Raw genomic sequence first — 72,089 nt, 5'->3', positions numbered from 1 at the left:
AAACGTTAGGGAAATGAATGTTAGTAATATTTTTCCTTTTAAATTCATAAGAATTCCTTAATGCTACAGCAACACCCTCCGGATTGTTGTCTCTAATAAATGTAAAATTTTCCAATCTAACCCTGTGAGTATCTCTTAAATGTGTTTCTTGTATGAAACCGAAATCAATTTTGTTCAAATTTAAAATACCCGATAATTCTATCCTTCGGCTCACTTCTATAAGTGACCTCACATTAAATGATAGGAAATTTATAATATTACGGACCATAATGATTTTTTATTTCTTCTAAAAGTTCCAAACATTGTTCCTTAGCCTGATCTTTTGTTAGAGTTCTATACCGCCTAACAAAATTTTCAATCCTATCCTCCAGAGTCGGAACTTCAGGTTGACAAATATTTCTTGAAATTTTTAAAAATTCTTCAATTATTAAGGGCTTTGGCCTTGTATGTGTAGCAAAGCAACTGGCAAATGTTTGCCTGGGATCTATAAAATTAAAATTTCCACTAGATTGACTTAAATTATTATTAGCTAATATCTTTTTTTCTCTAGGTATATTCTTATTTTCCTCTCTCTTACGTAAAAAATCTTTATAAGCTGGGCAACCTCTATAATTCGAAGAATGTCCAAATTGTTTGCAGTTAGCACAGTAAGGTTTATTTTCCTCGCTTCTATATCTAAATCTGAACCGATTTCAAAAACACTTCGGATACATTAATCTGTACCTAATTCAGTACTCTGTGCAAAATTTTGTCTCAATTAGACCAATATTGGCATTATAATGCTCCACTTACATAAAATCGGACGAAACTATATATGGGAGCTATATCTAAATCTGAACCGATTTCAAAAAATTCGTATATATAAATTTGGGACTAATTCAGTACTCTGTGCAAAATTTTGTCCAATCGGACCAAAATTGGCAGCATTTACATAAAATCGGACGAAACTATATATGGGAGCTATATCTAAATCTGAACCGATTTTAACAAAAATTTGCTTATATCAATGTGGGCCTAAGTCAGTACTCCGTGCAAAATTTTATCCCAATCGGTCTAATATTGTGTGTTTGGTGCACCATTTAGAAAATATGGGACGAAACTATATATGGGAGCTATATTTAAATCTGAACCGATTTTCTCCAATTTCAATAGGGTTCGTCTTGGGCCAAATAAGTGAAATGTGCCAAATTTTATCAAAATCGAATCATAAATGCGACATGTACTTTGTTAACAAAAATATATGGACGGACGGACAGACGGACATGGATAAATCGACTTAGAAAGTGATTTTATGCATATTCTCAAAAGGAACCATGGGTCTATCTCGATTCCTTTTGCCTGTTACAAACATATGTACAAAGACATAATACCCTTTATCACAAGATATAAAAAACCAATAACTTCATTCAAGTCTCAATTTGATACGTTGTGCACCACATATGTAAAATCGGACGAAAATATATATGGGAGCTATATCTAAATCTGAACGGATCTTCACGAAACTTAACACACATCATTCTAGACACAATTAAGTACGCTATTTTGCATAGCGTACTTAATTCGTGCAAATCGAAAGATATTATTTACAGTAAATCGGACGAAATAATTATTGGGCTATATATAATTCCGAACCGATATTCACGAAACTTAGCACGCATCATTTCGATTTTCATGAAAAATAGCACATATCATTCTAGACTTGATTCAGTACGCTATGCCAAATTTCGTGCAAATCGAAGAATACATAGGGTCTTTGGTGCACCATTTACGTTAAAACGGCCGAAAATATACATGGGAGCTATATCTAAATCTGAACCGATTTTCACCAAACTTAACACACATCATTCTAGAGTTAATTCAGTTCGTTGTTCCAAATTTCGTGCAAATCGAAAGATATTTAGGGACTTTGGTGCACCATTTACATAAAATTGGACGAAAATATCTATGGAAGCTATATTTAAATCTGAACCGATTTTCACGAAACTTAGCACATATCATTCAAGGCTTAATTCAGTATGTTGTGCCAAATTTCGTGCAAATCTAAAGATATTTAGGGACTTTGGTGCACCATTTACCTTAAATCGAACGAAAACATATTTGAGAGACATATCTAAATCGAATCCGATTTTTCCCAATTTCAATAGGGTTCGTTCTTGGGCCAATTAAATGAGCTCGCCTATTCGAATCATAAATGCGACGTGTACTTTGTTGACAATTTAACATGGACAAACAGACGGATATGCATAAATCGACTTAGAAAGTGATTCTATGCATATTCTCAAAAGGAACAATGTGTCTATCTCGTTTCCTTTTGCCTGTTACAAACATATGCACAAAGACATAATACCCTGTACAGTATAGTGAAGGATATAAAAATTAACCGGTTTAAACAAAATTAAACACACCGCATTGTAGCCTCATAAAATATGCCATTATTATCGCACATTTTCTGTTTATTGGTAATATTGATGAAATCGGAAGAAAAAAACAAATAGGAAAAATATATATTTAGGACCTATAAACAAAACCTAAACCGATTTAAACAAAACTTGACACAGATCAATATAGACTCAATATGGTACGTTATTTCAAATTGGGTTCGAATCGGAAAAATCTTAGAAGTTTTGTGTCCCTTTTATAAAAAGTTGGACGAACATTTACATAGGAGCTATATCTAAATCTGAACCGATTTCAATGAAACACATCATCAATTTCAATTTCGTGTAAATTAAAAGAAATGTAGAGGTTTTGGTGTACTATTTGCATCGGACAAATCAGAGCTATATCTAAATTTGAATCGACTTAAACGATAGTTCACTTGTGAGATTCTATACTCAATTCTGTAAGCTATGCCAAATTTCGTACACAGTATGCTAAGAGTTTTGGTGCAACTTTTACCTCAAATCGGACGGAATTATGTATGGGAGCTATATCTAAGTCTTAACCGATTTTTTTTAACTAAACAACCGGATTGTAACAAGCCGACGCATCAATACTGATCCACAGATCTGAATGATTTTAACTTCAGCAGTAAAGCTTAGGTTTGAAGATCAGTCAGTCATTTAGATGTATATGAATATTGTTACTGAACATTCAATAGATTTTGGCGAAGGGGAGAATATATCCTTGACAAATTGGCCGTTAACACTATTGCCAGTTTGAAGTTTCAACTGATTATGTTGGCAGAGGAAGTCGCTATCGACATTTATTTGGCTATTTTGGGACTTCAAATCCAGTTGAACTAGTTTTTCGACCATGCTATTGCGTATATCTTCATATCTGTTATATCAGACGGGCTAGACACATACATATTTCTTAATCATTACGAATTTGACCACCATTACCGGATGCATTCATCTAGTATTCACCAGCCTTTATAATAAGCCATATAAATACCTAAGCAAGTCGTAATGCATTCTAACAGCTATGCTAATTTATACATGAACAACTTCCATTAAAAAAGAAACTAAAACGAACAAAACCATGCCAACAATAATAAACCAACAAAAAAAAAAACATGTTAACTCCAAAATAATCAAATACAGTCATTAAACAACAATTTTCAGATTTGATTGATTTCTGAACATAACCCACATCGTTGTGAACAGATCGTCATTTCCATTACTCAGCGGCGATATCATTCGAACAGAAAACGAAAAAATAAAATCGACCAACGGCGAAAATAAGAAATCGTTAAAAAACGATAAATATCGTAAACTTGTATTTATTCATATGTTCGGAGCTACTGGATTTAATTGACACAAATATTGGCAAGAAAGAAAGCCAGCCAATCAGCGACCAATTGTGGCAATACCCAAGCCAAGTACTAATCACAACTTGGCCACGTTGTTATTTTACTTATTTCATTTTTTGTAATGTCGCCCAGTCTTAGTTTCAAACGAAATGCAAAGAATAACGACAAAAAATTGTTTCCCTCAAAGTTATAGTCGAACGAACTCCAGAAACTAATCGTGACAACTAGTTTAGAAGTGATTTAAAAAATTTGCAATTTTTTTCAAAAATTATTATGGGGCATATTTGGGGTGATCCCAAATGAAAACCACAACAACAAAAATCTAACATTGCGTTTAGGTAGTTATTTTTTAGGCAAATTTTACTTTATTCGTGAATTACAAAACTAGTCCTGTTATCCAGCAAAACATCTCGAAACAAATTAATTGCGTTACAACTTTACAACATTTAAAAAAACGCATGGAGTTTGACTCTTGTTGTGTGGCCACAAATGGACAAACTGTTGATGTTGCAGGGTGTACAGTGGAGCAAAACAAAAAATATATATTATTAACATAACTTCTTATTAGCGGACCCATTTATATTCTTATATAACATATTTAATAAATAGATCAAACGATTCTCTTAAACATATAAAAAGACGGTAAACTTCGGTCGGGCCGAACTTTTTATACCCTCCGCCACGAGATGGACATTTCAAATACCCATTGTAAGTTGTTGCCAGGATACATCAAACATTACTTCAGCGGAATTTTCAAGCTTTTCTGAATCAAACGCTATTAAGTATTTGACTTCAGCTCCTTTTCACTCAGCTTCTAATGTACTAACTGAGCGTTTTGTTCGAACTTTCTCAACAGCGTTTAACAAGATCATTAGGGCATACAGATCAACACCAAATCCGCAGACAAGAAAATCTCCATTCCCAATCTCTGTCTGTCCATGTATTTTTGTGAGCAAAGTACAGGTCACATTTATGATCCGAATTTGATGAAATTTGGCACAGTCTATTTATTTATTGGAGAAAATCGGTTCAGATTTAAATATAGCTCCCTTATATATTTTCGTCCGATTTTATGTAAATGGTGCGCCAAACCCCAATAATTTGTGCGATTGAGACAAATTTTTGCATGGCATGCTGAATTAAGTCCAGTTTGATAAAGTGTGTTATGTTTCATTAAAATAGGATAAGATATAGATATAGCTCCCATATATATCTCTCAAGTTTTGTCCGATTGTGAGGAAATTCGCGCATAACTTATGGAATTGAGACTAGAATAGAGTTTATTAGGATTCATTGAAATCGGTTCAGATTTATATATAGCTTCGTCCGATATTATGTAAATGGTGCACTAAACTCCCAATTTTTGTCCGATTGAGACAAAAGATGGCATAACGTATGTTACTGAGACTAGGATAGAGTGTGTTAAGTTTCATTAAAATCGGATCATATATACATATAGCTCCCATATACAGGATTTCACTACAAAATTTCAAGTGAAAATCTCAAGAACTCTTGAAGATAAAGCCGAATTATTGTGTCAGTATCAAGCAGTGTTGCCAAAACTTTGTCGATAAAAAATGCTAGATTTTGTTTAAAAAATGCTAGAAAGTGCTAAAAAATTAAAAAAAAAAAATTGTCAAATAAAAGTGCTACAATATAGAAAGAACTTTGATTACAGTTAATAATGATATCTGCTTTTCTTAAAAATCCATAATACACACACGATGGAGCGAGTGTATGAATACACTTGCCTTAGAGCCCATTTATTATTATTCTGATTAAGGATACAGCTGGCAATAGCCCCATATGACAATACCCTCAATACATGATATCTAATTTGCTGAAATTTTGTATTTTGAGTTTCTCTCCGGGTTGAATATTGTTCATCTTTTAAAGGTGGTCCAGTTTAATTTTACAACTGAATTCAATCATATTTTATATTTTGGATTCTCATTGGGTCAAAAATCTCTCTACCAAAAATTACCAATATGGAACCATGTTTCGGAGTAGCCCTCATAGAGCGAAACATCCATTTTTCCTCTAGGCACGTTTTACTACTGAAGTGGCTTGAATTTTAGAAAAATTCGCTGTTGCAAACATACATTTAGGTCTAGATTGATATATGCCAAATTTCGTTGAAATCGGTTCAGATTTAGATATAGCTCCCACATACAGTTTCGTCCGATTTTATGTAAATTGAACACCATACTGCCAATATTGGTCCGATTGAGACAAAATTTTGCATAGAGTACTGAATTAGTTCCAGACTGATGTGTGTGAAGTTTTGTTGAAATCGGTTTAAATTTAGATCTAGCTCACATAAATAGATTCGTCCGAGTTTATCCCTTTGAGACAACCTTTTGCCCAACGTACACAGATTATTGTATGCGAATATTTGTTGAAATTCGTTCATATTTATATATAGTTCCCATATATGGGCAACATTGCCATTTTTTTAATATTCCATTTTCAAAAAATCAGTTTTTTTGTTTTTGTGGCACAGCAATGATTTTTGGTACACATATAGAGAAAAATGTTCTGACTCCGCAACCGTTGCGATCAAATTTTTGGTTGATGCGCGCAAAAGTTATCGAGGTTTTAATTTTGGGCATAAGAAAAAATCTTAAAATTACGCCGTTTATTATATTGACCAAAAACGTTGATATAGAACTTCCTCCGTAAAATAAGAATATTAATATATTATAATAATCACGATAAAGTTGCACATCTTCGCGAAATATGAGAAAAATAAAAAATATATAGCGGATTACATTAATATTTTCATTATATTAATGACAACACACACCTAAAAAATTAATTTAAAAATATCTACATAATCTAAACACCATGGTGAATCAAATGATATCAAAATCACACAAGTCCGTGTAGCGGTTTGTAAATCACAGCGACAACAAAACAAGATATTGGGGAAAAATATTTGTTTTTGGTTCGAAAAAATAATGTCATCATATTTATTTTTTTAATTTTATACAAGAAATTTCAGAAAAAAAAAAATGTTGGGGTTATTCTGCTTATTTACCCGAATTTCGCCGAAAATTTGACATATATAATAATAATCACGTTTTGTGTATAAGTATACGCCTTGCGGATTATATCAAGACCCTTCCGATAAATCTTGGGGTTCTATAAATAGGAATAAATCTTAAAATAAAATAATATTATGAAATATACATTTTAAATTGCGTCTAAATCACGTAATTCCCAAAATCATTTGATGCGCATGCGGTTTCCAGGAAGTACTGAAGTTTATCTTCCAATCCATATATATTTTGTGAAATTTCATTTGACGGCTAAGATGTACTACATATTGCATTGAAGTACCCAAAAACTCGTAAAACGCGAATAATTTCCGAAAACTCCATATGTCATTAACGCGCATCCGATTTCGGTGTGCACCCTAAAAAAATACATCGATCTATACCGATTTCAATGTGGTCCATTAAGAACCATGGATGTGCCAGCTCACGCTATTTATGAGATAAATTGGGTACATCTCTCATTCGGCTGAAGTTCTCTTTTCGAAAAGATCAAAATCCGTATGAGGTCATTTATTGAAGCGGCAATGATCCACAGAAAATATATCCGCGATATTTTCAAAAAAAAAACTTCCAAATTTCGTGTTTTTGGAAGGCCAGTTCCCGCCGTTCTAATTGATGGATTTTCACGAAGAAGATTTTATATCATCCCAAACGTAAAAAACCTTATTGATCGCGGGTACCCATATCATTCAGTTGACAAATCTAAAAAATTGGCCCGAAAAATAGGTTTTTTAGAAATTTGATCGCACAAAATTTTCACCATCGGATGAGTATTACTTTGAAGCTGTGCATACTACATACACAAAATACATATCAAATTACGCAGATTCGGGACTACAATAATCTTATAATCGATTTTTAGAAATTCCTGTTTGCGTATTAAAACTGGAAGTAAAATTTAAAAAATTCTCAAAAGCGAGCTTCAAAATGTCAGCATCATTTAAAGGCAGATGCAGTTAAAATTTTTAAAAGTGATACATAATGGGCGTAGTCCCCATTATGTCGGCTTCTAGTTTTACTTTGACACGAAGGCCGTGAAATGAGTGGCTTAATCACAAACCGATAGAGAACATACAAAAACTGGTTCGCCTCAACCTGTTTTTACACATTTTTTTACATTAAAGTAGACACAGCTTCCATCAAAATAAAGTTTGGAGGTCAATATCATGAACAGTTTGCAACGACAGACCAATTAACCCAAAACTATTCACTTTTTTCATATTCTTAAGTAATTTCCGAGTTATAGAGAGGTGTATAGAAGAGGTCGATTGAAACAAAATATTGCTTAGAGTACTGAGTTAGGTGCGCATAGACGTATGAGTTCAGATTTAAATATATCTCCCATATCATGGACGAAATAATTTTTGTCCTTTAAGGGGACCCCCCATTCTCGGTGTCAACATTTTTTTTTTTTAATTCGAATCTACCCTAATTCTAAAATGTCCCTACAAAATTTCAAGTGAAAATCTCAAGAACTCTTCAAGATATAGCCGAATTATTGTGTCAGTATCAAGCAGTGTTGCAAAAATTTGTCGATAAAAAATGCTAGATTTTGTTTAAAAAAAGGCTAGAAAGTGCTAAAAAATTTAAAAATTTGATTATAGTTAATAATGAGATCTGCTTTTCTTAAAAATGCATAATACACACACGGTGGAGCGAGTGTACATGATATTTATCTAATTTGCTGAAATTTTGTATTATGAGTTTCTCTCCGGGTTGAAAATTGTTCATCTTTTAAAGGGCATATGTTTGCAATAGGCAAAAGGAATCGAGATCGAAACATGGTTCCTTTTGAGAATACGCATAGAATTACTTTCTGAGTTGATTTATGCATGTCCGTCCGTCCGTCCATGTATGTTTGTGAACAAAGTACAGGTCGCATTTATGATCCGATTTTGATTAAATTTGACACATATTTGGCCCAAGGACGAACCCTATTGAAATTGGAGAAAATCGGTTCAGATTTAGATATAGCTCCCATATATAGTTTCGTCCGATTTTCAGTAAGTGGTGCACCAAACATCTAATATTGGTCCGATTGAGACAAATTTTTGCACAGAGTTCTGAATTAGGTCTAGATTGATATATGCCAAATTTCGTTGAAATCGGTTCAGATTTAGATATAGCTCCCATATATAGTTTTGTCCGATTTTCTGTAAAAGGAACACCATACTGCCAATATTGGTCCGATTGAGACAAAATTCTGCATAGAGTACTGAATTAGGTCCAGACTGATGTGTGTGAAGTTTTGTTGAAATCGGTTTAGATTTAGATATAGCTCCCATATATAGATTCGTCCGAGTTTATCCCTTTGAGACAACATTTTGCCCAACTTACACAGATTATTGTATGCGAATATTTGTTGAAATTCGTTCATATTTATATATAGTTCCCATATATATGTTCGTCCGATTTTATTAAAATGGTGCAACAAACTCCAAATATTTGTCCGATTGAGACGAAATTGTGCTTAACGTATTGAATTGAATCTAGAATAATGTATTTTTAATTTTATAGAGATAGATTTAGATATATTTTCGTCCGATTTTATACATGGTTTTGCTCGATTGCATACATATTTCTGTTCTACCGACAGGACATTGTACGTATGGGGATCTCTTGTATGAACGAAGTGGTGAAGGGTATCATATAGTCGGCCCGTCCGACTTTTGATGTTTCCTTACTGGTGTAATACTTTAAACGCATTTTTCTCGAATCAGTATTTTCGTGCTCGCCGATAACTCAAAAACTAATGATCCAATCGGTTCCAAATTTTGACACGTTTCTCTCGGATGAACTAGGACAAAGCCAATCGGTGAAGATTTTAACTTAGTTTGAGGTCAACAATTGGCGATTTTCCAAAAAAAAAAAAAATCAAAGTTCCGCCATTTTGTTAATTGTTGTGCGAAGTCAATAATCCTAGTTCATACGAGAGCTAGACATGTACTCTTTCTAACACAATTGGAATTTTCGGATTCCGATGTTCCAGTGAGGAGTTATTATGTCCGCCATCAAAAATAAGGACTTCTTTTTGATCACAAAAAACAACACCAATTTTTTTTGTACATTATTTTTTTCCTTTTTAAATCTTCAAATATATATGTGCAAAGTTACAAACCTCTTAAAAATAAAAAATCGAGAATATATATCCCAAGATAATGTTAAATTGGCTATTAAGACAAGCTTTACATCACTTGAGGGGATGTAAAGCCTCCTGAATACTGTACAGAATACACCCAAATATGCAACATAATGAGTCCCAGAATACATAACAAGTTAATAGAACTAATTGGAGAATACATCCCGAAGTCTATTGTTGAAGAAGTGAACATTTTGTACCGCGTCTACCATGTCAGGCAATTATAATGGAGTGCATACGATTATTCAATCAAAATTTATTTCACATTTTAAAATTAAATTTAAATGCAACTGAAGTATATTCGTTGCAATTTTGGAAATTTGCTCATTCTTAAGAAAATCCAAAAAGATCTCCTACTTTATGAAGAATATTTCGAGAAGCAAATAAATCTTTCAAATGATTACATTCATATTGCGAAACACGATTGGTTGAGCAGCATGATTGCGTACAAATATAGAAGAGATTGTGGAATCGTTTATTTTTGAGTTTTTCAAAAGAATGCTATTCAGTAACAAATGCTCGCGAAAGAACGATTCGACGACGTTTGCAACAAAATTTTATCGTTCAATGCGAACATTCGCGAGAGATTGCAAATGCTTGTTCATTCATTGTAACATTATCATTCGCGATAAAGTGAAAACATCGAATGCTCGCCGTGAGTATTCGTGAGAAAGAGCCTATTTTAATCACCTGATTTTAACGGCAATGTTTCCTGTGATAAACGAAAACTCTAACGGTTAGTTAATTTCAATTAGCATTAATGTTTCCCGACAAAACACAAGAGAAGGAACAGCACAATTATCGAACCATCTAATATCACAAAAAAAACTCGGTAAAAATAGAACCAACTTATGAAATATTGGACATCTAAATCTACGTACTTTTCAAAATAAATTTGTATCAAGTTAACATTAAATATTGTGTCAACATATTGGTTTTTGTGTATTACAATTTTGTATGTATGTACATCCATTCTAATCGTTCAATAAAGAATAATTTGTCTTTTTGTAATTACTGAGATTCAACAGTAACATAGATTTTATTGCACATATTTTGGAATAAGTTGTTTACCCACTAAAATCCTGAAATGCCAAAATGCACTCACTTCGGTTAAAACTGCACATAGAGCCAACAAAATACCTATAAAGGGCCCTTTTTTGGGACTATACTGTAACATGGACTTATATTGTCATTTTTATACCCTCCACCATAATATGTTTGTAACTCACCGAAATATTCATTTCCGACCCTATAAACTATATATATTCTTGATCAGGGTAAAATTCTAAAATTCATGTACGTCCGTCTGTCCGTCTATTGTAATCACACTATCTTCCGCAGGAATTGAGATAGGGTGCTGAAATTTTGCATAGGGTTGTCTTTTGTCTGCAGGCAGGTCAAGTTCGAAGATGGGCTTCATAGGTCCACGTTTAGGCATAGCTCCCATATAAGGGTACCCCCAAATTTTCGGTATTTTGGGGTGCTTGAGCGCTTTTTTCAAACGAATTCGCTGAAATTTGGTACATTGGGTTCTTATTGGGTACTAAATGTCGCCACAAAAAATTATAAATATAGGTCTACTTTTTCTGGTAGCCCCATATAACGGTATCTTCTAATTTTCAGTATTTTGGGGGGTTTGGTCGAATTTTTCCACCGAATTGGCTGTAATTTAGTATTTTGAGTTCTAAATAGGTTCTAAATCACTCCACAAAAAATTATGAATATAGGTCCATTTTTTCTGGTAGCCCCCCATATAAGGGTACCCCCAATTTTCGGTATTTTGGGGTTCTTGAGCGCGTTTTTCAATCGAATTCGCTGAAATTTCTTATACTGGGTTCTTATTGGGTACCAAATATCTCCACTAAAAATTATAAATATAACTCCATTTTTTTCTGGTAGCCCCCATATAAAGGTACCCCCAAATTTCGGTATTTGGAGGTTCTTGAGCGCGTTTTTCAACTGAAATCACTGAAATTTTGTATTTTGTAGTCGTATATGGAAACAATTCTCCCTACCAAATATTATTAATAGTCAACCGCTTTTAGGCGTAGTTCCCATATAACCCCATTTTTATACCCTTCACCACACTGTGGTACAGGGTATTATGTCTTTGTGCATATGTTTGTAACCCCAAAGTCCCTATATATCTTTCGATTTGCACGAAATTTGGCATAACGTACTGAATTCAGCCTAGAATGATATCTGCCAACTTTCGAGAGAATCGGTCCAGATTTAGATATAGCTCCCATATATAATTTCGTCCGATTTCAGGTAAATGGTGCCCCAAAGTCCCTATATATCTTTTGATTTGCACGAAATTTGGCATAACGTACTGAATTAAGCCTAGAGTGATGTCTGCCACGTTTCGAGAAAATTGGTCTAGATTTAGATATAGCTCCCATATATAATTTCGTCCGATTTCATGTAAATGGTGCCCCAAAGTCCCCATATATATTTCGATTTGCACGAAATTTGGCATAACGTACTGAATTGAGCCTAGAATGATGTCTGCCAACTTTCGAGAAAATCGGTCCAGATTTAGATATAGCTCCCATATATAGTTTCGTCTGATTTCATGTAAATGGTGCACCAAAGTCCCTATATATCCTTCGATTTGCACGAAATTTGGGATAACGTACTTAATTGAGCCTAGAATGATGTCTGCCAGGTTTTGCGTTTGCGTTGCGTTTTCTAGAAGTACAGACATAGCCCAACGGATGACCTATTTATATTTGTTTGAAGTCGATTTACTTTATGGATAGATCTAGGTAGATTCACATTTAGATAAATATCACATATTTTATTTCATCCAATTTCATGCTTTAATATACCCATAGTGGTGAAGGGTATCATATAGTCGGCCCCGTCCGACTTTACTACTTTCCTTACTGGTATATTAATATAATTATCTGATTTTTCCGAGTTTTGGGTTTGGTTCTAACACTCTGTTGTAATCATTTCACCTGCGAAGGATATCGAGATAAAAAAACTAGAACGTACGGTGCGATAATAAACTATATGTGAACTATAGCCCGTATTTAGGCTTAACCGTCGCCCCTGTATGGGAGGTACCAGAAGGCATGGACCGATATTCCCCAAATTCGGACTTGAACTAAGTTTGGAAGACATAATAAGATGGGATAAAATCAAATTTTTCTGAAACGGATTTGGTCCCAAGAAACATGGGGTCTAGAACCAATATTTCGATGAGGCAAATTTTCACCGTGTGAACGTGTATACACACTAATTAGCCATAAGTCTGAGGGTATAATTTTCTATTAAAAATTATTGTTTACATAATCGGATTGTAGAAATGTCGGTATAGGTCCATTTTTTGGTATGTTCCCTATATTTTCATTTCAAGTACCTGTCAGTATATCTATGATGGAGGGTATCCAAAGTTCGGCCCGGCCGAACTTAACGCTTTTTCACTTGTTTAACTTCAATTAACAAGAAATTGCTACATATTTCCACATACATAAGCAATTTCAGTTGCCTATGTTTTGACCAGCACTGTTTATTAGACAATTTTTTTTGAATTCTTATTTTAATTTTTTTTTTATTCTGTTTTGAGGCAGTCGGTTAAACATTTGGCCTTTGGTGCTATTATAAATCTGTGTACCTTATATATTTCCTTCTTATAAAGTTCGTTTTTGCAGTTAAATTTGTATTATGCGTTTTAAGCCCACTGTATTCACAAACAAATTATTATTATAGAAAAATATGTATGTCTGTTTGTATGTTCATTATTACCTGGTATTTCTACATAAGCAATTTGTTCACAGAGTTGCGTTACATTACGCATATTTAGTATATTTACGAATTGTGGGCAATCCATATTAATTTATTGGCTTATTTCTAACGAGGCAACAACCGGCACTACCAACACCACACAGCCTGACAACTGTCAAAAATATACAAGCATCAGTATTAGGATTTGGCAAAACTCAGCAGCTGTTCGATAAATGAAACTATATTTTATTTCAGCAATTTAACTGAATATATATTACTGGAAAATTGTTTAAGAGAATGAAACAAAAAACGTAAATGGAAAGGAACTGTTAGGCAAATAAAGAAAATGCCGGATAGATCAGTTCCTTATAACCTTTAACGAATTTATTGAAACCGTCTATTTTGATGCGAATCTCTGTATAATTACCAATGGGTATAGGCATACAAGTTTTTGTTCGATCTAAAATAATATCCCATCATTGCATCAATATTTATTTAGTAATGGGTATAATGCCTTAAAATATTTCAACTCTTGAACACTAATTTCACAAAATTTTAAAATTTATATTTCGCCAAAAAATTAAATGCCTCAGGTGTTAATTTGATTTTGAAAATATGTTACCGTTGTGTCGTCGTGTTTGCCGCTTTTGGAATCGGCCATTCGTGATTATGTTGCTCGTATCGAATTATTTACAAATTGCCTTTAATTTCTCTTTATTTTATTGTTCACATTTGCAGATACCACGTAAGTGGTTCAATTGCCTGCTGTTAATCGCTGTGGTCGTTACAAGCCAGTCTATAACGGTGCAATTGCAGCCGATACATGTCCCAGACGAAGATGATGGTGGCGAAATACAAAAGGAGATGATGGAATATGCGCCACAATTTGTAAGTAAACATTTGATTTACTTTTCTGCTTTTAATCAGTTTAATTCTATTATTACTTAATTTATCTTTGATTCTGGAAAATATTTTGGTATAATTTAAGACAATGTCCTTCAGGTTTAAATATATACGCCATAGAATACAAATTTTGTAATTTTTCTCACAAAAGTCAGGGTCCATTTGACCCGCTTAATATTGACCTATCTTTATCAAAACAGGCATGCTTATTCTCAGCTCGACTCAGCTAGTCGAGATATGATCGGTATACTTAAAGGTGGGTCTAGGACCAATATTTCGCGGCGTTACAAACTTTTGGGGCTGCACAAAGCTATAATACCCTGACAACATAGTTGTGTAGGGTATAAATACCAGCCGAGTACGCTCATAACGAACACCTATTATAAGGAACTTTGTTTAAAGCGAACACATTTCCTGGTCCCGAAGTTTTAATACATTTTTTCATACACAATTTTCTCTTTTAGCGAACTATTTATTCGGTTCCCAATTTTAGTTTTCATTTTTAATTTTTTTTTAATTTGGTTATAACGCACTAGTTACAAATATTATTTATACTTAACGATAACATTCCTCATAAAAGTTAATTTTTAAGCTAAAGCTGTTAAAAAATATTAGATGTAATATCAGATTCATCAATAAGTAGATATCATTATATGGGAGCTAGACCTAAACCTGGAACAAATCAGTTAACAATTTAAATATCAACCAGTAAGGAAAGTTGAAAAGTCGAACGGGCCTACTATATGATAACTTTCCATATTTTACAAAATCCAATACTCGCTTTTCAGAAATTCGTCCCAATCAGAAAAATTTTAGTTATTTGATACACCATTTAGATTATATCGGATGAAAAGTTATATCTGAACCTGAACCGATTTCTATAATTTGCAATCTAATACTCTCTGCAATATTTTATATAACGCGAACAAGCATCAACTCCTCGGCCACCATTTGCATGAAATTTGACGAAAATATATATATCTAAATCTGAACTGATTTCAACAAAACTTAAAATTCGTAATTCTACACTTGATTCAATATGCTAAACATAATATCGTGCAAATGGAACAGGATATATGGTACACCATTAACATTAAATCGGAGTTATATCCAAATCTGAGCCGGTGTCAATAAAACTTCACAGACATCAAACTGTACGCTGTGCCAATCGGACAAATTTTACATAAAATCGGACGAAACTATATATGGGAGCTATATCTATATCTAAACCGATTTCAACAAAACTTCACGGACTTCAAACAGGATTTAATTCAGTATGCTGTGTAAAAGTTTGTCTCAGTTGGACAAATATTGGGAATTTTGCACATCATTTACATAAAATCGAACGAAACTATATATGGGAGATATATCTGAATCCGAACCGATTTCAACAAAACTTCGCATACGTTATGCCAATTCTCTATTCTCCACACGTTATACCAAATATTGGCTCAATCGGACAAATTTGGGAGTTTGGTGGACCATGTACCTAAAATCGGACAAAACTATATACATATGGGAGCTATATCCAAATATGAACCGATTTCAACAAAACTTCACAGACATTAAACTGAACCTAATTTAATACGCAGGATCTATATTTATAATTTTTAGTGTAGATATTTGGTACTCAATAAGAACGCTAATTGCCTAATTGAAAAAGGCACCAAAAATACTAAAATACCAAAAAATGTGGGTACCTTTCTATGGGGCTACCATATATATTTAGAATTTTTAGTTTAGGAAAAGTGATTACAACAGACAGACGGAAATGCTTTAATCGTCATAGAATTTCACGGTAATCAGAAATGATTATTTCCATGAGCTACAAAGTAAAAAGCAACTTAATATACCCTCCATACAGTGGTGGAGGGGTATAAAAACGCATTTGCATTCAAAATTTATTAAAAAGTTCGGAAACTTCATATGGCTAATATGTCATTGTAAATAGTCTGATTGTATGTTGTACGAAACTTTTACATGTGAGGCTATGTCCAAACTTAATCGTGTGTAGAAAATCTTCTACAAAAATGAACTTTACTCTACAACCACCAATCTTGAAAAATGTGCCCAAGGTCCTCAAAATTCCGAATAATAAGGGTTAAAGTCATTTCGGTTGAAAAACGTTCCTAAAGTTACCAAAATACCATTTTATGGAGGTTACCCAAAAAAGCGTTCCAATACTGAAATTTGTTTTTATATCCTAATACACAAACCACTTTAATACACTTCTTCCTGTGGTTGAATTTAATATTCCCTACTATGGTGGAGGGTATAACAATACATATTGTAGTAGGGCTTGAAAAAATAGTCTTTTTTTAAATCACATAAAGGTAGATCTTAAATATGTTTTTTTTAAATACACGCCTACAAAATTTATAATTATAAGTGCCTTTGGTTTATCTTTCCAAAAATGAAGCCAATAAAAACCAACTCTTCAAATATTTTGTTCCATGCAATTCACATAACGCCTGACAACAATAACTGTTACTTGTCTAGCGAAACTTGTCAGGAATTTCGAATGGTCTTTTATTGTTCTAATTGCCAGCCAAGAACCTCAATTTACAACTACAAATAACGAAGATTAAATATAAAAGGCTCAATTTTTCACCGTTACAATCCCACATTATGTCAATGTCTTGATCCGATTATGTCCGTTAACATGTTTTTGACATACAAATGACATATTTATTTATAGTCGTCGTCATATTTGAATTATATTCGCCATTTATGCAGAATAGATAGCTAAACGCACCAAACCACCGATAGATAAGCGAATGGATAGATGAATGGCTGGTTGGTTGGCTGGCTGACTGACTGGATGGATTGCCAGATAGACAGGCGTATGGTTCTAAAGACTGCAGGCAAGATTTGAATATTTTATTGTTGTTGCTGTTGTGGCTGTTCTTTTTGTTTATTATGTAAATTGGTCTGTTAACAAATCTCACAGTTCATTTACACCTTTCAAATTTAAAATCTACGCCAACCAAAAACTTAAAAAAACAGTAAGGAAAGTAGTAAAGTCGGACGGGGCCGACTATATGATACCCTTCACCACTATGGGTATATTAAACAGGACTATTAACATGAAATTGGATAAAATAAAATATGTGATATTTATCTAAATGTGAATCTACCTAGATCTATCCATTAACATGTCATTCGTTTGTTACAATGGGACAAAACTATGTAAATCGACTTCAAACAAATATAAATAGGTCATCCGTTGGGCTATATCTGTACTTCTAGAAAACGCAACTACGTAATTCTATGCTCAATTTTGTAAGTTGTGCAAAATTTGATGTCAATCTGACTAACATGTGCAGTTTGATGCCCAATTTACTTGAAATCAAGCGAAAATATATATGGAAGCTTTATCAAAATATTAAGCGATTTCAAACAAACTTGTCACAAGTTATTTCATACTAATTTCAGAACGTTTTGTTCCTATTGGTTCCTTGGTGCTTCATTTACTTAAAATCAATCTGTAATAAAAGGAGCTATATCTAAATCTAGGCCGATTTTCACGAAACTTGGTAGACATCACTGTAGGCTCAATTCAGTACGTCATGCCAAATTTCCTGCAAATGGAAGGATATATAGGGACTTTGGTGCACCATTTACATGAAATCGGACGAAACTATATATGGGAGTTATATCTAAATCAGAACCGATTTTCACCAAACAAGACAGATATCACTCTAGGCCCAATTCAGTACGTTATGCCAAATTTCCTGCAAATCGATGGATATATAGGGACTTTGGTGCACCATTTACATGAAATCGGACGAAACTATATATGGGTGTTATATCTAAATCAGAACCGATTTTCACCAAACAAGACAGACATCACTCTAGGCCCAATTCAGTACGTTGTGCCAAATTTAGTGCGAATCGAAGGATATATTCGGACTTTGGTGCACCATTTACATAAAATCGGACGAAACTATATATGGGAGCTACATCTAAATCTGGACCGATTTTCTCGAAACTTGGCAGACATCACTCTAGGCTCAATTCAGTACGTTACGCCAAATTTCGTGCAAATCGAAGGATATATAGGAACTTTGGTGCACCATTTACATGAAATCGGGCGAAACTATATATGGGAGCTATATCTAAATCTGGACCGATATTCTCGAAACTTGGCAGACATCACTCTAGGCTTAATTCAATACGTTATGCCAAATTTCGTGCAAATCGAAAGATATATAGGGACTTTGGGGCACCATTTACATGAAATCGGACGAAAGTATATATGGGAGCTATATCTAAATCTGGACCGATTTTCACGAAACTTGGCAGACATCATTCTAGGCTCAAGTCAGTACGTTATGCCAAATTTCGTGCAAATCGAAAGATATATAGGGATTTTGGTGCACCATTTACATAAAATCGAACGAAACTATATATGGGAGCTATATCTAAATTAGGACCGATTTTCTCGAAACTTGGCAGACATCACTCTAGGCTTAATTCAATACGTTATGCCAAATTTCGTGCAAATCGAAAGATATATATGGACTTTGGGGCACCATTTACATGAAATCGGACGAAACTATATATGGGAGCTATATCTAAATCTTGACCGATTTTCGCGAAACTTGGCAGACATCATTCTAGACCTTAATGATTAGGCTGTACCAAATTTCGTGCAAATCGAAAGATATATAGGGACCGTTTACATTAAATCGGTTAAATATATATATGGGAGCTATATCTAAATCTGAACCGGTTTTTCCCAATTTCAATAGGGTTCGTCCTTGGGCCAAACAAATGAGCTGTGCCAAATTTCATCCAATTCGGATCATAAATGCGACCTGTACTTTGCTCACAAAAATACATGGACAGACGGACGGACGGACATGCATAAATCGACTTAGAAAGTGATTCTATGCATATTCTCAAAAGGAACCATGTGTCTATCTCGTTTCCTTGTGCCTGTTACAAACATATGCACAAAGACATAATACCCTGTACCACAGTGTGGTGAAGGGTATAACAACACTTTGAGAAAATTGATTGGTCTCAGGGGGTTTGGGGTTTCTTGTTGAGTTTTAAATTTTGTTGTTTTAAATTTTGTTGTTATATTTTATTTTGTGAATTGTTTTCTGTTACATTTTTCAGAATAATGCCAACAAATATCGGAGATTTTTTGTTGGAATACAGAAATGGTATTTCTTGTTTTTTTTTCTCTTCTGAATGCAGATTGACAGACATTTTTGACAATTTCATGTTTGTTCTTATGTCCGTTACATGTAGAGAATTTTATGTCAATATTTTTATGCGTGTGCTGAATTGGATTTTATATATTTTTTTATTTAATTACCATTTATTCTCAAATAGGATAGTTTTGAACAGTATATATTTGTGTTTTTATAAAAGTAGTAATAAATATTTGAAAATTAATTTGAAGAAACCTTTCGAACTGTATTTGTCTATGAGTTTAAGTACATTGTTATGCGACGTTGCATTGAATTTGACAGTCTGTTTCGATGCATCCTGAATCGAATTCAGGAATCAAAACTACGTCAAAATAAATAAGAGGAACGTTCAACGGTTCCCAGTTCTCGGTTCCCAGTCCTGTAGGCCTATTCTGTAACTTTTAACAACATTCGATATTGTTTAATTTTCTTTTGTTATTGTAAAAACAACAAAACAAACAAATGAAATTGTTGTAAAATAAACAATGTCGAATGTTGTTAAAAAGTTACAGAATATGCCTACTGCTAGAAGTAATATATTTTTCATTCTCTACATGATTGACGCACCTATAAAGGAAGAAAATTGAGAGCAAGCTCTCCCATTCGACAGGACACTGTACATATTTCCGATCTTGAATCATACATTAGATGATTGAGCTTAGATTTCATTCCATTAACTGACCTGAGTCGCTACGACCTAAGCAATGGCTACAAATCGAAAAATAACCAAATCATGTAACGCCTGTTCGAAATTAGCAAATTACAGACCTTGTCATAATTACAATTTGAAATACTTTTTAAAATCTTCGTCTTACGTTATGGCGTGGTCTATAACTCCATCCGATTTCATATAAAAAAGTTATGCGAAGTTTTTTATTTAAAAGATCACAACCGCGTTTTAACAACCGCGTTCCTTTCAATTCCGATTTTTTGGACTATTATTATTGTATGGTTACATACCCAAAGGTATCAGCGAATGCTAAACTACTCAGCAACTCTTTTAAGTAATTCATCTTCTAATCTACTTGTGATAGATAAATAAAAGGTACCATTATATGGGGATTATGCTTAAGTGGACCCCACCCATTCTCGATTTCAAATTTCGACAATTTTCAATAAAGACTTGTAACTTTGCATACATGTATTTGATTATTAAAGAAGAAACTAAATGTAAATAATGAAAATTGTACTTAAAGAAAAATCATGCTTGCCTATTACTGGATCATCCGAATTACAAAATTCCATTAGAATGATAACATATAAGGCTCCGATATGAACCAGGATTATTAACTTCGTTCGAAAATTAATATTTATATCATTTACCACACTGTGGTACAGGGTATTATGTCTTTGTGCATATGTTTGTAACAGGCAAAAGGAAAGAGATAGACTCATGGTTCCCTTTGAGAATATGCATAGAATAACTTTCTGAATCGATTTATGCATGTCCGTCTGTCCATGTCCATTAAATTGTAAAAAAAGTGGGGGTCGCATTTATTATCCGAATTGGATGAAATTTGGCACAGTTCATTTATTTGGGGCACGGACGAACCCTATTGAAAATGGAAAAAATCGGTTCAGATTTAGATATATATCTCCCATAAGATTCAGTTCGATTGGCACAAAATTTTGCACAACGTACTGAAGTTGGTGTACCCTAACGTGTGCCAAGTTTCATTGAAATCGGTTCAGATTTAGATATAGCTCCCATATACATTTTCGTCCGATTTTTAGCAAATTGTGCACCAAAGAATTAAAGGATGCACTAAACAGTGAACTGATGATGGTGATGAACTGTAGACTATATCTTCAACAGCACTCTGTATTGTAGCCTCATGAATATTTTGATTAAAATCGATTTACACAATCTTCTAAACGAATCGAAATCGTCCCCAATTACATGTACTTTGGCATAGCTTACCGAGAACATGTGTGTGTGTTGATGTACCAAAGAAGAATCCATTGTATCAAATTTCACCGAATTCGGTTGAAAAGCATGCTCAAGAACCCCCTTTGGAAGTGATTATTTCGATGAATTATAAACGAAAAAAAACTTAATAAAAATTTACAAATGTACCCGGTTATTAATCGTTCGGTTAAGTCGGTTCACATATAGACAAAGATGATATATTTAAAGTAGTCCACTTTCATGTCAATGGTCTTTCAAAAATGCGAGGTCTGTTAGGATGCATCTCTTGAATATAGCCAAAGTGGTAAAGGGTATCATATAGTCGGCCCCGTCCGACATTAATACTTTCCTTACTGTTTTTTATACCCTACACAACTATGTTGTTAGGGTATTATAGCTTTGTGCAGACCAAATAGTTTGTAACGCCGCGAAATATTGGTCCTAGACCCACCTTTAAGTACACGGATCGTCATATCTCGACTAGCTGAGTCGATCTAGACATGTGTGTCCGTCCGCCCGTCTGTCCATTATAATTTGTAAACACGATACAGGCCACAGATATGGACCAATCTTCACCAAATTTTGCATGTAGGATGGGTTCTGGCCAATGAAGACCCTTATTGTTTTGAAAAGATTAGGGGATGAAATGGACCTACACTTTTTTGTCATTTTTTCTGCTCGCTCCAGAGGACACAATTATGGCTTGAACACCACGAATAATAAGCATGCCTGTTTTGATAAATATCGGCCAGTATTTAGGTCAAATGGACCCTGACTTTTGTGTGAAAAGTTACAAAATTTTTATTATGCTCGGTTGATAGTATATCCAAGAGGAGTTGTTGACCTTCACATTGATACCAATTATATGGCTGTATGTACTCTGATGTGGGAGTTATATGTATTTAGGTAAATGTGACTATGTGCATAGTAGTACTATTACTCCATTAGAGGACGGAAACGTCGAGCTGAATGCTTTGAAATTGCACATGATGTTCTGATTATGGTCAAGGGCGACGCCTATAGTTTTCGGTGAAGTTGAGATTTCATTCAGGGGGTGCAATGAATCGAAAACTTTAATTTTGTCAGATTTTCTAGTCGCTCTAGAGGCAATTATTATATGCAGAACATCACATATTTCACAAGGTGAAGGGATCTGACCAAATACTTAGAGCGGAAGGTTTAGATGATGATCGGTCAATATTCCGAGGGTCAAATCAACTAAAACCTAAAGTGATAATTTTTTTATTTTATGGCGTAAAAATTAAAAAAAAAAAGTTTGGCAAATATGTCAGGGTTAGAAAGCATGCAAATATCACGAAATATTTTTTTTTTTTTTTGCAGAATCGCATATTTCCGACCAAAAACCAAGGTGGAAAATAAAAAGAAAATTGACCAATTACATTTATCCTAGTTCATACGATAGCTATGTAGGTCCATAATAACGTACTAAAATTTGGAACCTATTCGTAAAAACACTGTTTTGAAAAAATAGGTTTAAAGTTAGAGAATCACTCTTGTCGTCGTCGCTTGATGCTGACATAATAAATCGGCAATATCTGAAGTTAAGATTTTCACTTGAAATTTTAAAGAGACGTTCTTGAGAAGTTATAGTTTCATAATAAATAAAACTAAAAAATCGATTTCTTCAAATCGAAAAACTTTCCCTATTACTTTAATTTTAAAAAATGTTACAGGTCATTTATTCACATTGCAGTTTCAGTTGCTTTAGTTTTGGCCACCAGTGTATGTTTGCAACATGGAAAAGGAAACGAGATAGACCCATGGTTAGTTTTGAGGATATGCATAGAATCAAATTCTGAGTCATTTTATGCATGTCAGTCTGCTCGTCCGTTTGTGCATGTATTCCTGTGAACAAAGTACGGATAGTATTTATGATATGAATTGGATGAAATTTGACACAGGCCACTTATTTGGTCCAAGGAGGAAGCCTATTCAACCAGAGATGATACAGATTTATATGTAGCTATCATATATTGATTAGTCCGATTCCTCAATACAAGTCACAATTGAGACAAACATTTGCACAGCGTTCTGAGTTAAGTACAAATTGATGTATGTGAAGTTTTGTACAAATCGGATCTGATTTAGTTATAGTTTCTATATATATATATATATATATATATATATTTGGTCTTTTATACAAAATTATTTTTAATTTCATATAAACAACACATCGAAGTGTCAAGCCAAATAGACCTGAAATTTTGCAGACTTAATGGGTACAGGTTTAGGCATATAACAGTACCACCATATTTTCGGTGTAATTTGGTACATTGGGTTCTTATTGGGTACCAAATCTCCACACTAAAGATTATCATTATTGGTCCATTTTTTCGGATAGCCCCCATATAAAGGTACACAAAATTCCGGAATATTAGGGGTTTTCTGCATGTTTTTCAACAGAAGTCGCTGTAAATTGGCACTTCATGTTCTTATTGGGTACCAAAACTCCACACTAAATATTTCTTGCAGCCCCCATATAAAGGTACCCTCGACATTTCGGTATTTTGGGCACGTATTTTTTTAACCGAAATGGTTTGTAGGATTCTTATTTGAAAGTTTTCTACTAAAATTTATCAATAATATCTACTATTTGGGGTAGCGCCCATATAACGGTACTTCCAAAATATTCGGATTTTCAGGATTTGGGAAAAGTTTTTCGATCGCTTTGGATTTAATTTGGTATGTTGAGTTTTAATTGGGTGCCAAATCTTCCTGCCTAAAATTATCAATATTTAGGTAGCCACCATAAAAAGGTATCCTCCAACATTTTCGATAATATAGTGTTTTAAGTGCGTTTCCCTACCAACAATCAGGGACGTAGCCAGGATTTCACTTCGGGGGGCCCACTGAGAACCACAAAATATTTTTTTCTCGCGTTATCCTACACCATCGTTAGCTATTGAATAGGATTTATAACGGAAATTCGTTCACAAATTGAGAGCTTTTCCGTTTTCATACTATTTTCTACAAAATGCTAAGAGCCATTGGAAATAAAATGCTAAGAACCATTGGAAATAAAATTTTGAAGCCGAAATTTCCCTGTTTTCGGACGAGCTAGTTGAAGCCCTAGAAATTAAAATATAGGGAACATACCAAAAAGTGGATTATGTAAACCATAATACAAATTTCAGAAAATTTTAATGGATAAATATACCCTCAGCCTTTGGCTAATGAGGGTGTAAACATATTAACACGGTGAAAATGTGCCCTTTCGAAATATTGGTTCTAGACCCCATCCGTTTCAGAAAATTTAGATTTCATCCAAACCTTGCCCATCTTATTATATTGCCCATTCCAAACCTCGTTCAAATTCTAAGATGGGGAATATCGATTGACTCCTTCTGGAACCTCCACACAGGGACTAGATCTAAATGCGGCTATAGTTCATTATCGAACCTTACGTTCTAATTTTTAATCTAGCTATCCTCCGCAGGTGAAATGATTACTACAGAGTCTTAGAACCAAATTCAAATCGCGGAACAAATCAGATAACTTTTTTAATATAAAAAAGGGGGTTATATGGGGACTACCCCAAAATGGGGGCGAATATTAATAATTTTTGGTAGGGAGATTTGTTACCATATACGACTACAAAATATCAAATTGCAGCGAATTCGGTTCATAAACGCGCTCAAGAACCCAAAAATACCGAAAATTGGGGGTACCCTTATATGGGGGCTATCCGAAAATATGGACCTATATTCATAATTTTTTGTGGAGATATTTTGTACCTATTAAGAACTCAAAATACTAAATTACAGCTAATTCGGCGGAAAAATACGAGCAAAACCCCCAAAATACTGCGAATTAGGAGGTGCCGTTATATGGGGGCTACCCAAAATACCGAAAATTTGGGGGTGCCCTTATATGGGAGCTATGCCTAAACGTGGACCGATAAAGCCCATCTTCGAACTTGACCTGCCTGTAGACAAAAGAATTTTGGCGATCTATCTCCATTCGTTTAGACGCTAGAGTGATTACAACAGACAGACAGACAGACGGACATGGCTATATCGCCATAGAATTTTACGCTGATCAAGAATATATATACTTTATAGGGTCGGGAATGATTATTTCGATGAGTTACAAACGGAAAAACAAAATTAATATACCCTCCATACTATGGTGGAGGGTATAAAAATAGATTGGGGAGGCATATATACGGTTCTTGATGGATATGAGCATATGAGATTTAAAAGCTTTCAAAATATTCACCCTTTGTAGGGGAGGAGCTAGAAGGAGTGGACCGATAAGTCCCATCTTGCATTATACAGGTTAAGTTAAAATATTAGGATGTCAAGGTTTGGTTCAAATCCGATGGTCTGTTCCCAATTAATTTTCAGCAAAATTAAGACCATTTTGTGGAGGAGGTACCAGAAGGAGTTTGAAAGAAATATTACTATGTGCACAGCTTGGACCAAATCGGACATTCCATTCGCTTTATATTAGATTAAGGAATATTCAATATGTTGACACTTTATATGAGAGGTACCAGAAGAAGAGGACCGATAGGATTGGTAAAAATATTGCGTTGTGCAAAGTTTGGATGAAATTGGCTATTGCGTTCGCTTCATATGAGATTTACAAGTTTTGAAAATATTGACCCTTTGTTGATCATTTTGTGGGGTAGCTTGATTTAAGTTTGGAAGAAGTAACTGTGGTAATGCGTTTTTTCACTTTTTTTTTTAAATTTAAATTCTAGAAGTTATCTTATTTAGAGAAAATTTAAATGGTCTGTCTTAAATATTTCGAACTCAATCGGGATTTCGGGAAAGTTGGACATTGCTATGACGACATAAACGCAAATTAAGAATATATACTTATCTTCTGGTAGTCGTCGGTTTAGGGCTGTTAAGACTATTAAAATACACCAAATCCGAGATAAAATTAGATTATTTTACAATAACAAAATCTGACTTTTACAGTTGAACAAACGAAAATCGAATTAAATCTATTAAATATTATTTCTAATCTATTAATATACAATTTATGCCCCAAATAGTTATGGCTTAAAATTAAGCTTCAAATATAAAAATACGAAAACGTATGAATTTTATGCATTAGTAACAAAAGAGTATTAAACATAAAACCATACTGAAAACGCAACAATTGCAGCTACACAAAAATTATTAACCTTACTTTGACCAATTTTAGATCGATCGTTCGTTCGTGCAACAACTTTAACTTCTTTAATTCTCTCTGCTTTCCGCGCACAGGCCTCGCATGTTTCATTTATTCTATAAAAAGAGCTGAGGATAAAGGAAAAAATTCCAACAATTACTTATGAACAAACTAATTGAAAATCTTGTCCACAGATTTGGACACTTGCAGCATAGTGGACACGCAGCTATGAAAAACAAGAAATACCAATAACAAAAATACAACAAAATATTCGTTTGCGAATACATATCTGATGTGTAGTAGTTATTTATGGAAAAGCACAAGATTGTTCAATTAACAACAAGTGCTCGGAGACATTTCAAATCAAAAATTGAATTTCAGCTAGTGTAGCATATAACAAAAGTTCGGATATCACAGGCCCAACAAGTGGGCAACAATCTGTAATCAAGCAAGCAGCCAGCCAAACAACCAAACTGCCACCAACAAAAAGTGGTTATGCGTAACAGAAACAAACGGACGAAAACAATACAACTGACAATTTCAATTGTTGTTGTTTTTTTTCTTTTGAAATAAAAAACATTAAAAACTCGCCCAAAACTGCTCTAGATGGCAATCCTAATGAACAGCAACTTTTGTAGACAACATTATCTTTTTTTGTTTTGCTGAGTTTCTTTTCATTTATAATTCTGATCTGAACATAAAATCTCCAGCCAAGTGGTGGTCGGCAGTAGTGGTGACTAGTAGTAGTAAGTCATTGACAACTTCATAGCAGATTGTCCAAAAAATGAAGTTGTTTTTTCTTTTCTTGTTCAGTTTTTGGTTCTCTCAGCTAAGATCAAGGATTTGATTTTGCTAGTCGCGTACAAGGCGTCCCAGCTATAAAAGGCTTAAAATGTTCATTTGTTGGTAATCGAGTGACTAATCACGTAAGAAACAAAATATAAAACTTTTTTCAGAATTCCATATGTTATTAAAAGTGGATCAAGATCAAGTAGACAATTTGTTCATTGAATCATTGAATGAAGTAACTAGTTACTCTTCAGTTCTCAGTTTCTCGACAAGGACAATAGATACGAAATGCATACTACATATTGCAGCTGGCAAATTTTATGTCATTTACTTCCAGTAATGTCGAGAAGATTATCTGAAAGTATATATTTTTAATTTCCACCACGCTGCTACAATTTCTGAAACAATTTAGGTGATTTGTTGTATCTAGCCTTGATATTGCTCCCCATTCTCCAAGTAATATGTTTATAAGTAAGCATTTTGGGATTCCATAGCATAAACATAGGGCGACGGGGATTAATTCCGCATTTTTTAGAGCTTTATATTTCAGTACTTACTTAACATCAGATAAAAACATACGAGACATTTTTCAGTTTTGTAAAAAATCAGATTCGCATATGATTTGACACATTCGTCACCCATAAGCGTAGTCCAATATTTATTACTGGTATCAGTCTGTTTAGAATTTATATCCTCCAAAGATAATATTTTATTGTAATATGTGGCTCAATTTTTGGCGTTTAAGGATATATTTTCTAGCGCGGACGTTGACGTCTCAAGTCCACACACAACATCAGACACAGATTTGTATACCCTTCACCACACTGTGGTACAGGATATTATGTCTTTGTGCATATGTTTGTAACAGGCAAAAGGGAACGAGATAGACACATGGCTCCTTTTGAGAATATGCATAGAATCACTTTCTGAGTCGATTTACGCATGTCCGTCCGTTCGTCTGTCCGTCCATGTATTTTTGTGAACAAAGTACAGGTCGCATTTATGATCCGATGTGGATGAAATTTGGCATAGGTCACTTATTTGGCCCAAGGACGAACCCTATTGAAATTGGGAAAAATCGGTTCAGATTTAGATATAGCTCCCATATATATTTTCGTCCGATTTAATGTATTTGGTGCACCAAAGTCCCTATATATCTTTCGATTTGCACGAAATTTGGTATAACGTTCTGAATTGGGCCTAGAGTGATGTCTGCCAAATTTCGTGAAAATCTGCCATATATAGTTTCGTCCGATATACTGTAAATGGTGTACCAAAGTCCCTATATATCTTTCGATTTGCACGAAATTTGGTATAACGTACTGAATTGGGCCTAGAGTGATGTCTGCCAAATTTCGTGAAAATCGGTCAAGATTTAGATATAGCTCCCATATATAGTTTCGCCCGATTTCATGTAAATTTTGCACCAAAATCCCTATATATCTTTCGATTTGCACGAAATTTGGCATAACGTACTGAATTGAGCCTAGAGTGATGTCTGCCAAGTTTCGTGAAAATCGGTCCAGATTTAGATATAGCTCCCATATATAGCTTCGTCCGATTTCATGTAACTTGTGCACCAATGTCCCTATATATCTTTCGATTTGCACGAAATTTGACATAACGTACTGAATTGAGCCTAGAGTGATGTCTGCCAAGTTTCGTGAAAATCGGTCCAGATTTAGATATAGCTCCCATATATAGTTCCGTCCGATTTCATGTAAATGTGCACCAAAGTCCCATATATCTTTCGATTTGCACGAAATTTGGCATAACATACTGAATTGATGCTGGAATGATGTGTGCTGAGTTTCGTGAAAATCGATTCAGATTATGATATATATATTTTCGTCCGATTTAATCCAAATAATGTACCAAGTTCTTACGTTGCATAGCGTTTTGAATTTAATCCAGAATAATGTGTGCCAAGTTTAGTGAAAATCGGTTGAGATTTAGATGTAGCTCCCTTATATTATACATTGATTTTAAGTAATTGACGCACCAAAGAACCAATAGGAACAAAACGTTCTGAAATGTATAACAACCTGTGACAAGTTTGTTTGAAATCGCTTAATATTTGGTTAGAGCTTCCATATATATGTTCGCCCGATTTCAAGTAAATTGGACATCAAACTCCTCATGTTAGTCAGATTGACATCAAATTTTGCACATCGTACAAAATTGAGCATAGAATAACGTAGTTGCGTTTTCTAGAAGTACAGAGATAGCCCAACGGATGACCTATTTATATTTGTTTGAAGTCGATTTACATACGTAATGGATAGATCTAGGTAGATTCACATTTAGATAAATACCACATATTTTATTTCATCCAATTTCATGCTAATAGTCCTGTTTAATATACCCATAGTGGTGAAGGGTATCATATAGTCGGCCCCGTCCGACTTTACTACTTTCCTTACTGGTTTCTTCTTGTTCTTAGCATAAATACTAATTTAAAGACTATAAATGTCGCGTGAGTGACCGAGAAAAATCCTTCGCAAATAAAGGATATGCCAAATTTTGAAAAGTGCAATAATGATGCTTGGTATCTCTTATTCATGTAAAGAATATTAAAAGTTGAAAATATTTCCACAATTCGGAGAGTTTTCCCATTATTAGCAATTACGTTTAAAGTCATGTATATTTGAAGTCGCGTAAGTGACCGATCTTTTGTGGCTTTTATCTCAATAGTTAAAACCCGGAGGCTCCCAAATTTTTTTTTTACCACTGATAGTACTCCTAGAAAAAATATAAAAAAGTTCAATTTTGATGTTGCCTGTGAAAGTCGTGTAAGTGACTGCGGAAGTGCCCATATTCACACATGGCTAAAATAATAAGTACATCTTTGTACTCGCCTTTTTTTTCGGAAAACGTATAAACTGCGTTACATTTCGAAACTCCTATTTGTAATCGTTGACGTAACAAGCAAAAACCCGAAAACAAGTAACAATATTTTGTTTTTGTGCCCCTTTCGTGAAAAAGTCCTAAATTAAACCAGTAAGGCAAACCGAAGGATATATATTGACTTTGATGCACCATTTTCATTAAATCGGAGGAAAATATATATGGGTGATATATATAAATCTAAATCAGTACGCTGTGCCAAATTCCGTGCAAATCGAAATATATATAGAGACTTTGATAAACCATTTACATTAAATCGGACGAAAATATATATATGAGCTATATCTAAATCTGGACCGATTTTCAGGAAACTTAACACACATCATTCTAGAACAAATTCATTACGCTGTACCAAATTTCGTTCAAATCGAAAGATATATAAGGACATTGGGTCACCATTTACATGAAATCGAACGAGAATATATATGGGAGCTATATCTAAATTTGGACCAATATTCAGGAAACTCAACACGCATCCTTCTAGACCTAATTCATTACGTTATGCCAAATGGGAGCTAATCTAAATCTGAACCGATTTTCAGGAAACTTGGCACACATCAGCCTAATTCATTACTCTCTGCCAAATTTTGTGGAAATTGAACGATATATAGGGACTTTGGTACACACTTTACATTAAATTGGACGAAAATATATATGAGAGCTATATCTAAATCTGGACTGATTTTCAGGAAACTCGACACACATTAGTCTAGACCTAATTCATTACGCTATACTAAATTTCGTGCAAATCGAAAGATATATAGGGACTTTGGTACACCATTTACATTAAATCGGACGAAAATATATATGGGAGCTATATCTAAACCAGAACCGATTTTTCTCAATTTCAACAGAGTTCGTCCTTGGGCCAAATAAGTGACTTATGCCAAATTTCATCCAATTCGGATCATAAATGCGACCTGTATTTTGTTTACAATTTAACATGGACAGACGGTCGGACGGACGGACGGACGGAAAGACGGACATGCGTAAATCGACTCAGAAAGTGATTCTATGCATATTCTCGAAAGGAACCATGTGTCTATCTCGTTTCCTTTTGCCTGTTACAAACATATGCACAAAGACAAAAATCTGGAAGTTTGTTTCAGTTATCCGATGTTCTCACTTAAGCGGAGTTCGATTAACTGAAAAAATTTTCAGTTATCCGAACTTCTCATAAGCGAACAATTTTACAGTTTAAGGAATATCAATAATTCATATTTTATATCGAATACGTAGGTTTCGAAATTTATGAAAATAGACGATTGAAATTGAAACTGGTTGACATGTTCACAGCTAAAGGGATTTTTATTATGAACTGTCTTTTGTATGCGTGTTATTAAAATGCCCGGCTTGTAACGAATCTCACATATTATGTGGTCTATAATATTTATGATTGATTGTTGATTGAAAACGGAAAATATCGGTCCATGTTTTTGAAAAGGTTTCATACTAGCCGTTTTAAGTCTTTTTAATAGCTGACTTGTCTATAATATGGGGTTGTGAATAAGTAACATATTTCTTTGCAATATTTGTTTCAAGTTTGAGTCTCATCTTGAAGGCTTTAAATAATAACTGAGAGTAGTAAAAAGTGGACGATCTCCTCAAAATTTTGTTAATTATATGGGACCTCGTTTTAACATTTCCCCTATGAATGGTACATTTTGTAGCATATCTTGGTACATCTTTGTTACTTGTATATCAAATATAGGAATGCGGAACAGATTTTTTGCGAAATTTCCAAATGGGTTAAAAAGTTTGGCCGCACGAATTAAACGTTCTTCGACGTTACATTTTTAATTGCAGAAAATATCTGTTATGGTGTTGAAAGCCCACAGATATTATTCAGACAGATGTGATTCCTCAATGCAAAATATTCTGTCATTATCTTTCATTCTCATGATTGTCAGTAATACGGAGTGATTTGAAAGGACATTGCAATATTTGACTCCAAAAGCTATTTCAGTTATCCGATATTTTCAGTTATGCGAAGTTTCACTTATGAGGAGTAAATTGTGGGCGATTAACCTGAAATATAATGGTACAGGAAATCATTTTCACTTATCCGATATATTTCAGTTAAGCGACTTACAGTAAAGCGGAGTCAACTGTATATCTAAATCTGAACCGATTTCAACAAAACTTCGCATATGTCTATCTGGTCCCAACTCAGTACGAAGCGCATAATGTAGTTTCAATCGGACAAACCGTTGAAGTTTCGTGCACCATTTATATAAAATCGCACGAAACTATATATCGGAGCTATATCTAAGCCTATTTCCTCATCAATCTGGACCTAGTTCAGTACGTTGCAAAAAAATTGTTCTCATTCAGACAATCTTTGGGTGTTTGGTGCACTGTTTACATAAAATCAACAAAACTTCACTGACATCAAGCTGGACCTAATTCAGTACGCTGTGCAAAATTTTGTGTCAATCAAAAAAGAGTTTGGTGCGCCAATTAGGTAAAATCGGAAGAGAATATATATGTACATCTGAACCGATTTTCTTCAATTTCAATAGGGTTCGTCCTTGTGCCAAATAACATGCATAAATCAACTCAGAAAGTGATTCTATGCATATTCTTAAAAGGAACCATGGGTCTATCTCGATTTCTTTTGCCTGTTACAAACATGCGCACAAAGATATATACTCTGTACCACAGTGGGGTGAAGGGTATAAAAAGGGGGTTATATGGGGACTACCACCACTACGGACGAATATAAATAATTTTTGGAGAGAGCTTTGTTGCGATGCGATTACAAAATACCAAATTACAAGGAATTCGGTTGAAAAATGCGTTCAAACCCTCAAAATACCTAAAATTTGGGGTAACATTATATGGAGTCTATTAGAAAAAGTGGATCAATAAGAACTCAAGGCAAAAAAAATTAGCTAATTCGGTTGAAAAAACGCCCTGAGGAATCCCAACATACCGAAAATTGGAGTGTGCCCTTAAATGGAGGCTACCCGAAAAAATTTACCTATATTTACAATTTTTAGTGGATAAAATTTATTCCCAATAAAAAAACGCGCCGAAGAACCCCAAGTTAACGAAAATGTCTAAACGGCTGCAGACAAAACACTCTATGCAAAATGTTGGCGATTTATCTCAATTCTCTTAGAGGAAAGATTGATTACAACAGACAGACGGGCATGTTTACATCGCCATCAAATTTTACGCTGTTCAAGAATATACTAAGGTGAATTGTATAAAAATAAAAAAAAAAAATACGAATAAGTAAGGTTCGGAATAACAAGATTTTACTGTATATTTACTGTTCGAAGTTGCTGTTATATGGGATTCCGAGTTAATGGAGAATAAAAACATATTTGCAGGAAATGTTAAGAATAGACCATTGTTTAAAAGGCCTATTAGATAAAAATACCTATAAAGGCCTCTCGTCGATAGAAGGCATATAAGGGCTTGATTAATGGCTTATAAAGGCTTCTGTAGTCGGTCAAAGGCCTATAAAGGCTTCTATCGTTCATAAAAGGCTTCTATCGTTCATAAAAGCTATATATATGCTTTAATCGTTGATTGAATTCGTATAAATGTTTATAAAAGGCCTATCAAAACATCCATTTTCGATAAAGGGCCTGTAGGCTTCTACACATCTTTGGAGATGTACACCTTGTGGATATCATTGTGGGATAATCATCTTTACTGGCGCCCTTACTTGGCTTCAGTGGGGACCAGGAAGAATATGGGTTATCGACAAATTTGAGACTTCAGTTGACTATCTAGCAGTTTTAACCAGAGTTTGCTGGTGCCCAACACTCTTATAGCATGTCGACTTCTCGATTAACCCCTACCAGTATCGCTAAATGAACAATCATATTCTCCGATTATTGTCTGAAAACTGAAAAACTACAAAAGCATATTTAATTTTTCATTCAATTATATTAAACAATTACTTTCCTAGAAAATATTTTTTTGTATCGCCACAATGAAAATATTGACTTTATGAAATGTGCGTTTTTCATATTTCCAACGAAAATTATACAAACCAATATGTGACATATGCAAGCAATACCCAAAAAAAAAAAAACAGCAGTTCCACCAAAAAAATCGAACAACACATGAAGTGAAAGAATTGTGGCCAATTTATATGGAATGCACCATGCCGCTTTGCACATGTATGAGTGAATTTCATATCAATACATTTTATTAATGTAACCACATTAAGTTGTTAATAACATACTAATTAAAATTAATTACATTACATTTGGTGCGACATGCCTAAATGAACATAACAACCAAAAAATGTGCCGTTAAAATGTGAAATGTGCTAAGTCGAAAGGATAAATGGGAAAATTTCAATTTTAATATGACTTGTCTTTAGTGAAATCGAAAGAGGAATATTTTTGTAAAAAATATCCTCCTTTGATCTCGAGTCCTTGCACTTTTTCCATTTTGGATTTCTCAAACCGCAATATAAATGCCACAGGACAAGATTTTTTGACTTCCAAATATTCTAAAAACTGACGCTGTAGGGATGTTTAAAGTCAAAAGTTTATGCGGATAGATCTGATACGATTCCGGTCTTTTGACACAGGCAAAATTTCATATAGTACATAATTATCAATGAATGCCCTCTCATATGATATTAAACATTTCACATTCTACCTCAAACCCACTGTCAAGAACAAAATCTCAAAGTTCTAACATCAGCCTTTTCGTCCGAGTGTCGATGAATCACCAAAAAGTCTTTTCATCTATCAACTCTTTTATATATCGATTTCCGACTTAATCACTTTTACCATTTAATTGTGCAAAACAAAGTTGACTTATTCACCATTCAATATGTTTTATTATGTTGTTCGTTCTTTAATATATGTTGGTTGTTTTTTTGTTTGTTTGATTTCAAATTAATGTTGGCAATTAAGATTTCTTTATTTCACACCCATTTTTTTCACTCTGTCCTCTCTCTTTTACCCGTGAAAAAGAAACCCTACCAATCATTTCAACGCACAAGCCACAAATTAACATCGACCCAACCAAGTACAGACATTCACAACAACACCAACAAAAAACCCGCGAACCCAAATTGAAAAAAATCTCTTAAAAACTTTTGCAAATTGATTTCTTTACCAATCGTTTTTATTTCGTCCAATTTTTAATTCGAATGTTTTTATTTTTATTTTTTTCTGATTTAGCGACTGCACCAAATTTAAATTAAACACCCATATTTAGTGATTGTTAATTGACACTCATACGCATACAAAGTTTAATCGCAGCTGTTTGTGTTTATGGCTTTGTTGTCGTTGTTTTCTCTGCAGATATATGTTATGTATATACATACAACAACAACAACAAAAATAATAAAAAAACGAATACATCACACGTTTAATTTAAATTGTATCAGGAGACCTATTTGTTATAAATGTTATTTTTATGTTTTTAGTTGTTGCATTGCCCTACACCATATTGAGTGGTGTTATTAGTTTATTACACTAATAACACCATGTGACTAATGGGAATTCACTGATAGCACATTATTATTACACTTATGTAGAATATTTTCAGGCATGGTTCATTGTTGTTTGGACTATATTTGACATATTCCGTTTGTAGTCCAAATAACAATCCAATATATACAAAATTAATCTATATATGTCTATCACACTATAAGATAATTCCGCTGTGCATAGAGCAGTGTATTTGCATATCTGGCCTGTAATAATACTCTACACATGGCATAACTATACAAGGTTGTCTCAACCCTTCTTAATATGGAATTCACATATCAATTTCAAATAAAACCAGTAAGGAAAGTAGTAAAGTCGGACGGGGCCGACTATATGATACCCTTCACCACTATGGGTATATTAAACAGGACTATTAGCATGAAATTGGATGAAATAAAATATGTGGTATTTATCTAAATGTGAATCTACCTAGATCTATCCATAAAGTATGTAAATCGACTTCAAACAAATATAAATAGGTCATCCGTTGGGCTATGTCTGTACTTCTACAAAACGCAACTACGTAATTCTATGCTCAATTTTGTAAGTTGTGCAAAATTTGATGTCAATCTGACTAACTGAGGAGTTTGATGCCCAATTTACTTGAAATCGGGCGAAAATATATATGGAAGCTCTATCCAAATATTAAGCGATTTCAAACAAACTTGTCACAGGTTAGGATATACTAATTTCAAAACGTTTTGTTCCTATCAGCCTATTGGTTTCTTGGTGCGTCAATTACTTAAAATCAATCTATAATAAAAGGGAGCTATATCGAAATCCGGACCGATTTTCTCGAAACTTGACAGACATCACTCTAGGCTCAATTCAGTACGTTATGCCAAATTTCGTGCAAATCGAAGGATATATAGGGACTTTGGTGCACCATTTACCTTAAATCGGACGAAACTATATATGGGAGCTATATGTAAATCAGGACCGATTTTCCCGAAACATGGCAGACATCATTCTAGGCTCAATTCAGTACGTTATGCCAAATTTCGTGCAAATCGAAAGATATATAGGAACTTTGGAGTACCATTTACATGAAATCGGACGAAACTATATATGGAACCTATATCTAAATCTGGACCGATTTTCTCGAAACTTGGCAGACATCACTCTAGGCTTAATTCAGTACGATATGCCAAATTTCGTGCAAATCGAAAGATATATAGAGAGTTTGCGGCACCATTTACATGAAATCGGACGAAACTATATATGGGAGCTATATAGAAATCCGGACCGATTTTCTCGAAACTTGGCAGATATCACTCTAGGCTCAATTCAGTACGTTATGACAAATTTCGTGCAAATCGAAGGATATATAGGGACTTTGGTGCCCCATTTATATGAAATCGGACGAAACTATATATAGGAGCTATATGTAAATCAGGACCGATTTTCCTGAAACTTGGCAGACATCATTCTAGGCTCAATTCAGTACGTTATGCCAAATTTCGTGCAAATCGAATGATATATAGGGACTTTGGGGCACCATTTACATGAAATCTAACGAAACTATATATGGAAGCTATATCTAAATCTGGACCGATTTTCTCGAAACTTGGCGGACATCACTCTAGGCTTAATTCAGTGCAGTGTGCCAAATTTCGTGCAAATCGAAAGATATATAGGGACTTTGGAGCACCATTTACATGAAATCGAATGAAACTATATATGGGAGCTATATCTAAATCTGGACCGATTTTCTCGAAACTTGGCAGACATCATTCTAGTCTCAATTCAGTACGATATGCCAAATTTCGTGCAAATCGAAAGATATATAGGGATTTTGGGGCACCATTTACATGAAATCGGACGAAACTATATATGGGAGCTATATCTAAATCTGGACCGATTTTCACGAAACTTTGCAGACATTATTTTAGATCTAAATGATTAAAAGGGAGCTATATCGAAATCCGGACTGATTTTCTCGAAACTTGACAGACATCACTCTAGGCTCAATTCAGTACGTTATGCCAAATTTCGTGCAAATCGAAGGATATATAGGGACTTTGGTGCACCATTTACCTTAAATCGGACGAAACTATATATGGGAGCTATATGTAAATCAGGACCGATTTTCCCGAAACATGGCAGACATCATTCTAGGCTCAATTCAGTACGTTATGCCAAATTTCGTGCAAATCGAAAGATATATAGGGACTTTGGAGTACCATTTACATGAAATCGGACGAAACTATATATGGAACCTATATCTAAATCTGGACCGATTTTCTCGAAACTTGGCAGACATCACTCTAGGCTTAATTCAGTACGATATGCCAAATTTCGTGCAAATCGAAAGATATATAGAGAGTTTGCGGCACCATTTACATGAAATCGGACGAAACTATATATGGGAGCTATATAGAAATCCGGACCGATTTTCTCGAAACTTGGCAGATATCACTCTAGGCTCAATTCAGTACGTTATGACAAATTTCGTGCAAATCGAAGGATATATAGGGACTTTGGTGCCCCATTTATATGAAATCGGACGAAACTATATATAGGAGCTATATGTAAATCAGGACCGATTTTCCTGAAACTTGGCAGACATCATTCTAGGCTCAATTCAGTACGTTATGCCAAATTTCGTGCACATCGAATGATATATAGGGACTTTGGGGCACCATTTACATGAAATCTAACGAAACTATATATGGAAGCTATATCTAAATCTGGACCGATTTTCTCGAAACTTGGCGGACATCACTCTAGGCTTAATTCAGTGCAGTGTGCCAAATTTCGTGCAAATCGAAAGATATATAGGGACTTTGGAGCACCATTTACATGAAATCGAATGAAACTATATATGGGAGCTATATCTAAATCTGGACCGATTTTCTCGAAACTTGGCAGACATCATTCTAGTCTCAATTCAGTACGATATGCAAAATTTCGTGCAAATCGAAAGATATATAGGGATTTTGGGGCACCATTTACATGAAATCGGACGAAACTATATATGGGAGCTATATCTAAATCTGGACCGATTTTCACGAAACTTTGCAGACATTATTTTAGATCTAAATGATTAAGCTGTACCAAACTTCGTGCAAATCGAAAGATATATAGGGACCGTTTACATGAAATCGGTTAAATATATATATGGGAGCTATATCTAAATCTGAACCGATTTTTCCCAATTTCAATAGGGACCGAATATGTGACATATGCCAAATTTCATCCAATTCGGATCATAAATGCGACCTGTACATTGTTTACAATTTAACATAAATCGACTTAGAAAGTGATTCTATGCATATTCTCAAAAGGAACCATGTGTCTATCTCGTTTCCTTTTGCCTGTTACAAACATATGCACAAAGACATAATACCCTGTACCACAGTGTGGGGCGGGTCCCCTTAAAGGAGGGCCGCGCTGACCCTTCCCAACTAAACTTTCTTCGGATTTATATTCCTAGCCTGGGCAATATTTTGTCATATTTTTGCAACCAATTAACTGCTTAGAGGTCAACAGATCCTCTGTCTTACCCTGGCATCTTTTCCGAATTATATTTACGAATTTATTTTGCTCGGAGTGAATATAGATCGATCATTATCAGAACAGCCATTCTAATTAAATGGCCAGTTCCCCTTCCCCGTATTAAGCTTATTGTATTCGGTTTATAATTGTGACCTCTAGAGCGACTAAAAAACCAAAAATATTATTTTTGGTCGATTTCATCTCCTAATTCGCATCTAATCATCACCGAAAAATATAAACGTCATCGTTGGCAATAACCGGAACTTCGTGCAAAATTTACATACATACAGTACATACAGTACAGTACATACAGCCATATTATTGGTATCAATTTAAAGGTCGACCACTCCTCTTGGATATTCCGTTATCTTCTACGGGCTACGTTCTTAAGAAATATACATGCCATACAATGCAATTTTTTTTTCATTTTTGACACAAAAGTTTGGGTCCATTTGACCCGCTAAGTATTGAACGATTCTTATGAAAAGAGCCATGATCGTTCATTGGTCAAATTATAATGTACAGACGTTCGGACGGACACACATCGTTGGATGGTCTTGGATCAATATTTAGCGGCGTTACAAACTCTTGGTGCTACACAAAGCTATAATACCCTGACAACATAGTTGTGTAGGGTATAAGAATGGACCGATATATCCCATTTTTAATACCAAACATTCGGATAAGGATGGTGTTGGTCAAATGATGCTACTATGGTCTAAGAAAGCAATTTAGAGAAAAGACCACGATGGCTAGGCCATATTGTACGAATAATTGAGTATGCTCCAGCTCAAAAGACGTATAATCGGTCAATATATAGAGGACTAAAAAGACAAAATTGACGAAATTTGCATTCTAGTGTACAAGTTCATTCCGGGAAGGCGTGTCATTCTCTCAAAGGGGAAATGTTAACCGGGAAGACATGTCATTATCTCAAAGAGGAAGTGTTAACCTTTAATCTGATACCAATTATTTTGATGTCAGAGGTCCGAAATGGGAGATATTGTGAAATTTGTAAGATGGTCTGGATATTCTAATATTATGTTGTATTAACATTATTACAATAGAGATAAAGAAAGGTTTATGTGCTTGGTTTTAAAAACGTGACATATTTCTTGGTATCATATCGTTATGGAGGGGGTTCATAACCCCATCATTTTCGAAATTTTCCCATTGAAAAGGCTATTATCTGAGTCGTTTATTTTGAAAGTGATGTGATAGAGTTTAATATTTTGGTCTCTTATTAGTCAAAAAACTTCTCACGAAATATTACCGATATTGGTTTAACGGTACTCACCGATTTTTTGGTATTTTGAGGATCTTTGACATTCTCATTGGGTTCTAAATCTCACTACCAACCAGTAAGAAAAGTAGTAAAGCCGGGCAGACTGACCATATGATACCTTTAGCCACATTTGGTATATTGAACAAACTTAAATATGTAATATTTGACTCATAATAATCTATGCACATGCTATTCTGCAACCTATGGTAACTTTTATGTTATTCGAGCCGATTTATCGCCGTTTGTGTGTAATGGGTCAAACGTTTTGCAAAATGTAACTTTAGGTCTTCATTTCACCATTTAATTAATATCGGACGAAAATATATATGGGAGCTATATCTAAAGCTAACATCGGATGAAAATATATATGGGAAATATATCTAAATCATTTCCTCGAATTTCAATAGGGTTCGTCCTTGAGCCAAATGTATGAGTTGTGTCAAATTTCATTTCATTGCATGTTACAAAAATATGCACAAAGACATAATACCGCATACCATTGTGCGGTGGATATAAAAATTATCAATGTTTGGATACATTTCAGGGTATTCATCATATAATACCAGCATTTAATAGTTTATTTTCGGTTTGTTGTAATCACTTTAGCATCCGAAGAAATCCCTTTACAAAACTAAAAAATATACATCTATTGAATATCCCATTATAAGCCAATTCATTTGAAATGTTGATAATAATTTTTATATAGGGTATCATAGAGTCGCCACAATTGAATTTATTTAAATCCATTAGTTTTTTATCATTTGTCTCCAACTGACATTATTTCATATCTATTACACTTTGCTACTCGAGTTGCATTCAATGTGAAATAATTTTTCGCAGTTTAATATGACACTTTATAGAGGGGCCCGGTTCTGTTCGTTATTATTTGTTTCTCTGTTTTGGTTGCAGGCCTTTTTCCAGTTTGTCTTGAAATATGTGGGGGCTGACAGTTCATTAAAATGAAATAATTCTAATAAATGTTAAATTTGCAAATTTCTGACATCCACTGGGTGAAATGATTGATGATGGAACAGAAATTAGGCTTTTGTAACTAATCGCATGCCACAGGTGTCACGTAACTGGTGCTGGTGTCAGCCAGCAGTGGCATTGGCGTGAGAAAGACAACATTTTTACATTTAGTGAATTGGGTGCGAAGCAACAAATTAGTTAACCAATGATTTGACTTTTAACCCACACAGGATTTGTATTAATAGATTCAGTAGATAAATGGACTGGGAAATTATTTAAAAAAAGTTACCGTTATGTTTAGTTTTTTTTAATAAAAATATATTTTATAATGTAGTTAAAGGATAGACATTTTATTATTTGTTAAATCAAAGGTTTTATTACAGCATAATATAGTTTGTATAGTTCGCTTTTTTATATGAAGGATTTTCCGATTAAGGTTGGATTGACATAAATTAAGTTTTGTTTTTATTAAATCGCTTCAGATGTTGATATTGATACTGATATAGCTATTTTGAACTAATTTCACTAAATGATGCATTACAGGCCTTATGTTTTGCATAACGTTCTAACTTGAGTCTAGAATGAAATGTGTCAAGTTTGCTTGGCTATTTCGAGAACGGAATATTTTGTGTTTATTTTTTATGGAAGCTACAAAAAAAATTGGGCCAATATTTATTGCTTTTGGAAGAAGTTTTAGTACCCAATGAGAACCAAAATGCAAAATTGCAGAAATTCGTGCTCAAAATCCTCAAATCACTGAAAATTGTAGTACGGAGATTAAGTACATCCAATTTGATTGAAATCCGTATTTTGAATAACGAAATTTTAGGATGTCATTTTAATGGGGATGTTAGCATGATGATAACAGACGACAGATATGACAAAATCGACTTCGAATTTTATCTTGATAATATATATTTTTTAGAGTTGGAATAAGTTACAAACGGAATGCTAAATATGGTGGAAGAGGGCTAATGAGGGTATATACACTTTGATACGGTGAAACCCCATGTGTTTTTTGGACCAAATCCGTTTCAGAAAAATCTGGAGTCCGTCTGTTTGTCTGGCCGAATGGTGCGCACGATAACTCTCGAAGGGAATAATCGATTTTATCCAAACCTTGAACATCTTAATATTTCTTCCAAACTTAGTTTAAGTTGGTCCACTCCTTCTGGTACCTCCCCCACAAAGTTGACCCAAAATGCCAAAATCAGGCGAAGGGAATGTCCAATTTGAACCAAACATTGCACAACCTATTATCTTTACCAAGCCTAGAAGATGGGATCCATTAATGATGGGACCCATTGATCGACTGCTCTTGTACCTCCCCCACAAAGGTTTAAAATCTATATACATATGTATGTATATATAAAAATGAATTGCTGTTCGTTAGTCTCGCTAAAACTCGAAAACGGCTGAACGGATTTTTCTTATCATAGTCTTGAAATGTTCATGGAGCTTCAGGGAAGGTTTAAAAGGTGAAAAAATTTTGAAAATCGCGAAAAATTTGCAAAAAAATATTTTGCAGCATATTTGCATTTCCACGAATTTATTATTGAGCTATTTTTATTACACCACGTTGTAGTTATTATTTTGAGATATTTTGGGCGAAAACTGGTCTATTCCTTTAAGCCTTTATTTGTCAATTATAATTGACATTTAGAAAATATTATTTTTTTTTTCAATTGGATTGACATTGTATTGAAATTTTTATTGTAAGAATTTTAAAAATAATTGAGAAGTATCATTGAAATTACACGTTTTCCATAGAATGCCCGTGCATTTGGGACAAATGCAAGGGTGAAAATCAGACGACATGCGGAATAGATTTCTGATTCTAAGATCCATGCCCAAGATTATTTTCTTAAAATAATAATAATAGTTCCATAGGGACATTTTATTTCTTAAAGTACCTAAAATGTTGCTATGCCACGGGAAATCAAGTGGCACCATTAAATGATGTTTATTTGCCTAATCGTTGGTTAGTATCTTGAACTTATCACAGAGAAAACTAATATACCACTCATTTGCTGCAAGACAGGCATAACTCAAAAAACGTGTTTTTCGAATTAATGACGATTGTTCGCTATAATAGACCTCATGTTGTGTAAAAAAATCATATGAATCTTTCTTGCACACTCTAATTGAGAATCTGTAGAAGTTCCTCTGTCCCATATAAAGTGTGAGTAAATTGAAAACTTATAATACATTTTCTGCAAAATCGCTGTTTTAATTATGCCTGTCTCGCAGCAAATGAGCGATATGTACGATGATATTTTCTGTTCATATCAAAAGTGATGTTACCTATTCGTATTGAACCTGTGACTATAAAATTACAAACACCTCAATGTCAGGATATCTAATAACATGTAAAAATGTTGTTAAAATCAAACTTTTTATATCTTCTCATATGTATATTCCTTAAATCTGTCGGGATATTCATATTGATACAATGTTACAACACTATTAATGTTCCAATTATAGACACACAATAATGTTCAAAATTATAGACATTCAGGTTGGAAAAAGGGGGAAAGAAGAAGTACCGAAAATTAAACGCTAAATATGCATGGGATACTCTATGAGAAAATTCTGTCAAAGTCTTCACAATTCCAGAATGGAGTGGGACCTGTATGTAGGAGCTTGGACCTAAATAGAAATGTTTCCACATAAATGTGTGTTACCCCTAAATATGCCGTTATGGTATATTATAGCTACTACAATGAGAATGGATATATATTAATTTTTGGAAGAAAGATTTGACACCACATGAAAAAATACCAAACAATGGGCGATACTATTATATGGGGCTACACGGAAAATTTTACCAATATTGCTAATTTTTGGTCAAGAGGTTTTGATCATCCCAAATAAACATTACAGCCACACTGGAGCAAACTTCCCAAAATGCCGAATATATGGGAGCTACCCCAAAGGGTGAAAAAATGTAGATAATTTTAGTGCGATTCATTCTACCAAATAACAACCAAATGCCAAATTACAGCCGATTAGATTTAAAAACGTGTGGTGGATTTACACAGCATCAAAAAATGTGGGGTACTATTGGATGGGGGATATTTGGAAGCTTGGGCGAATATAAAATTACACCCAAACACCGAATATTAAGGGATACCGTTATATGGGAGCTATCCGAATATTTGGGTCAATATTGATATTATTAATTAGAGAGATTTTCTGCTCAATAAGTATTCCTAATACATATTACATTATGAGCAATTCTGTTGAACATTTTCAATATCAAATATCTTATAAGTAGTAGAAATGTATGTTGGAGGGTATAAAAACAATCCTAAAATTCCGAAAATTAGACATAAACAATATTGCTAGGCAAGACAACGTTTGCCGGGCCCGCTAGTTTTTAATATTTATGAATCCAATATCAAACGAATGGAATGTCCGATTTGAACCAAATTTTGCACAACCTATTATATTTATCAACCCCACATCAAGTGTGAAGATAGGAGCCATTGGTGTAAATTGGTGCAATCCTTCTGGTACCTCCACCCACAAATTGGCAAAATTGTGCTAAAAATTAATTTTATAATAAATTACAAACGGAATATCCGATTTTAACGAAACATTGTACAACGTATTATTTTTATAAAGCCTAGATCAAGTAGGAATTTGGGGCCCATTGGTCCACTCCTTCATGTACAACCTATTTTCTTTACCAAGCCTAAATCAAATCCGAATATGGGAATAATTGGTCCATTCCTGCAGGTACCCAAAAGGGTCAAGTTTTTCAACGAATTTTAATGTGTGTAAATCGGCCGGCAACACTGACTGACACTTTTTTACATGTTTTGGGTAAAAAAATATACCGACCTGTAACATCGGACGTCAAGGTATCCACTACATAACGGTGCTTCCAAAATTAACTTTGCCATTTTACCGAAATGATCACTTTAAACACTGTACGTGATTATATCCAAATTAGGTCATCATTGATTCTCATTTAGACGTAGTCCCCTCTCTATTAGTAAGTCCCATCTTCATGTACTTTTGTGGTCAAAGTACAGATCGCATTTATGATCCGATTTCGACGAAATTTGGCACAGGTCACTAATTTGGCCATGGACGAACCCATGTTGATATTGGAGAAAATCGGTTCAGATTTAGTTATAGCTCCCATATACATATTTTTGTCCGATTTTATCTAAATAGTGCACCAAAGTCCCAACATTTGTCCGATTGAGACAAAATTTTGCACAGCGTACTGAATTAGGTCTAGTTTGATATCTGTGAAGTTTTTTTGTTTTAATCGGTTGTGGTTTAGATATAGCTCTCATATTTATTTTCGTCCGATTTAATGTAAATGGTCCTCCAATGTCCCAATATATATTCCGATTTGCACGAAATTTGGCATAGCGTACTGAATTAGGTCACTTTGATGTCCGTGAAGTTTTTGTTAAAATCGCTACCGATATACCTCCCATATATATTTTGTTCCGATTTTATTTAAATGGTACACTATATATTTGTCCGATTAAAACAAAATTTTGAAAATGAAATTGTGGCAGTGTATTGTGCTGCAGCACACAAATGCTGTATGCCACGATTGCTCAGTTAGATCCAGATTCACCTATAGCTTCCATAAATAATTTTGCTCGATTTCATACAAATGATACACCAAAGAATCCAAGTCTTCCCGATTGGCATGTGATTTTTTAATAGATTTCAGAATGGTATGTGTAGATTTCACATAACATTCTGATTTCAGAGTAGTTCACACTTTAATTTCGTCCATTCCATTTCAATTCTCCTTCAAAGATGCTATGTCTGTTCTATCGAGAGTATATTATACATAGGAGCATCTCTCGCATATACCCAAAATGACGAAGGGTATCATATAGTGAGCCCGTCCGGCTTTTGAACCTTCCCTAATGGTTTTAATATTTTGATTTTTTTAGTCAACATTTTTAACCAAGTTGGGCTTAATTTAGCTTTTGCAGTTATTTGTATGGCCTCCCCGTAACATTCCCGATTTTTGGTCGTTCAAAGATGCCGATATGTTTTCCTACCGAATATGTCGTAATTTTGTGTTTAGCGTTGTCATTATGTAGTAAATTTTCCTCCCAGAAATAACAAATATTGATCTACCTTTTGCTGTAATCCACCTTATTTTTACAGTCCAATTTTTGATATTTTCAGAACGCAACAGTATTTTATTGAGGTTATCTTTCTTCTAAGACGTTTTGAGGAATATACAAATATTAATATTCGATTTAGAAGCTTCTAAGCTTCGTAGGACACCTCTTACTTACTTTTTCCAATTAATTCCGATTTTAATGTTCCAATATTAAATGTCAGATAACCCAGGCAATACAATATCCTTCAGCTCAATTTTAAAGCTAAAATGAGTCAGCGAACATTTAGAACGAACACCCATAAACAGTTTTCGGATCATAAAAGCCTAATATGGTACTGATACTACAACACATTTTGACATAGCTTTCTGATTGACACTTGCCTTGCAACAAGTGTGGCATGACACAACCTTCCAATTTCCTTCCATTTAAAAATGCAGTGACCATTAACCATATCGTCAATGTGACAACAAAGTGAGACCTCTCCTAATTTTCCGTCAATAGAAATTTATCCATGTCGACATGATTTTATGACATGGCGAAGTTGTTGAATAGAAATCCGCAAAAACTCACAAAACATACATACGACAAATACACGGCACGCATGCGTGGTGGCGTTGGTGGAACACCAATGCCCGCATAGCAAATTCCAAAACGCCAAGAGAGAGGGAGAGAGCAAAACAATTTTCCCATTGAGTTTAATTAAAATGTCCGTTTTGGATGATTGCCTTGGCCTAATTTTTTCTGTTAAGCTTTAGAATATGTCGTTTTTGTTGTTTTTGCTGGTTGTGATTAAGCTTTTTTGTTCCACAGAAGAAAAAAAACAGAGTGAACAATTCAGCTAAAGATAGAGATGGAGAAAAAAGTGTTTCACAATTGTTGCCACATAAATTTGCCAAGATTAAAAAAATAGAAACGCACACACACACATACTCTCACATAGATTCTGTTCACAATTCCAACTGCCTGAGAACAAGGTGTGGTAAAACTCCACACCAGGGGTTATGCGATCAAGCGACATCAACAACACTAAAAGTTTCTATCTTTGTTTGTTTGCTTGTTCATTTGTTGGAGCAAAGTGCGTCTCAAGCCGCCATAGAACCATTGCGTAATATTGATAGAGCATTAATTTCAATTTTTTGTTTGTTTCATTTATCATTGCCCAGGTACACCCAGAATATGCCTTCAGCTATGGCGTCAAAGATCTGCATACCGGCGATGTTAAATCTCAGTGGGAATCGCGTGAGGGCGATGGTGTCAAGGGTCATTACAGTGTACTGGAGCCAGACGGCTCCATACGCACCGTCACCTACACAGCAGATGCCAAATCGGGTTTCAATGCCATTGTTAAGACAGTGGGTGCCAATTCACATCCTGTCACCGACTCACCACATGCCATAGATGCAAAAAGTGATGATACCTCACAATCGAAAATCAATCACTATAGCAAAGATCAGGAACACATTGTGTTGAGTTCGGATATTAAACCTCTTAAAAAGCCCATAGAGGATCTAACACACTCACATCCGAAAATACCCAGTTTGATTGAATTTAAACCACATGCCCGTATTCGGCAGGTGCCCATGGAATTGGAACCGGGCATGCGAGAACGTTTACAGGAGGCCCGTGATAATTATTACAAAGAATTGGCACAAAATAGTTTCCAACCATCGGGCGCCATTTCACCGAGTTATGATTCACATCAGGATAATGATTGGAAAGCTGTAGTGGGTCTTAGCCAAGGTTATCAAAATATCGAAGATTATCTGCACCCAGTGCCCTCGTCATCAAACCACTACAACAATGAGCCCTTACAGCCAATAGCCAAGCCTTCGTATAAACCACAAAGACATACCGAATTCATTGCTTCAAAACCGCATTATCCACAACAACAACAAATTGTACAACAACAACATACTCAACAACATCCACAACAACATCCTCAACAACACCAGCAACATCAATATCCCCAGCGCTATCAAATAACCGCTCCAGCATATCCAGATCCTCAAAGTAATGCCATACCATTCAACAGCAAGAAGACGGGTGTAAAGACTACTCTTGGCCTTAAGCACTACGCCTCCCTGCCCCACAAATATCTTAATCACAAACCACGACATGATTACTCAGCCTATTTCCAACGCGGAGGTGGGAAGAAACCTCGCAAATTGGAACCTAAAATTCCCTCAAACTTGGATCTTCTGGAAATCGGCGAAGAAGAGGATGATGATGACGTTGAAGTTGAGCAAAACGCTGCCTCCGCCAGTCTGGTCCAGTCGATGGTGAAACGTGATAAGAAACACATGGTACCCATGTATGCCGGTCACTATGCACCCTGGAATTCTGTGCAACAAAAGAAACAAAATACCCGTCCCTATCGACGTCTATGAATGCTATGAATTGTTATTTATTGTTGTGTAGAGAGTATAGTATTGAAAACTCACAGGATGTGAGCTAAAATGCAAAGAAGTATAAGTTATTTTTGTTAATAAATGCAAAAAAAATATATATTCTGGATTTTTTAATTTCTTTCAGTGGCATTTCTAAAATTATTGATAATCGGGTTTTGAACTCCATTTTATAAAAAACAATAATTATGTTTATTTGCATTTTAACTCACAGAACAGTGTATGTTATGCCTTTACTTTTCTATTTAGTTATTAGGTTTTTTGATTTACTTAGATTTACGTTTTAATTTAAATTAATTTATTGCATTTTCCATTTGTTTAAAATTAAGATTCTTTTATTACAATAAAATCAGCATTGTTGTAGTGGTTTCCTTTGTTGTTTAATTGTTTAAGGAAACATTTTGCGGAGAAATTGTGACAATCGACCATTATTGGTAAGTTTTGGCCACCCATTGAGAACTCAAAACGTCAAATTAGATCCAATTCGTCTAGAAAATGTACCCAAATATTCTCAAAATTCCGAAAAATAAGAATACTGTCGTTATATGAGGCCTACCCCGAAACTTTATTCAAAAAGCTTGAAAAATGCTGAATATTTGGTGGTGCCATTAACAAGGACCAATATATCCTAGAAATAGTAGTAACGTATATTTCAAAGCTTTTCAACAAACAGACATACAGCAGTCGACATGAAATGTAAGTCAAGATGGACTGTGCGGGTCACAAAAAATATTCCTATAAAAATATAGTGACCGGAAAAAATAGCCCGCTATTTGCATTCCATTTTAAAGGGTAGCCCCCATATGAAGGTACATCTCAAATGTTGGCCTTTTAAGGAGTTTGGACATGTTTTTTAATTAAGTGGGCTGATATTTCATATTTTGTGTCAATTTTGGCACAAATTTTACGGTAGCCAACCATTTTATTGTTCCCAATACCTTAGGGGATTTGGGCAGGGTTTTCCCATCGTATTCCGTCTAATTTAACATTTTGTATTTTTATACCCTTCACCACACAGTGGTACAGGGTATTATGTCTATGTGCATATGTTTGTAACAGGCAAAAGGAAACGAGATAGACCCATGGTTCCTTTTGGGAATATGCATAGAATCACTTTTTAAGTCGATTTAAGCATGTCCGTCCGTCCGTCTGTCCGTCTGTCCAAGTATTTTTGTGAGCAAAGTACAGATCGCATTTATGATCCGAATTGGATGAAATTAGGCACAGCTCATTTGTTTGGCCTAAGGACGAACCTTATTGAAATTGGGAAAAATCGGTTCAGATTTTGATATAGCTCCCATATATATTTTCGTCCGATTTAATGTAAATGAAGTACCAAAGTCCCTATATATCTTTCGATTTGCACGAAATTTGGTATAACGTACTAAATTGGGCCTAGAGTGATGTCTGCCAAGTTTCGTGAAAATCGGTCCAGATTTAGATATAGCTCCCATATATAGTTTCGTCCGATTTCATGTAAATTGAGGACCAAAGTCCCTATATATATCGTTCGATTTATACGAAATTGCGCATAGAGTGATGTCTGTCAAGTTTCGTGAAAATCGGTCCAGATTTAGATATAGCTCCCATATATAGTTTCGTCCGATTTCATGTAAATTGATTTTCTTTCGATTGGCACGAAAGTTGGTATAACTTACTGAATTGGGCCTAGAGTGATGTCTGCCAAGTTTCGCGAAAATCGGTCCAGATTTAGATATAGCTCCCATATATAGTTTCGTCCGATTTCATGGAAATTGAGCACCAAAGTCCCTATATATATTTCGATATACACGACATTTGGCACAACGTACTGAATAGAGCATAGAGTGATGTCTGCCAAGTTTCGTGAAAATCGGTCCAGATTTAGATATAGCTCCCATATATAGTTTCGTCCGATTTCATGTAAATGGTGCACCAATGTTCCTATATATCTTTCGATTTGCACGAAATTTGACATAACGTACTGAATTGAGCCTAGAATGATGTCTCCCTAGTTTCGTGAAAATCGGTCCAGATTTAGATATAGCTCCCATATATAGTTTCGTCCGATTTCATGGAAATTGAGCACCAAAGTCCCTATATATATTTCGATTTACACGACATTTGGCACAACGTACTGAATAGAGCATAGAGTGATGTCTGCCAAGTTTCGTGAAAATCGGTCCAGATTTAGATATAGCTCCCATATATAGTTTCGTCCGATTTCATGTAAATGGTGCACCAAAGTTCCTATATATCTTTCGATTTGCACGAAATTTGACATAACGTACTGAATTGAACCTAGAATGATGTCTCCCTAGTTTCGTGAAAATCGGTCCAGATTTAGATATAGCTCCCATATATAGTTTCGTCCGATTTCATATGAATGGTGCACCAAAGTCCATATATATCTATCGATTTGCACGAAATTTGGCATAACGTACTGAAATGAGCCTAGAATGATGTCTGGTGTGTTTCGTGAAAATCGGTCCAGATTTATATATAGCTCCCATATACAGTTTCGTCCGATTTTATGTAAATGGTGCACCAAAGTCCCATATATCTCTCAATTTGCACGAAATTTGACATAACGTACTGAATTGAGCCTAGAATGATGTGTACTGAGTTTCGTGAAAATCGATTCAGATCTAGATATATATACATATATATTTTTGTCCGATTTAATCTAAATAATGTAGCAAGTTCTTTTGTTGCGTTTTGAGTTTAATCCAGAATAATGTCTGCCAAGTTTAGTGAAAATCGGTTGAGATTTAGATATAGCTCCCTTATATTATAGATTGATTTTAAGTAATTGACGCACCAAGAAACCTGTGACAAGTTTCGATGAAATCGGTTCATATTTGGATATAGAATCCATAAGTAAATTGTGCATCAAACTCCTCATATTTATTAGATTGACATCAAATTTTGCACAACGTACAAAATTAAGCATAGAATAACGTAGTTGCGTTTTCTAGAAGTACAGACATAGCCCAACGGACGTCCTATTGATATTTGTTTGAAGTCGATTTACATACTGTTGTTCCATTGTAACAAACGAATGATATGTTTATGGATAGATCTAGGTCTTTTCACTTTTAGATAAATATCACATATTTTATTTCATCCAATTTCATGCTAATAGCCCTGTTTAATATACCCATAGTGGTGAAGGGTATCATATAGTCGGCCCCGTCCGACTTTACTACTTTCCTTACTGGTTATTGGGTGGAAATATTCCTAGATCCCCTCAGCCTTATGGCTAATGATGTTTTTGGTATATAGGCATTGATACGACAAAACTGTGCCTCATCGAAATATCGAATTTTGACCTCATGCTTCTTTGTAAGAATTTCCTTTCAGACAATTTGGAGTCGATTTACAAGTGTCCGTCTGTCTTCCTAAAGGGAGTACCAATTTTATCCAAACTTTGCACATCGTAAGATAGATATACCAAAGGGTTTTTGGAAATTCAAACTAAAGGTATCCCAAAAGTACTAAAATGTACTAAATTTGTTACAATTTCGTAGCATGAGCATGCATAGAGCTAAAAACTTGATATTTGGAATTCGAATCAAGGTTGAGAAGTAGGTTGGAGGAACGGATGGAACTGGAATTCTGAAATTAAAAATTTGGACATTTGTAGGTATGTGTACGAAAAGTACTAAATAGTACTATATGTGGTACAATTTGTATTTGGAGGAACCGTGAGAGCTGGAATACTGAAATTTGGAAAAAGATTACCTCTAGACAGATTTTGAAATTCGTACTTATGGTACAAAATGGTATTTGAACTTCTGGGTGGTAAATTTGAATTTAGGTGAACCGATAAAGCTGGAATCCTCAAATTTAAAAATTAAGGGTATGTAGAGGAAGTTTTGGAAATTCGTACTTGTTGGTACTAAATCATACTAAATTTGGTACAATTTGGATTGGATCCTGGAATTGGGAAATATGATTCCTATCGGAATGTTGGGGTATGATTGATATTATATACTAAATGGTACTAAATTTAGTCAAATTTGGATTTGTGTGAACCAATAGAGCTCAAATAATAAAATGTATAATCAACTAGCAGACCCGGCAAACGTTGTTTTCAGAATTGCATCAATATAGGGTTGGTAAAAAATAACGAATTCATCGAAAAAATATTTTGGAACCTATTTACTAAAAAAATTACGTCAAATTTTCACAATAAAAAATATGCATAATATTTTCCTCATGACGGTAAACCTTCATACTCCAGTATATAAGGAATATTGTTATTGTTAAATATTCAATTATGTCAGTATGTGGGGTATTTCAGATTATCAATTGATCGAACTTATTCCACCAAACATTTTTCATGAGAAGGTCAAGTTTTGATCTAACTACTCTTATCTCAAAAGATAATTACTATTCCTATTTTGATAACATACGGTTCAGAAGTTCTATAAAAGGTGTGTTGTGTTCAATAACTCTAATCTCCAGCTTTTTATATTTTTCTTAAAATTTTCTTTCCGCAAATTTTTGCATGGAGAAGGGGATCGGGTCAAAGAATAAGCATGCCTGTTTTGATAAATATCTGTCAATATTTTGCTGGGTCAAATGGACCCTGACTTTTGTGTGAAAAATTTCAAAATTTGTATTCTATAGTGTATATATTTACTCCTGCAGAACATAGACCCGAGTAGTTGACAGTATATCCAAGAGGGGTGGTTGACCTTTAAATTGATTGCAAATATCACGAAATATTGCCCAGGCTCAAAATAAACATCCGCAGAGAGTTAGAGTTCCGTGGTAGTTGTGTAGGGTATCGTATGGTCGGCCCCGTCCGACTATACTTCTCCGCTCACTGGTTTATATATATATATATATATATATAGATAGATAGAGATTTTAGAAATAAGCACTACAAGAGTTAATGTATGTAGAGATATGGAGATAGTTTTGAAACACGATATTGACATTGTAGTTTTCAGTGAAAATAAAATAATATATTTGCATATCGAATTGAATAACCGATTTTGTCAACATTAAATCTGACACGTCTTCGATAAAAACATAAACCTTATATAAACCGAATAATAAAACTTGTGTGTAATTTCGAGGACGTCTGCAAACCATATGCTGAGGGTATATATCTGTCCCGTCTGTCTGTCGATGTTAAATTGTAAACAAAGTACAGGTCGCATTTATGATAATTGGATGAAATTTGGCACAGGTCACTTATTCGGCCCAAGGACGAACCCTATTGAAATTGGGAAAAATCGGTTCAGATTTAGATATAGCTCCCATATATATATTTAACCGATTTAATGTAAACGGTCCCTATATATCTTTCGATTTGCACGAAATTTGGTACAGGCTAATCATTTAGGTCTATAATGATGTCTGCCAAGTTTCGTGAAAATCGGTCCAGATTTAGATATAGCTCCCATATATAGTTTCGTCCGATTTCAGGTAAATGGTGCCCCAAAGTCCCTATATATCTTTTGATTTGCACGAAATTTGGCATAACGTGCTGAATTAAGCCTAGAGTGATGTCTGCCAAGTTTCGGGAAAATCGGTCCAGATTTAGATATAGCTCCCATATATAGGTTCGTCCGATTTCATGTAAATGGTGCCCCAAAGTCCCTATATATCTTTTAATTTGCACGAAATTTGGCATAACGTACTGAATTAAGCCTAGAGTGATTTCTGCCAAGTTTAGAGAAAATCGGTCCAGATTTAGATATAGCTCCCATATATAGTTTCGTCCGATTTCATGTAAATGGTGCCCCAAAGTCCCTATATATCATTCGATTTCCACGAAATTTGGCATAACGTACTGAATTGAGCCTAGAATGATGTCTGCCAAGTTTCATGAAAATCGGTCCTGATTTAGATATATCTCCCATATATAGTTTCGTCCGATTTCATGTAAATGGTGCCCCAAAGTCCCTATATATCTTTCGATTTGCACGAAATTTGGTACAGCCTATTCATTTAGGTCTAGAATGATGTATGTAAAGTTTCGTGGAAATCGGTTCAGATTTAGATATAGCTCCCATATATAGTTTCGTCCGATTTCATGTAAATGGTACCCCAAAGTCCCTATATATCTTTCGATTTGCACGAAATTTGGCATAACGTACTTAATTGAGCCTAGAAGGATGTCTGCCAAGTTTTATGAAAATCAGTCCAGATTTCTATATAGCTCCCACTTATATATAGCTCCCACTTATAGTTTCGTCCGATTTCATGTAAATGGTGCCCCAAAGTCCCTATATATCTTTCGATTTGCACGAAATTTGGTACAGCCTAATCACTTAAGTCTAGAATGATGTATGTAAAGTTTTGTGAAAATCGGTCCAGATTTAGATATAGCTCCCATATATAGTTTCGTCCGATTTCATGTAAATGGTACCCCAAAGTCCCTATATATCTTTCGATTTGCACGAAATTTGGCATAACGTACTGAATTGAGCCTAGATTGATGTCTGCGTTGTTTCGTGAAAATCGGTCCACATTTAGATATAGCTCCATTTTATTATAGTTTGATTTTAAGTACTTGACGCACCAAGGAACCAATAGGAACAAAACGTTCTGAAATTAGTATAACGTATCCTGTGACAAGTTTGTTTGAAATCGCTTAATATTTGGCCCGATTTCAAATAAATTGCGCATCAAACTCCTCATGTTAGTCAGTTTGACATCAAATTTTGCACAACGTACAAAATTGAGCATAGAATTATGTAGTTTCGTTTTCTAGAAGTACAGACATAGCCCAACGGATGACCTATTTATATTTGTTTGAAGTCGATTTACATACTTTATGGATAGATCTACGTAGATTCACATTTAGATAAATATCACATATTTTATTTCATTCAAGTTCATGCTAAAAATAAATATTTTTATTTTTGACCGTATTTTGCACTCATTTGATGTGATAGAAACATATATATTACGAATTATGCCTCCTGGTCTGTATAAATACCACAAGTCTGCTAAGAGTACATAGGCCTGTATAAAGACCAACTAATCAGCATGGAAAAAAACAGGACTGACCAATTCGACTATATAAACCCCTATGTTCTATATACGGACCAATTGGTCTTTATACACACCTGTGATTATTATCTGAATCGATTTTTACCAATTTCAATAGGGTTCGTACTTCAGCTGCACCAAATTTCATCCAATTTGAACACAAATGCGACTTGTACTTTGTTTACAATTTTACATAGACAGAAAAGCAGACGAATGAGCGTAACTTGTTACCACAGACAAATATCAATTGTATTTTTATTGAGCCACTTAGAGATTAGTCATTGCAACATCATGTAGGTGAACAATTATATTTTAATTGTATTTCATATTAATTTATTATTATTTAAAATTAGTTAAAACTACTTAAATTTATATCTTTATGGCCAGCATTTGGTTCTCTGCAGCCATAATATGGTTCGTTCTTCGTTAGCAACTTTCCAAAAGCGTAGGCGTTGGGGCTCCTACATTTTCTGCACGCAAACGAATCGAATCTAGACCACGGTCCGGTGTGGGATGCGAATTATGACTGAAATAAATAATTGTGTCCATGGTTTACTGTTCTATTGGTTTTTCTTATACCACGACAACAACAGCAACACCCAGTTTTCGCAATTTACCAATATTCTTTCACATCACAACTGAAATCAATGCAAAAAATATTCATTTATGGTGCGGTGTATCAAAGCCCTGGTTGTCATTCAAATGCAAACATACAACAACAGCAAAAAAACATCTACAAGGTCTACGAAAAGGTCGATGCGAAGCTAAACAAAGATGGTGACCGCTACTGTAAAACTTTGACGGTTACTTGCAAAACCAAAGCAACAACAACAACAAAACGGCTGCAGTACCAATTACTATTAACTGCCAACAGCTAAAATAAAAAAAAACTGTCAACCTTGGGATAAGGTAGCGGCCAGCCAACAACCTACAATGTCAAAGCCTTCTGTTCTGAAATTGAAAATTGAACAGAAAATATGCAAATCGATTGCAACACTTTGCGATGTCATAAACTTCGAAGAAAATGTGATAACACTTGTCACATTAATGTCCCAAAATAATGAGCCAACAACGAAATTATGAACGCCTCTAAATGCCGAACCATCAACAAAATTTCAATTTTCAAATTGGAATCACAACAACAGAATGGTCTTCACAGCTGTTGTTCTACTTTAGCATAAAATCGACTAATCTCTTTGTGTTCTCGTTGCTGGAATTTGTTAATACCAATTAACCTGTCTCACTGAACCACACCGTAAGTCAGTGTAAGGTGCGTAACTATTAACGCCCGAATAAGCATTGCTGGCCGTTCGTTCATTTGCATCTGACAAAAGTTGATAACCTTTTACTTGATTCCGAAAAGTCAATAAGCCAAGCGCTTTGCATTTGGCCAGCAAAACAAAAAATAAATTAAAAACTAATCTAATTACATTATCACTAAAATATGTTCTAAGAAAAACATATTGGTATTTATCGCCGTTTTTTTGTTTGTATGTTTATTTATTTATCGGATTTCATTAATATTGAAGAGAATTGAAAACCAGATGCTATTTGAGAGTGCACTACATGCGGCATAAAAATAGGCATTCATAATAGATTTATTTTAACAAAGATAGAAATCTTGGATTTGATTCTTCTAATTTAGTTTACCAGTCTCTAACTAGACACGTCCCCATTTGGCGGAAGGTGGATGTTCTTAAAAACATGGAAGAATAAAGTTACCGTGCAGAGCCTAAATAACTTAGTACCAACTTCTTCCATAGATATTGGTGTCTAATGGTTCCTTGAGGCACTTTAGGAACGAGCTCTACAATGCAGTGATCGACGAAAATAAAATGTGATGGATGCTGTCAATAATATCATGGAGAACCTCTTTCAAGGTAGACCCCATCCCCGTTTTGAGTCATCAAGGGCGTAGAAGCCAACCAAAAATAAAATAGGCCTTCCTCAATTATAAAAGGCAGCCCTCAGAGTTCCGACAGCGACAGAAGGCATGCCTGAAGTTTTCGGTCTGCAGAACAAGACACTGCTGGTAAAAAAAGTCGGAAGTCTTCCACACGAGAAAGGGACACTCCTGGTGGTAGAAATGGCAAGTCTGGCCAAGACTAAGAATAAGGCGCACTACGTATCAAACGCTGTCTGTAGGGCAATTGATAGAAGTCACCCAACAACGTCCACTGTAGTAAGACTGCAACAATGGTTTTAATGGGAAAAATGAAATTAATGAGAAAGGCAAAGGATGCAGGTAAGAAAAGGGGCCGTGTCTTCTACACATTATACATACTAACGATCTCATTACAATTAATAAACATAGGGAGAAAGAATCGGAAAATAAGAATATTTGATATGGGTACAGCCTTGAGATCAGAGAGTAAAGATGGTTAATACATGTCCGTCTGGCTGTCCGACTTTTCATGTGTTCTTTTGAACAACGTATAGGTCTCATTTTCGAGATTATTGCCGATATGAATTCTGCCGACATTCGCGTCATTTTCTTATATGAGTACAAACTTGGTAGAAGCTGCACGCACCATAAACCAAGCATTTGAGGAGAATACGGTTAACGATCGGAAAGTGCAGTGTTGGTTCGAAAAATGTCGGACAGGCGATTTTTCACTACAAAATGAGCACCCCGGAAGACCCAAAATGTCTGTGAAGAATGATGACCTGAAGCACAGCGTTCTGATTAAAGCCCTGATTGATGTATGCGAAGTATTGTTGGAATCGGTTCAGATTTAGATGTAGCTACCATATATAGTTTCGTTCGAATTTATATAATTGAAGCTCCAAACAGCCAATGTTTTTCTGTTTTAGATAAAATATTGCACAGCGCACTGAAATTATATATTTTCGTCCGATTTTTTATAAATGATGAACCAAACTTCCACTTTTTTCCCATTGAGATGCAGTTTAACAATTTTCATCCGATTTGATGAAAATTATGCATCAAAAGTGAGATGTGTATTAAGTTTTGTAAAAATCGGAGATATAACTCCCATACAGGGACGTAAGCAGGGGGCGGCCCGGGCCAACCGAATTTTTTGCAATTTTTAACGTTTGGTTCTCATTGAGTCTCAAATATTTCTACCGCAAATGATTCATAATTCCGTATTTTGGGAGTTTTTTAAACCTTTTTAATAGAATCAGCTGTAAATCTGTATTTAGGATTCACTTTGGAGAATAGATCTGCCTACGAAAAATGTTCAATATTGGCTTATGTTTTGGATATTCGATATGTTAATGGGCTTGGGGCACATGTTTCTACCTAATTAGTTGTAATTTGATATTTTGGTTTGTTATTTGGTAGTAAATTCTGACTAAAATTACAATATTGGTCAGCCGAATTGGCTCCAATTTTATGTTTCAGGTTCTCATGGGGTGTCAAATCTTTCAACTAAACATAATCAATATTGGTTCACTTTTTAGGGAATCCCTCACAAAACGCTGCATTCCAAATTTCGATATTTTGTGAAGCTTTATTATCATTGAGTAGAAAAATCCTCCTTACCAAAAACGATCAATATTGGCGCATATAGTGGTACACCCATTAGTCGGTATTTTGGGAGTTTTTTTGCAGGTTTTCCAACCGAATTCGCTCTAATTTGATTTATCAACAAATCTTCCTACTACAAATTACCAATGCCAGTTTATTATTATTTAAAGTAATGAAGGATCCAAAAGCCCACAAACCCTGAAGCATTCACAAATTATCTTCATAACCATTCCATTGATACAAATTCCATCCTACCACAAAAAACACAGAGCCAACCTCTCTGTGTAGCCTATACGAGCTGCTAGCAGTGTTATTACAGCAATCACAGCAACTTATTCTGTTTTTGTTGTTGTTGCTGTAGCTGAAAGATTGTTGATTCTGATTCAATACTAATTAAACGCATTTTTGCATACGTTCGTAATATTAACTTGGCTCGGCTCCCAGCGTGAATAAATGACAACAACGACAACAACAGCAGTAGAAAATCGACAACTAAAACTATAACGACATTGAAATAATTCTGGGTATGTGCGCGTGAAAAGAACTGCGTTAGTTTGGCGAACCCCAAAACCACCCCCTCACTGCCTTCCTCTATCCCTCGGCAAATACCATAGTGGCGATGAAAAAAAAAACGCCAGAGACTAAAAACACATTTACATGACAAAAAACAATCTGTTGTCATGACGTTACAAAAGATATGCCAGGCAAAATGAAATATGCAACGCATATTTTATGTTTCTGATGCAGATATGACGGGGAGTCTAGAACCGAAAAAACAAACAAAAATCCAAATAAAAATAACAAAGCCAGAACTATCACTCCCAACCAGCTAGCAAGCTGGCTGGCTGACAGTAGCAAAATACCTCGTCACAGTGCGTCGAAAGAGGGCGCACGTTCGAGCGGATATGTAATGATAAATTAGCACTTGAATGCAACAATTTAAGGGGTTTCCATAACAAATCTAAGAGCATTGTTGCAGCGACCACACCATCCCAGCCTCTTAATTTGTGGCAAATTGTCACCTTAATTTTTCAATTCGCTGATATGGTCAACGGTATCAGCCAACACTCACGCAGTTATACAAACAAACAATCGAACAAAAAACAGTTCACAGGCTGGCTTCAAATGGCATTACAGACGGGGCCGAGTAGATTGCGTGCAACAGCATTCTAGCACTCCAAAATGCTCCGAACATGCTTAACCCCATTGATTACATTTCGGGTGATTCAATCTTTTGAATAAGCTGCTGTGCTTTGTTGTTGTTGTCGTTGTTTTGTGTTCGTTTTTTTGTTGTTTTTGCCTGCTCCACGTTTGATATGTTCTCCCACACGTCACATTGTAATCAACTCCAACGCTTGAAAAATGCACTGCCATTAAACGCAGCGAAAAAATATAGATTTTTCAATTCTTAGAACAAGAGTTGAGCTGAACACAACTTCATACATCTCAGAGTTCTTTCTGTGTGGAATTAGACAATTCTGTTCTACAACAGCAACTACAGAACTTTTACAATTTGAACTACAATCAAAACAACAACATCAACAACAACAAAAGTTTAAATCATGTTCCAAAGATTTCAATGCGAATTCAAATGATTCATGACTAGAGGATTGAGAATTCGGATGTTTGGCGTCATATTAGTAGAGGTTTTTTGAAATTAATTCATGGAGGATACATTACATTTCATTCAATAAAACTTTCTTCACGAAAATAGAATTTTGTTTTTCTCAGACCGAAAGTCATTCTGTTAACGTTTGGTTTTTTTTGCAGATATATTTCTCATATAGAAGGTATATATATATTCATTTCATAAAAGAGGTGAGTTGTTATATAGATGTTGTTAAAAAAGTAACAATTATTCCAAGTGATTATTTATACTCTTTCGAGTCGAGCTTGATGATCTAAGTTTTGCAATGAAAAGGAAAGCCAGGAGAAGAACCTACGCGTACCCACCATTATGCTACACGTTTCGCCGTTGGTTAAGCGGCTCATCAGGTATATTGGGATATGTGGCTTTACAAAGGTCGTACGTTGATAACTTGTATTTACTCCGCCCTGATGCGAAACTTGCATATGCGAATTAAATTCAAATTTGTCAAAGTTCGACATTTGTCTTCATTCTAGGAACAGTCCTTTTCAAAGCAGATTTTTGTTGTAGCGATGGATAATTAATCCACACACCTACAATTGCTTCCATGGTATACACATGTTTTTGCGCAACCGTTTTGGAAGTGTGTTGATGGCTCAGAACGTTAAGTGGTCTGGCAACATTTGTGTTGCTCTGAGGACCTAGGTTCGAGTCCTAGCCGTGCTCAGCTGAAATTAATTTTTGTTATTTGAATTGTTGCCTTGTAAGGGCGGTGATCATTTGAAAGTTATTTAAAGTGATTATTTATACTCTTTCGAGTCGAGCTTGATGATCTAAGTTTTGCAATGAAAAGGAAAGCCAGGAGAAGAACTTACGTACCCACCATTATGCGACCCACCATTATTCCTATAGAAAATAAATTGGTCCAATAATGACGAAGACTTTTTCTTATAAAATGTCAGAACATCAGGACGTACAATTACACCAAAAGAAGATTTTGCACAGACGATAAGAACACTTCAATAGTATAGTGGAAGACCAATAGAACATTTCGTAGAAAAACAATGAAATATTTAATCGATAATCAAAAGGCAAGATTATAGAACACCAATATAAAAGGGTCAATAGGTGTATATATAGAAGACTTAAAATTCTTCATATAGACGATCTATGGTACCTCTTATAAAAAAATTACTAGGCCATGGATCCTTCAACAATGTCGCCACTGAAACGTTTATACTATCCACAGAATCATTTTACGTTGACCAGACAATTATGGGTCAGCTATATGCTAAGGAACAGATGCATAAACTGCAGTATTCAAGACATAACTACAGGATAAAGTAGGGCAAGTGACACCGCAGGGAGAGATTCAGTCACCACTATTTATAGTCTCTTGTGGTCCTTAACCTAGAAGGAATTTTGTTATGCTGACGACGTTTTAATACATCCAAGGGTAAACAATTCTAACGAACAATGCAGAAGAGCTTTAATGACATTTCATGGCATGAAAAAACTACAATGGCTTTACATGACCTATATTCGGACGAGGGACCTTAACTTAAATCCAGACAAGACGGAGATATCTATTTTTACCAAAAGACAAAAATAATACAGTATGAAGAGCCCATCTTCCAAAACAAAATACTAGCTATATAAAACAAAGTTTAACATCTAGGAGTAAGCCTAAACTGGAAACTCAAATAGAACCAGTAAGGAAAGTAGTAAAGTCTGTACTTCTAGAAAACGAAACTACATAATTCTATGCTCAATTTTGTACGTTGTGCAAAATTTGATGTCAAACTGACTAACATGAGGAGTTTGATGCGCAATTTATTTGAAATCGGGCCAAATATTAAGCGATTTCAAACAAACTTGTCACAGGATACGTTATACTAATTTCAGAACGTTTTGTTCCTATTGGTTCCTTGGTGCGTCAAGTACTTAAAATCAAACTATAATAAAATGGAGCTATATCTAAATGTGGACCGATTTTCACGAAACAACGCAGACATCAATCTAGGCTCAATTCAGTACGTTATGCCAAATTTCGTGCAAATCGAAAGATATATAGGGACTTTGGGGTACCATTTACATGAAATCGGACGAAACTATATATGGGAGCTATATCTAAATCTGGACCGATTTTCACAAAACTTTACATACATCATTCTAGACTTAAGTGATTAGGCTGTACCAAATTTCGTGCAAATCGAAAGATATATAGGGACTTTGGGGCACCATTTACATGAAATCGGACGAAACTATAAGTGGGAGCTATATATAAGTGGGAGCTATATATAAGTGGGAGCTATATATAAGTGGGAGCTATATAGAAATCTGGACTGCTTTTCATAAAACTTGGCAGACATCCTTCTAGGCTCAATTAAGTACGTTATGCCAAATTTCGTGCAAATCGAAAGATATATAGGGACTTTGGGGTACCATTTACATGAAATCGGACGAAACTATATATGGGAGCTATATCTAAATCTGAACCGATTTCCACGAAACTTTACATACATCATTCTAGACCTAAATAAATAGGCTGTACCAAATTTCGTGCAAATCGAAAGATATATAGGGACTTTGGGGCACCATTTACATGAAATCGGACGAAACTATATATGGGAGCTATATCTAAATCTGGACCGATTTTCTCTAAACTTGGCAGAAATCACTCTAGGCTTAATTCAGTACGTTATGCCAAATTTCGTGCAAATTAAAAGATATATAGGGACTTTGGGGCACCATTTACATGAAATCGGACGAACCTATATATGGGAGCTATATCTAAATCTGGACCGATTTTCCCGAAACTTGGCAGACATCACTCTAGGCTTAATTCAGCACGTTATGCCAAATTTCGTGCAAATCAAAAGATATATAGGGACTTTGGGGCACCATTTACCTGAAATCGGACGAAACTATATATGGGAGCTATATCTAAATCTGGACCGATTTTCACGAAACTTGGCAGACATCATTATAGACCTAAATGATTAGCCTGTACCAAATTTCGTGCAAATCGAAAGATATATAGGGACCGTTTACATTAAATCGGTTAAATATATATATGGGAGCTATATCTAAATCTGAACCGATTTTTCCCAATTTCAATAGGGTTCGTCCTAGGTAAATGCGACCTGTACTTTGTTTACAATTTAACATCGACAGACAGACGGACGGACGGACGGACATGCATAAATCGACTTAGAAAGTGATTCTATGCATATTCTCAAAAGGAACCATGGGTCTATCTCGATTATTTTTGCCTGTTACAAACATATGCACAAAGACATAATACCCTGTACCACAGTGTGGTGAAGGGTATAAAAAACATTGATGTCCGTTTAATTATAGTCTCTTATAACGGTAGCCCCACCATTAAAAATTTTGAGGTAATATCATTACATAAGTATACCAAATGGTATATACCACTGTTGCTCAATTAGGCCCAGCTTTGCATACATACATAATTTTGCTAGAGTTCATACAAATGGCACACCAAAGAATCCAAGGCTGTACTGGGTTTTTTATAGGTTCAAATATGTATGTAGATCACACATTTAATTTGGCCCGATTCCATTTCAAAGGAATTCAAAGTCTTTGTGCATATGTTTGTAACAGGCAAAAGGAAACGAGATAGACACATGGTTCCTTTTGAGAAGATTCATAGAATCACTTTCTGAGCCGATTTATGCATGAACGTCTGTCCGTCTGTCCATGTTAAATTGTAAATAAAGTACAGGTCGCATTTATGATTAGAATTGGATGAAATTTGGCGCTGCTCATATATTTTGCCCAAAGACGAACTCTATTGAAATTGGAAAAATTCGGTTCTGATTTACATATAGCTCCCGTATATACTAGTTCATCAAATTTCATGTAATGGTCCTTCAAAAATGCGACGTATTTTAGGATGCATCTGTTGTTTATACCCAAAATGGTGAAGGGTATAATAAATTCGGCCCCGTCTGACTTTACTACTTTCCTTACTGGTTTTTAAATGTAAATGACATTTCAGAATGAATTTTTGGATAAACCACGATTTTGGATATTCAACGTTTGGTCAAAATATTACTTTGTCTCGAACCCAGAATTACAAATTTTCAAAAAAGTGTAGTCGAGAATCTTGATGTATATCTATGAAGATTTAGTAACTGTTGTTATACAGTGGACTGTCGGTTGACAGACGGCAGACGGAGTGACCGAACTGGCGCTTTTCATTGCAGTAGCGGGGACCGAAATTTCACTCCGTCTACCAGATATGCACAAGATTAGAGGCTCATAGACAATAAACGCAAGTCAAAACGCTTTGACCAAGCCTGAATACAATCAATCTGGACCCTCATATGGTAGCTATTTCGGATTCAGTCCGGATATATATGCGCCTATTACCATAGAATTATGTTGATCAAAAATACACATACTCAAATATTTCGAGGTGTTTGAAACCGAAAGTAAAATTGAATATACACTCCAACCTTTGGGGATAATAATGAGAACGGATTTTTCTCAGAGAACCCCAAGTGATCTTCTTACAAAAGATCACGAGAAAACAATAGTTTTCCTAACAGATGAACAATGCGCCTTCTTATAGCAGCTAATCTTACAGTATATACAAAGTTGCGGGTTAGATCCATATGTAAAAGGTAGTCTTACAAACCATCAGTAAAAAATTCCATAAAAAGGCTGTTTCGATGTGCCTTTATGCGAATTGACCTGTACTTGCTGATTATTAAAACAATATTGGCTGGCTATTGGTGAAGTCATACACACATATGAACGCAATATTGCCTTCCATAAAAAACAACAACAAACTACTACGTTTTATAAATAAAATAAAAATAACCTCACTCGTCTTATAAACACCGGTTAAAAGTTGTATTAAATTCTTTATTTAGGTCCGGTTCAATTCACATTAAACAGCAACACCAACAACAACAAAAAACTAATTTGCCTTTTTCGGCAATCAAAACTGCGGCTAATGTGATAATTGTTGCAGACACATGCGAACCAAGCACAACGACAGCAGCAACAACAACTACAACAAGTATGAACCACTAAAACAATTAGAATAAACAAATTGAATGAATGCAGCAACTTTTGCTGCTGCTGTAGTTGTTGTTGTTGTAACTAAAATAAACGTTAAATTGAAAAAATAATAATAAAACTGAAACTGAAACAAGAGAAAACACACCCATAACCCAATTGGTTGTAAGTTATGTTGTTGTTGTTGTTGCTGCCGCTGTTGTTTTGGTTGTTAAAAAAAAATGAACATTTTTTTTTTTGTTGCTAAAACACACACGCTCGAATTTATGACAGCGACAACCAAATCACATCAATTTAAATTTAAAGATAACAAATGTTAGGTTAGGTTATGTTAAATTTTTACGATAGTTTTAATAGAAAATAAATGCAATTTTGATTGTCCGAATTTGAGAATTTTTAATAAATGGATTTATTATTGAAATGCTGTGAATGAGATTGCCAAAAAAAAAAATGGTATCGCATATGTTATCTGCAGATAAATCTTGAAATATATTAAGAAATTGTTGTTTAACTGAATCAAGGTTAATATGATCAACCAAAATAAAACAGACAAAAAATATGTTGAACTAAATTTTATGATTAATTAATTATCTTAACGCCATATGATTAATTAAACTATTCTACAGTTAAAATGGTATTAACATGCAGCGGTAATCAATATGAAATTTTTCAAAAGCACACGGCCTCTAAATAATTGGCAAACATATATAAAATTGTGTGTGAATATTGGTGGATGCATTCCAATCATATTTTCTGAGCACATACCATTATTATATAATTATATATATATATATATATATAATAAGGAAAGTTCAAAAGTTGGACGGGACCGACTATATTATACCCTTCGCCACTTGGGGTACTTAGAAGAGATGCATACGCAGTATTGTGCAACATGTACATAAAATCGGAGGAAACTCCGACAAAACTTCACATACATCAATCTGGACCTAATTTAGTAAGCTGTGCTAAATTTTGTCTTAATCGGACAAATATTAACAGTATGTTACTCTACTTACTTAAAATCGGACGAAAATATATTTGGGAGCTATGTCTAAATCTAACCCGATTTCACATAAATACATTAACGAAAGGACAGACGGACATGCATAAATCGACACAGAAAGTGATTATATGCATGGGTCTAACTCTATTCCTTTTGTCTGTTACAAACATATGTTGAATAGATTTCAAAAATATTCTCCACGATGTATAATCGCAAAATCACTTTTTTAACATCGATTGATACATCTTCCAAAAATTAAATTCGAACGCATCAACGGCATCTTCTGGCAACGAAAATCGTTAAGCACTGTGAAATAAATGTTTTTTCAAGGTACAGATAGTGTAATTTGGTGAATATACCCCTGAAGATTAAGGAAATACAGTCAAACATGACCTATACGAGAAATAATTATTGATTATAGCTATTCGACAAGACTTAAATATAAATACCAAACAAATTAGAAGAAAATAAGAGGTAACATGACGGAACTGCAATAATCTATTTAGTCTCTGAATGCAGCTGAAGATGAAAAAGTCAGCCCTGTTGGAAGATTACAGCCACAGATTACACGCCTCGTTTCAACTAAGGTAGTCTTCATACCCAAGGCAAGGCATACTACGCCACACCAAAATCATATCGGCCAATAAGCCTAACTTCTTTCCTACTCAAAACCATGGAACGTACAATCGACATGATGATAAAGAGCAGTATACCCAATGATATGCTAAAATACAAACAACATGCGTATGGAAACCGCTTTACATGAGGTAGTACACTATATTGAGGGCATCTTCGCTGAGAAAGTGGATTCCTTAGCGGTTTGCATTGACATTGAAGGAGCCTTCAACAATATCAGCACTAATACGCTTATCCAATCCTTAGATACCTTCCATGTTGACCGGGCAATCATATACTGGGTTAACTATAGCATTTCCACATTAAATGAAACCTTTTACAAATTAAATGAACCCTTTTCCAAATTAAATGAAACATTTTCCAAATTAAATGAAACCTTTTCCAATTGAAATGAAACCTTTTACAAATAGAATGAAACCTTTTACAAATAGAATGAAACTTTTTCCAAATTAAATGAAACCTTTATTCTTATCTAAGGAAATATAATATTTGCAGTAATTTTAAACCAATATTTGAAAATTAAATCAAAGAATATTAACAAATATAGTTGTATGGCTATGTAATTAACATAAATATTCTTTAATTCGGTGTGATTTCATTTAATATCTTTACTACATAAAACTAAATAAATAGTAATACAAACTGGGGTATTTCTTGACATTTTAATAAATAAATATTTAAGAACAGGAATTGAATACCCGGTCCTAAATGCGAAATACATATTTGACTTAATAAATTGTTGATGATAAGGTAACTGCTTACCTTAATGAAGGGGTTCCCGACTTGCAGCTTGTTGGATTTTCAAAACCATGTCCATAACGTAGTTAGAACAATCTTGCCGAGTAAAGTTTTGAATACTTCGCTCGATTACATCAACAATGTTATGTTCCATTGAAACGTCACACAGCTCAGCTCTTGGACATAATTTTATTTTTGAAAATGAATTTTCGATTGGATTTAGCATTGGAGAATAAGGCGGTAAGAATTTAAGGTTCCATCTTTTGGATTCGATCAAATTTTTTATGTCTTGTCGCTTGTGTATTTGAGCGTTATTTTCCAACTCTAGATTGATTTTCTCAAAAAAAAATTCTATAAATAATTTAAATCTGTCTGCATTGACACTGGAATTAGAAACGATTGTGTGATGTACAAGTCCCGCGTTGTTTATTGCTGCAATTATAGTGACATTACGACCTCTGACCGTAGGCAACACAATAAGCGTGGAGGAAATAGAATTAAGTTGTTGACACCACAAGTTTTAGGTCTGATCGAGTTCTATGTAGAAAGTCAACCTGGAATTACCCTCAAAGCCATAAAAACTAAACTGTTGAGACAAAATGATATAAATATTTCCACAAGCTGCATAGAATATGGATTACGGAAATTAAAAATTACGTTTAAGATGGCCTCTATTGAAATAGAACGAAAGAATGACTCCAGAACATTAGGCTTGAGACAAAAATATGCTCAAGACTTTACAAAATGGATACCCCAACAAGGAGAAAAATTAATATTCATTGATGAGTGTGGATTTAATCTTCACATACGAAGAACCCAAGCCCGTTCAAGACAAGGAACAAGAGCACACATTGTGTTGCCTACGGTCAGAGGTCGTAATGTCACTATAATTGCAGCAATAAACAACGCGGGAGTTGTACATCACACAATCGTTTCTAATTCCAGTGTCAATGCAGACAGATTTAAATTATTTATAGAATTTTTTTTTGAGAAAATCAATCTAGAGTTGGAAAATAACGCTAAAATACACAAATTCTTACCGCCTTATTCTCCAATGCTAAATCCAATCGAAAATGCATTTTCAAAAATAAAATTATGTCCAAGAGCTGAGCTGTGTGACGTTTCAATGGAACATAACATTGTTGATGTAATCGAGCGAAGTATTCAAAAGCTTACTCGCAAGATTGTTCTAACTACGTTATGGACATGGTTTTGAAAATCCCACAAGCTGCAAGTCGGGAACCCCTTCATTAAGTTAGCAGTTACCTTATCATCAACAATTTATTAAGTCAAATATGTATTTCGCATTTAGGACCGGGTATTCAATTCTTGTTCTTAAATATTTATTTATTAAAATGTCAAGAAATACGCCAGTTTGTATAACTATTTATTTAGTTTTATGTAGTAAAGATATTAAATGAAATCACACCGAATTAAAGAATATTTATGTTAATTACATAGCCATACAACTATATTTGTTAATATTCTTTGATTTAATTTCCAAATATTGGTTTAAAATTACTGCAAATATTCTATTTCCTTGGACAAGAATAAAGGTTTCATTTAATTTGGAAAAGGTTTCATTCTGTTTGTAAAAGGTTTCATTTCAATTGGAAAAGGTTTCATTCTATTTGTAAAAGGTTTCATTTCAATTGGAAAAGGTTTTATTTAATTTTGAGAAGGTTTCATTTAATTTGGAAAAGGTTTCATTTAATTTGGAAAAGGGTTCATTTAATTTGTAAAAGGTTTAATTTAATCTGGAAATGCTATATATGCTAAGGAATCGATGGATAAGCTGTAGCATACATGATATAACAATCAAAGACAAAGTAGGTCAGGGAACACCACTGGGAGGGATTTTGTCACCGCTCTTGTGGGTAACCATCATAAACGGTCTCTTAAGGAACTAAACCGAAAAAGGGATTTGAACCACTCTGTTATGCAGATGACGTTATAATACTTCTTAGGGGAAAGAATCCTAACTTACTATGCAGGAAAGCCGAAACGGTGCTAAAAATCGCCTACGATTGAACAAAACCGAGGAGTTTAAACGTAAATCCGGACAAAACGGAGATATGTCCTATCACTAGAAAGACAAAAATAGGTCAGTATGAAGAGTCTATCTTCCAGAACAAAACGATAGCTATATCAAACAAAGTTAAGTATCTGGGAGTAATTCTATACAAGAAACTTAAATAGAATGACCACATAAAACAAAGGGCTGACAAGGCCCATAGACGCGGGTCTTTCTGTAGAAGAGCAGTAGGCTCTAAATGGGGTTTCAATCCAAAGATGATACACTGGATCTATAAGAGCGTTATTATATCAATTATAAACCAGTGAGCGTAGCAGTATAGTCGGACGGGGCCGACCATACGATACCCTACACAACTTCCATGAAAATCTAACTTTCTGCGGTTCTATATTCTGAGATTGGACAATATTTCGCGATATCTGCATACTTTTGACTAGTTAGAGGCCAGCAAATGTTACTAATAATCAGTACAGCCCCTACTATTGACCGATCTTTATCTAAACAGGCATGCTTATTCTTTGGCCCGATCCCCTTCTCCATGCAAAAATTCGCGGTGGTTGGGTCATAATTGCGACGTCTGGAGCGACCAGAAAAACCGACAAAAATAAGGTTTTTGGTCCATTTCATCCCCGATCCGATCATTACCAAAAACAATAGGGGTCTTCATTGTCCAGAACCCATCCTACATGCAAAATTTCGTAAAGATTGGTCCATAACTGTGGCCAAATTATAATGGACAGACGGACGGACGGACACACATGTCTAGATCGACTCAGCTAGTCGAGATAGGACGATCGGTATACTTAAAGGTGGGTCTAGGACCAATATTTCGCGGCGTTACAAACTTTTGGGGCTGCACAAAGCTATAATACCCTAACAACATAGTTGTGTAGGGTATAAATACGCGTCTGTTGTCTGGAGGTCAGCAATGGATAAAAAATGGAACGTAATAACTTTGCAGAAAGTTCTAGAGCGCACAACAGGCCTCATTTTGGCTTATGTGTATGTCCATCTCATGTTGGACATGTGTTGGTATCAGGGTCAGGTAGGAAGATGGGACCCACTGGTCCACTCCTTCTGGTACCTCACCCACAAAGGGTCTACATTTTCAATATTTATACATCCAAAATCAAACGATTGCAATGTCCGATTTGAAACAAACAACCTAATATCATTACCAAATATAAATCAAATACGAAGATGGCACCTATTGGTCAACTCCTTCTGGTATCTCCCACACAAATGGTCAACATTTTCGGGCATTA

General features: G+C 34.7%; 1 protein-coding gene across 1 annotated transcript; it reads left to right on the top strand.

The window, feature by feature from the left end:
* Positions 1 to 14,422: 14,422 nt before the first annotated feature.
* On the top strand, positions 14,423 to 49,262 carry LOC133336987 (uncharacterized; the record flags this gene model as incomplete). Its single annotated transcript, XM_061545251.1, has 2 exons — positions 14,423 to 14,572; positions 48,039 to 49,262. Coding segments are annotated over 2 exons (1,374 nt in total), but the record flags the coding sequence as incomplete, so codon positions are not given.
* Between the last annotated feature and the right edge of the window lie 22,827 nt (positions 49,263 to 72,089).

This window comes from Musca vetustissima, unplaced genomic scaffold (assembly GCF_032173495.1).
Source record: "Musca vetustissima isolate MV318-11 ecotype Yass unplaced genomic scaffold, APGP_CSIRO_Mvet_v1 utg16480, whole genome shotgun sequence".
NCBI lineage: Eukaryota > Metazoa > Arthropoda > Insecta > Diptera > Muscidae > Musca > Musca vetustissima.
The sequence above is the reverse complement of the archived record's forward strand: the minus strand, read 5'-3'. Positions and strand labels throughout refer to the sequence as shown.